The sequence below is a fragment of the Alnus glutinosa genome, chromosome 7 (assembly GCF_958979055.1).
Source record: "Alnus glutinosa chromosome 7, dhAlnGlut1.1, whole genome shotgun sequence".
Classification (NCBI taxonomy): domain Eukaryota; kingdom Viridiplantae; phylum Streptophyta; class Magnoliopsida; order Fagales; family Betulaceae; genus Alnus; species Alnus glutinosa.
The window spans coordinates 10,691,756-10,763,844 of NC_084892.1; the positions used below are offsets into that span (position 1 = coordinate 10,691,756).

Genomic DNA, 72,089 nt, shown 5'->3' on the forward strand with positions numbered 1-72,089 from the left:
AATTTATTACTATGAATATGATAAAGTTGTATCTCAAAAGCGAAAAAAATAAAATTATATATAAATGTAATATAAAAATTAAAAAAATTTATTAAATATAAAAATGCCTCATCTAAAATTGACGCCTTAGGCCCCACAATATATCGAGTCGGCCCTGATAGTGACTAGACATTTTGGGTGCCGACATACATGAAAGATACATTTTGGACGGGAATAAATACCACACAGCGAAATGAAAGTATGAATGCATTTTTTATGGTTATGTGCGTTCACAGACCACATTGAAAGAATTTGTTGATCAATTTGATAATGCTTTAAGGTAAATGGTCGAGAATAAGACACGTGCTGATTTCGATTCTTTTAACCGCATGATCCCATGTATAAGCCCATTGTCTTTGGAGAAGCAGTTTCAAGATGCTTACGCAAATGTAAAGATCAAAAAAGTTCATGAGCAGTTTAAGAAACTTATAACTTGTAATAACTTTCATCTCAAAAGTGAAGGTATTGAATTTGTTGTCTATGTTGGAAGCCATATGATAGAAAAAATATTTTTTATTTACTTGAATGAAGATGAATTTGAAGTGAAATGCACCCGCGTATTACTCGAATCAAGAGGCATCTTATGCTGGCATTCTATTTCTGTGTTAGTGTCAAAGAAAGTAAGAACGTTGCCACCAAGATATTTTCTTGACTGATGGGGGAAGGATATAATGCAAGAATACTATATGATTAAGAGTAATTTTGATGTTGTTGATGATAATCCTAATGCTCAAATACATGACAAGATTAGAAATAATTTGAAAGAATTACTATCGCTCACATCATGAAGCGTGAAACGTTGTATGGATATGATGAAAAATATTGATAAGTTAAAGGAGAAATTTTGTGAATTAAACCTTGCACCAAGTCACTTTTCTCATTGCATTTCAGCTACTATCGCATTTTCTAACTGTAATGAAGTCGTTAAAAGTAATAAAGTGTTTAGTCCTATTAAGGTTAAACGTAAAGGGAAACCACTAACAAAGAGAAAGTTGCCTGTTATTGAAAAAGTGCCCAAGAAATCTTTAAGGTAAATGGTCGAGAATAAGACACGTGCTGATTTCGATTCTTTTAACCGCATGATCCCATGTATAAGCCCATTGTCTTTGGAGAAGCAGTTTCAAGATGCTTACGCAAATGTAAAGATCAAAAAAGTTCATGAGCAGTTTAAGAAACTTATAACTTGTAATAACTTTCATCTCAAAAGTGAAGGTATTGAATTTGTTGTCTATGTTGGAAGCCATATGATAGAAAAAATATTTTTTATTTACTTGAATGAAGATGAATTTGAAGTGAAATGCACCCGCGTATTACTCTAATCAAGAGGCATCTTATGCTGGCATTCTATTTCTGTGTTAGTGTCAAAGAAAGTAAGAACGTTGCCACCAAGATATTTTCTTGACTGATGGGGGAAGGATATAATGCAAGAATACTATATGATTAAGAGTAATTTTGATGTTGTTGATGATAATCCTAATGCTCAAATACATGACAAGATTAGAAATAATTTGAAAGAATTACTATCGCTCACATCATGAAGCGTGAAACGTTGTATGGATATGATGAAAAATATTGATAAGTTAAAGGAGAAATTTTGTGAATTAAACCTTGCACCAAGTCACTTTTCTCATTGCATTTCAGCTACTATCGCATTTTCTAACTGTAATGAAGTCGTTAAAAGTAATAAAGTGTTTAGTCCTATTAAGGTTAAACGTAAAGGGAAACCACTAACAAAGAGAAAGTTGCCTGTTATTGAAAAAGTGCCCAAGAAATCCTAAGTATGAAGCAAGCCAATGATAAACAACAATGCCAAATGGAAGAGAACAAAAAAAATCAAGTTGCTACATTTTTTTCCCCTTTTATTTAAAATCATGTGCACTTTCACTCAAAAATTTCTTGCCTTCTAAGCACATTTAGACAATCATTTTTTGATTGTAGGTTTCCAAAGCAACGGAAGATCAAGACAACACAAGTTAAACTTCATTGTCTTCTACAACTTATAATCATATAATTCAGACTCAGGTGACAACGCATTTCACGTACTTATTTAGCGTTTGTTTATGCAGGATTTCATCGCTTCAGCATCGACTGTGACTCAAACTTTGGGTGTCACCATTATTTTTATTCTTTCTCAAGTATAGTTTACATGTATTTTTTTTATATCTTTGTGTTGGCATTCCATTTATGTGGTTTAAATGTTGAAATTTCATATAGGTTCTATAAATTCAATAGTTGATTTAAAAAAGTAATGTACAAAAGATGTATAAATGATGTCAAAAAATCATTTCTCAATTGATGTATAAGTGATATGCATGTAACATTATTTCTCAATGTACAAAAGATGTATAAGTAATGTGTATATAACATGTCTCTCCTAAATTAATGAAAAATTTGCTCAGCATGAATAGTGATCACCAAATTTGGTGAATACGATCCGCTCACCTAATTGACAACATAAAACATTAAAAATAAATGAACATTCTCTCGAGTATTGTCCCATTTTTTTTTTTTTTTTTTTTTCTATTTCTTTTATCTCTATTTTTCTTTCTCTCTCCAGCTTTTATCTGCTCTTGTCTCACTCCAGGCTCGTTAACCACCGAGCATTCCAGTTCAAGAGACAATAATTGTGTCATTTCATTAAATGACAATAATCGTCTCCTATACTCTTATTTCCTTCTCCTTCTTTTATTTATTTATTATTATTATTATTATTATTATTATTATTATTATTTTTTATCTAAGTAGGAATCTTCATTCAACCAAAAAGGATACAAACATTAAAGCATGGGCTAGGTTTCCCAACAATAACCCAAATTTGAAAAAAATAGTACCAACGTGAAGAGTAACATAGTAACCAAGAGAGAATTGTAAGTTTTCAGTTTCCAGAGGAACTGAAAATGTTCCGGTCCTATTTACCTTGAACAAAGTCAAGGCTTGGTCCGCACAAGGCGGATTAAAGACCAAATCAGTGGTGAACAGGAGCATGACCCATGCAGAAGACTTCAACCCGGTCCAAAACAAACCCTTTGAGAGGGTTGGGTGGCCAATAATCTGCACATGGAAGATGATTGACACCACAAATAACAGAACAAAACTTCCAGTGAACGGATCTCCAAAAGAGACCATAACCCAGCAAAGAAAAATACAGATAAGGAAAAAGATAAAGCAGAAATCTATCACAAAGCATCGAAGGTAAAGAAACTCTGTCGGAAATCGTTCTTGGCAGCAGATAGCAGTGTGAATCAGTGCGCTCAGTGTCCAGATCTGGCACGTGGGCAGCACGCTCCAACGTCGGAGGGCCGGGCGATGAAATGGCTGACAGTAGGTTGAAGGAGGAAGAGCCGTGGTTCCGATGGAGTGGGTCACTTGGGGGAGAGGCCTTCTAAAGTTAATAGATCTAAGATGGAAAAACCTTAGATCTAAGAACTTCAAAATACCGGGGGATCCACGACCATTAACGGGAGGAGGCACACCAGTCCGATCCGGTGGAGGAAAACCCACCAACAATGCTATAGCAACAATTCTGAGGAGGGGCTAGCGAGACATCTAGCAAGAAAAGTATCACAAAGGAAGATAAGGACCTCAAAGGAGGCGTGCGAAGGGGATGCGAAGGGGAAACATGATGGAGAGAAGAAGAGAGGCGAAGAAAAGAGGAAGGGAGAGAAGCTCCCACGGCAGGTTTGATGGAGGGAGTTGCCCTTCTCCTTTTAATGAAGCTTTTATATACGCTATACATAAAAAAAAAAAAAAAAAAGAAAAAAAAAGGGGATATAAGAAATGCTTAACCTGAATTTATTAAACAAATCGAGAGGAAAGGCCGGCCATAGCAAGCCATGAGAATGCTCAGAGAGGCTGGAAAAACCTAAATTAGCTTGAATTTATAGTGTCTAACACAATCACTATACATACAACTTTAATTACAATGATCGAAGATGAATGCTTTCAAATGTACAGATCAGGGCCTCCAACTTGAGGCAGTGATAATCTTCCCACTAAAATATCTTGCCACCCATTCGTCGGTCCCACATAAATAGAGCCAACTTCCAACTTAATAAACCATCTTATGTCTAAGCTGTACAGGCTGGGGAATAGCTTTCATGATTGGCCTCAGTGTACCGTCGAATCATTACCCTATGCAGATTGCATACTCACCTGCCCTGCTCCTGTTTTCTCATATTCTGCACAAGCCTCTGGGGTATCTTCTTCACTGGGCGGAACCAACTGCCAAAACAGTGGTAGGTACGTGTCCCACTCTTCCAGAATAGCAGAGCCTTTGCTGCTCCCAGTTTTTTCCTTCACAAGAAAAATCGTAATTTTTTATTTTTAAAAAAGTCGGTAATAAAATAGACAATGCATCTTCTGATAGCGACACTCAGGATCTTAAAAATGTGAAATGATTTGTTGCAAAAGCTGTATAAGATCTTATGAAGAGTGCCAACAAATCCAGAGCTAGGCTCAGGCATAATTGTAAAGGTGGGAAATTATTGGAACTTTTCCATTATAAGGTGTGCTTATGTTGTGTGTAATGCAGTTCATTAGGTGCACTTACAACATGGGCTTCAATAAGGTTCTTCAGCTGCATCTGCCCCACGGTGGCGGTCACTCTTTGGATCTTCACAATCTCTTTATTTACCTGTCAATATCATTCAAGATATGGTTGTGAAGCTGGGAAAATTATGGAATTGTATACCGGAGGAAAGCAATAGAGCATTATTAGTTGAGAAAATGATAATGCACTAGCTCCCACAAAGCGCCAGTGAATCGATGATAACGGTTTAATTTGGTAAAAGAGGGGTAAAGAGAAAAAGAGAGAGAAGTAAAAAAAAATAATAAGTACTAAGGAGCCTCTTTGTTAAGGAGACCAAGGGAAAGAATAGGGATTTAGCTAGTCACCGAGTGTCTCTATAACAGTGAATTTTAATTTTTAATTTTTTTTTTTTTTTTTGTCAAATAACAGTGAAAAATTAACATGAGGTATTGCCACCCATCCTCCCACAAGCTAGTAAATTATCATATTTTCTTGATACGTAATTAAAGACAAATATAAACACCAAGAAAAAAAAAAAAGGAGTAGAATTAAATTAATATATAGATCTCCATTCATATGCATCTCATCTCATTAGAAGTTTGAAAAACCAAGTACCATGATTACTTATAAATGCCATGCGTCTATTGCATTTTAGGTAAAAATTTATGCCATCCAATGCATCATGACTTCTCTAGGCAGCCTAAAGCTAATAAAATTTTTATATACCACATATTAATTATAATTCCAGATGCACTACATGGAAAAGCATAAAAAAAATAAAAAATAAAAAAAGTCTCAAGAATACAATATTGGTAGAGGGAAGGCAAGTTGAAGCTCCTGGAAAGGAAATAGATGACAAAAGTCAAATCTTGATTGAAGTATGACCCTTTATAGGTTAAAATTCCAATTTCCTCCAGGCCATTTTATTTTTCCTGGGGCCAAGTACCAAATAGTTAAGGCACAATTATTCCATAATTGACTCAGTGCACACATAATGATGTAAGATGACACCGAACCAATAGCAGCAGGGAAAAATAAAAAATAAAATCAACTCTACATGCTTCCAACCTCATAGTGTACCCCATGAAGAACTGCAAGAAAAAAGCACAAACCTTGGGGAGGAGAGTGTTGTCCTCATCAAGAATGTATGCTAAACCTCCAGTCATTCCAGCAGCTACGTTTCTACCCACTCTGTCACAAGGTAAAGATAGATGTGGTGAAATTCTGTTCTCCTGAATATTCTTTCATTTATATGTATGCCAGGTAAAGAGCAATTACTCACTTTCCAAGAACAACCACACAACCACCTGTCATGTACTCACAGCAATGGTCTCCAGTGCCCTCCACCACTGCTTCAGCAAGTGAGTTTCTCACAGCAAACCGCTCCCCTGCTTTCCCTCTAACAAAGATTTGACCACCAGTAGCCCCATACAAGCAAGTATTCCCTACAATAGCCGCATCCTCAGGGCAAAATCCAGTGTTGTCAACAGGAGTCACAACCAACTCACCTCCAGCAATACCCTTGTATCATTTATATTCCAGCATCAGAACTTATTAGTAGGAACAATATGATATACAAATCTTTAATATGGCCAATAGGGTCAGTACAGCAAATCAGCGGAACTTGATATTATATATTACCTTTAATATTATCATTATCAAACATTAAAAATTAAAAAAAAAAAAAAAGGTAAGCACAATTCTCTGTGTAAAATAAAATTTGTTGAAAATCTAAGGCACCAAGTAAATTCAAGAATAGCCAACTGCTAAGTCTACATAGCCAACTTATACCGAACTCATTTTTCTATTTTTCTTTTCTTTTCTTTTCCCTTAATTTTTTTTTTTCTTTCTGGGTACTTAAAACTTAACCCAAAACTCAATTGAATTATAATATTGCAAAATCCTTGAACTAATCATCTCAAAAAGTAATAGCTTTGTCACTTGATTAAGTTTTGAGTAAAATCTTCAACTTCTCGAACCGCATAATAGAGTCAAGGATTTGCTAAACAAACCTTTCCCACATAATCATTAGCCTCTCCTACCAGCCGAATATTCATTCCAGGAGTCAAAAAGCATGCAAATGACTGCCCAGCACTCCCCGTAAATCTGAAATATAAGAAAAATGATTAGCCAGAATTTAAACGAAAGAGGCCACCATGTGCATCCTCTCAGTTATTAATACTTGCTATGTCAAACCCACAACTTACATTATGTTCAATTGCCCAGCAAAACCGGTGTCACCATACTTCTTTGCAATTACCCCTGCTATGCGCCCACAAACAGCACGGTCGACATTGTATATCTTAAAGGTCTTATGGATCACTTTTTCATTCTCAATTGCATCTAATATCTGCACAAAGAAATATGATATTTATCTTTATTGTGGTTAGAGGTAGCAACACAGAATAAGTGCTTTTATTTAAAGTAGCATTAACCAACATGTCATTTTGTCTCATATGCTTAGAATTAATAGCCATCAAGCTCGCTCACCTCTTAAAATAATGTCAAACAGGCTCCAAAGGAGCACTAAAAAAATGATTTACGCGTAAGTTTGTGTTTGTTTCAGCTTAAAATGTTTTCCAGGAAATATTTTCTGCTTTTTTTGGTGTTCAGTGCAACCAGAAAGTGAGATTTTTTCGGAAAATATTTTCCAGAACAAAGGAAAACCAAGTCCCAAGCAGAAAAGCAGAAAATGGTTCCCACTTTAAAAAAGCAGAAGCCATTTTCCTCTCATTTAAACTCTTTCTTGGACTGCCTTTGCCACCACGAACTTGGACTGCTCGGCCTCCTGTTGCACAACCTATTTCTCCTCCACGGCATCCAAGAACTCCACCCACTATGACAAGTGAGTGATCACACGTCACTGAGCATAATGCTGAAGTTCCTCAACTGTTCTGTCAGGCCATTGCAGATCAAGGCTAAGACCTGCAGCCACTTGGTGAGGAGCTGGTCAGAATTGAATGTGCCACCACAGCCTTGAGAACCTAGTTTTCGACCAATGAAAGAGGACCTTCTTGTCATATTTGAGCCCTAGGGGCTGGACGATCTGGGAAACAACAGACACTAGGGCAAGAAAAGATACGAAGGGTCAATTTGACCATCTAGAGGTCCTTGGTGAATGAGACAAAGGAGAAGGTGTAAGGCACGAGATTTAGCAATTTCTGATCAGTTCCATGTTGTGGTTTTTGGATTTTAGGTTGTTTTGTGTGGTGGCGGGTAATGATTCTCAATACAAACCAAAAAGCTAAAAATATTTTCACCATCATTTTCAAGGTTTCAACCAAGTGGAAGATTAATAATTTTCTCAGAAAATGTATTTTACTGAAAATAGTATATACTAAGAATCATAGTTTAATATCTTTCTATAATAAGTTCACTACTTTTAACTTCTTATTTAAAGAAAGGTTGAATTACACTGCAACTACCACTCCATTTGCACTTACACCTTCAAACTACGATTCACTGCAACTCTTATAAACTACCAAAATGTTTTGAGTTACCCTTGTATGAGATTTCGTTGTTAGTTTTGGGTGAATCATTTTCTCTACCAAACAAGTTTCGAGTTACTCTTGTATCAGATTTCGCTGTTAGATTTGGATGGAAAATATCACACCCGCTAGTCACACGTGCGCATGAATCATTTTCTCTACCAAACAAGTTTCGAGTTACTCTTGTATCAGATTTCGCTGTTAGATTTGGATGGAAAATATCACACCCGCTAGTCACACGTGCGCATGAATCGTTTTCTCTACCAAAAATACTCTAGTTTGAGGGATACAATTATGAAACTGCACCCTAACGGAGGGTGAGATGCTAAGGCTTGCGTGGGGTGGTGGCTGCATGGCACCCCCTAAGAGAACAAATGGGGCGGCCGCCTTGAGTGAACAGAAGGGGGTGGCTACATGGTCACCCCCTTTATTTACTCAGGGGGTGGCCATGCTCTGAGAGAACAAATGGGGGTGGCAGCGCCACCACCCCTTAACAGAACAAAGACTTCAGTTTTTTTTTTTAAAAAAATACTATTACTTGTACAGTATATTACCACACAATTTTGGGGGCAAACTAGTCACAAAAAAGGGCTCAAGTGCACGTGCTAGTCATGTGTGATGTTTCCATCCAGACAAATGGCCAAATCCGATAGAGGGGTTAACTCGAAACATTTTTGTAGAAATCTGAGTTGCAGCAAGACGTATTTTGGGGGTGTAAGTGCAAACAGGAGGTAGTTTGAAAGGGCAAAGTGTAATTTATCCTATAAAATATATAAATTTCCAAAATGCATGTAGCTTAAGATGATGGTAAGTTTATTTTTAAAATGATTTATCTCCCTTTCTTGTAAAGTAAGATTGTATGATCTATAATCTCACTTTGTAAATAAAGGAGTGAAGATAACAAACAAGGTCAGCATTACGAGTCTCCTAGGCTTAAATTTTCAATCCCTCAATTTTTAGCAAAATTGCCTTCCTAAAAGCCTCTAGAATATTTAAGTATCTGTTTTTATAACTCTAATCTGAAATCAATACCAGCAGTCCTATTTATGACACTATGGTCCAGCCGTGGTCAGCCTGACAATAAGACATTTTACCCTTGACCCTCTCACCTGATTTGTTTACTTTTAAAACATTGCTTAGCAAAAAGCATGAAAAGTTTTCCTACGTTAGTTAAAGCATCCAGTCCAAAACCTTAAGCTAGTGAGTAGAGACACCCAACAAATACACATACTCATAACCAAGCACAAACCCAGCCAGTGTTGTATCCGTAAAACCCTCTCTCACCCCCAAGCCTAACCTAAACCAAAACTAAGACAAATGGGTTTGGAGTCCAAGAACAAATATATCGGACTTTAATACTGTGTTAAAACATATAGCCCAAAATTTTAAGCTAGTGAGCAGATAGGCCTAACAAGCGTGCATAAATACAATCAAGAACACACCCAACCTACATAGGATTTCTTAACACCTCCACTTCTCAGCACAAATGTGATGGCACTCATGGCTCCCCCTGAGGATCAGAGCCTATACTGAGATCCAATCCCATCTGAAAACCTCTAAAGCTAAGCCGTTATTTGTCAATAAAGTTCAACCTAAAACTAAGTAGCATTAATATCAATAAGTAAAAACTGCATGCGTTTAGTACCAACTAGCAATATCAATACTTGTTACCTCTGGATCTGCTAGTAAAATATCATCCAAAACAGGACCATTAGAATGAACATCCTGATTCCTGATTGCTGTACTACTCCATTTTGGTAACCCAACACTCTGGGAATAAAAGAAAAGGTATTCTTATATAAGCAAGGAAATAGGCATGTGAAGCATACAATTACACATGATAAGAAAATAAGTAAATACATACTGAGAGAATATAATTGAGATCGAGATGTTGAGTTTTCATTAGGGAGAGATCTCGAGGTCTTAGTAAATCTGTCCGACCAATTATATCATCCAACTTCTCATATCCCAACTGTGCCAACATGCCTCTTACCTGGCCAAAATAAGCAGGAAAGTATATTAACAAACACAGAAGAAAGTGGACCTTGGAGGACTTGACCAATAAAATTGTCATAAAAATAAAGAGAGAACTCTATATTAGTAAGGAACAGATCAAATTGTGGACCATTAAGATGGAAACAAATCTCATCAGATGAAAAAAAAAAGGGCAGATGGACTACCTCCTCCGCAACATATAAAAAGAAGTTGACAAGATCACCAGGAACACCAGGGAACCGAGCACGTAGTTCTTCTCTCTGAAGTAAAATGAATTTTAAAAATAGATGAAAGAAATTTAAACCCAACTCTGTTAGAAAAGAAAACAAGAAAAAATAAAATAAAATAACAAGTTCAGCCTCACTTGACTAGCAACACCAACAGGACAATTATTTGTGTGGCAAATGCGGGCCATCACACATCCAGTTGCAATCATTGCCACAGAGCCAAATCCATATTCATCAGCACCCATAGCTGCAGCCATTAGGACGTCAACTCCACTTTTGAAGCCACCATCAACTCTGAGAATAACCCTTTCCCTAAGTCCATTTTGTATGAGTGTCTGTGAAAGATCATCAATAATCAAAAGCACATACAGTCCCTCCAAAGACAATCAAAAGAATAAACTATGTATATTTATCTCAAGGGTGTCAAATAATAACCTGGTTTGTTTCTGTAAGTCCAAGTTCCCAAGGACCACCAGCATGCTTGATGGAACTTATGGGGCTGGCTCCAGTTCCACCATCATGCCCTGATATCTGCAAGGCAAATTAGAGATTATGAGTAAAAGAACAAAATGGAAATAAATAGTTAAAAACATTGACCACAACAGAAAAGGGCTGCCATTAATTTGGTCACGAATAATAAGCTTTGAGAAAATGTATACACAAACAAACAAGATGTTAACCAGAAAGTATCAATGAAATGGTGTCACTGAAATTCCAAGGAATGATTATATCATACTTAAGGATTTCCAATCACTTACGTAAAGCCTATGATGCTTCAGTTCAAACATAAGTTGCAAGGATGACTATTGAACCTCTTTAACCTTGTTAACAATCATTATCTAAAAGATTTTGTTCCATCTTTATGATAAGTGAGACAAGATTACATAAATAGGGGTCTAGAAAGCTTAAATTGAACAAAATGCAGCAGATATGTCAATCCTTATCCTCGCGTTGTTACAAGATATAGTATTTGTATTTATAGCATATTTTAGACGACAAATCCCAGTAGCAACACTGTAAAGCAAAGATGCTCCATATTTCTTCATAACTTCATTCACTTTTGTATCATCAAGAAAAAAAATACTCAAGGATCAGAAACCAAATATTGTAACAGATTCCAATTTAACCAAACTAAATGTGCTTGTAGTCAAACTTTTCACCATCACCTTCTCTCACAAAATGCTTTTAGCTTCTGGCTGGTTCCATCGTATGTTTTCAAAAGCCCCTAGTAATGCTAACCAGCATAGTCAGAGGAGAATAAAATTTGGGGAAAGATTCCAAAAATGATAAACTTCCCAACTTTAACAATACTCCCTATCTGATACCATCAGATTTGACCCACAGCATTGCTTTTACGAATTCCATCGTACCAGAATTCCTTGCTCCATTCATATTATGAAGAGGGGGGAATAACTACAGAAACCTTACTGTCCTCATCACCACCACCATCCTATGTTTTCAACTCGATGCTCGCAATTATTGAGATATTAACTTTGCAAAATAAGTTAAAAACAAGGAAAAGCTGACACCTTAATCTTCTACTATTGGGGCCATTCATTTTTCCTAGAAAACTTCTAGTTGCCATTAAGTAAGCAGCAGCAAGGAGCAAAAACTGATTACCAAGGAAAAAAAATGAATTCACTTGTCTAGCTCACACAAAGAATAATAGAGAGAAATCCCTGAATTAAAAATGGGGCATCATTTCATTTATTGCAGTTGATGAAATTCAAAGGAAAGAACAAAAAGCTGATACACCTAGGGAGACATCCTATAGACATCCTCTTCCAAAATTGCTAGAATGTGTCAAAGGAATGTATGATGCCATATAATTGGTCTTAAATAGAGTATCCTCAGCAGCTCAACTATCCACTGCTTCACTTGGAATTAGAGCACTATTTTCTTAGTTAGCAAAATAAGGCATATCAAGTTAGTTTCAAGTGATTTTTCACTTTGTAGTATCAAACATTTAATAGATAATTTATTGGTTAGCTATGCATATTTGAGAAATATTTATTCCAAATTAAATAAAATGAGACAAACATGCAGAAATTTCATAATACAGCAAGAAAATGCTGAATAATATTAATTAGGCATGGAAATTAAATGGAAGTTTACATTTTATAAGGACCTAGAAGAAACTTAATTATTGATTTTTAATTCAAAAATTAACATTTTTCAAATTAGATCTTTTATTTGCTTTCATCTTTCCCCCCTGAAGTAAGATCCAGGCCCCACCACTATCCTAAACTACAATCAATGAGAATCATTTTCCAATTTCACTTCCGTTTGAAAAGTCCAACTCCTTTGGCAGGAAGGTTATTGAGGAAACTGCAAGAGTCTATAGGATGCAAACTATAATATAGAGTGGTGCCAGTGTACCAACTACTAGTGCCCCTTGGCAATCTGTGAGTAATTATATCAGGCATTCTAAAAATGTAATGGAGCAACCACTTGTACTCTAAAATCCAGAATATATAACATTATGTTATAATAAATAAATAAAAATAAATAAATAAACTTCTGAATAAAGAATTCTCTTTAAAAGTTATATAATTATTAAGTTTATGTCTCCAAATGGGATATAGAATGAAGAAACTATGTAGCAAAAATTTAAGATAGCTACTGCTCACTGCACAAAGATGACAAGGATATATACCTGTATAATATCAGCATTACCCTTTGCAACCCCAGAAGCAACAGTGCCAATTCCAGCTTCAGCTACTAGCTTTACTGACACCTTAGCCTTAGGATTAACCTATTCATTCAGTAGATATCAGTTATCATTTCTATTGGAGTTCTAAGTATCTCTGCCTTACTACTAAGAAAATATGTAGTAGATAAAAACCTGATGAAGGTCAAAGATCAATTGCGCAAGATCCTCTATAGAATAAATGTCGTGGTGCGGAGGTGGAGAAATAAGGGGAACCCCTGGTTTAGAATTTCTCAACCTCGCAATATATGCACTAACTTTTTTCCCAGGCAATTGGCCACCTTCACCAGGCTTTGCACCTTGTGCAATTTTGATTTCTAATTGATTAGCATTGACCAAGAATGTTGGAGTGACACCAAAACGTCCTGAAGCAACCTGAAGATCATGCAGTATCTTCTGTAAAGATTGATTATTTAAATGCATGGAAGAAAGCTACACTTCTAACCAATTCAAAAAGAAAGAGCAGACTCATGACTATGAATAAAAGATCATCACTTTCAGCTATATACATCCCCATTAAGGATAGCGATGCAGATGCTGGACCATATTGCTAAAAATTGAATAATATAGATTGCGGAAACTGGGAAGTTATAAACTTGTTCAAAAGGAAAATTTCTATCAAGTGACCTGCTTGATAGCGCTCGTAGCTGTATCCCCGTTTTGAAGACCTTTGAGATGAGGCAGCGTTGGTGAGTACCCATCGACAACATCTGTAAGTGGTTTCCAGCGAATAGGATCCTAGGCACAAAAAGTACCCAAGTATATCACAATTCCAAAATTATATTTCAATCTGACAGAATGGATCTAAGAGAGGACGAAAAGCAATATATTTGGAGATGATTGCGCATTACAATCAACTTATAATAGAGAGCAAACTACCTCACCACCTTCTCCAGAATTAGATTTTCCAGCTAATCTATTCATTGCAATGGCGATTGCTTCGTGAGTTTCCCTTGAAATAGCTCCAAGTGACATCCCACCAGTACAAAACCGTTGAACAATTGATACAGCAGGTTCAACCTTTCCAACAGGAATGGGAGCAAGATCACTTTTGAACTCAATAAGATCACGAAGAACCTATGTCAAATAACAAGACTAATGTCAACTTCATATGATAAGACTTAAGAGTGCTGATTTTTAATAACTATAGTTAAATGTCAGAAAAAGATGATAAAAACCAAATGACTTCTGCACTCACGTTGACAGGTCGGTTAGCCAGATGTTGCTGATAAACTGAGAAGGCACTTTCACTCTTTTGGCGAACAGCTTTGTGGAGTAACTTTGACATCTCAGGATTGTTTCCATGATACTCCCCTTACAAAAGTAAAAAATAAAAGTAAAATATAGTAAGAATAAACAGATTTCAGAATTTTCTTAGGCAAGGTAAAAGCAGAATAAACCAATTAAGCCCACAGTTAACTTTGAAAGAAATTCTAAGACTTCGATATGACATTGCATCATTCCAGTTAAGAATGAAATAATTTGTATGGATTACAACTAGGGCCAACCCATTTATTCACTTCTAGCTATAACAAATTGCCTACAGTTTCATTTCTGTTGAATATATATAATTAACAATGTAGTTGTAGCCAGTCCTTGGATAGCATAAACATGTTCGATTACGAGTGATACCTCCTGGCCTGAATTGTATGAATCCAAAATTTTCTAGTCTTTTAGCTGTATCCTCAGAGAAAGCCTTCACCCAAAAAGATAAAGTCTCCCTCGCCAGCTGCAAAAGAGAAGGATTTCAAAAGACAAAATAAATTGACATCACTGTCAACAGTACAATGCACCATTATACATGAAGTCAAAGATTAAAATAAGCTCGGGAGAACAAAAATACATAGCATAAGTGACCCAAGGCTAATGGTTTATTTGACTGTTTGGTTCCTAAGTTCAGGTTAGAAGCTCATAATTTGTTTATCCTAGAGATGAGAGCCCTCATCAAAACTGAGCTTGGCTGCATTCTTGGATTTAGTCATTCCATGTCCCTTAATCTTCTATCAGAGTGTTAAAGTATTGATTAAGTGATTAAATTTACCTCTTCCTATTAGCTTAAGCTTTTGGGACAAATGGTAGTTTAACATGGTATCAGAGCCAAAGGTCCTGAGTTCGAACCTTGACTCCGTTATTTATCTCCCATTTCAATTAAATATTCCACGTGTTGGGCCTCACCTATTAAAAGGAAGTCTGAGCCCACACGTGAGGGGGAGTGTTAAAGTATTGATTAAGTGATTAAATTTACCTCTTCCTATCAGCTTAAGCTTTTGGGGCAAGTGGTGATTGAACACAGAGCAAATGACAAACCCTAAACTTCTATACATGCCATTCCTAAAGAGAACGCCTTTTGATCTTTAATAAGTTCTAGAAAAAGGATGTAAGAAAATTTCCTAAAAAATTTCACTTTATGCCCTTTCCTGTAATGGTGATTATGTCCCTTAATCTTCTATCAGAGTAAATAAGAAACTCTATCCTTCTATACATATCATTCCTGAAGAGAATGCCTTCTGATCTTCAATGAGTTCTAGAGAAAGGATGTAAGAAAATTTCATGGAAAATTTCACTTTATGTCCTTTTCTGTAATGGTGATTATGTTCAATTTCAAGACCAAGTGCTTCACTTAAGTTGTGTTCCTTACCTCATCAAAAGTTAATCCACCAATATTTGAAACACTCCCGCAAAATGCAAGATCAACAACCTCCTTCCCAAGTCCATATATCTCAAATATCTGTGCACCACAATAACTATATACCAGAAATTCGTAAGTGGATTTGTCAACTTGACCACAGCAAACATAAATAATAAATTTGAAAAGCACAGTAGTAAACTGACCTACTGAAAAAATAGAGGATGTGTAGAACATTGTAATCAAATAACGATCCATTCAGAAACTAACATAATTTTATTCTCCAAAAAATAGATAAAACGAAAAATTGAAAAACCGTTCATACCTTGAAAGCAATGAGATGCCCATTTTGGAAAGAATTTTGAGAAGACCAGATTTAACAGCCTGAAACAGTAAGCAACAATCAGTATAAAAGATTAACCAATGAAACAGACTAATAATTTAACTTTTCCCATTGTAAGTACAGATAAACAGGAAGTGAATAAGTCTCTCAAGGGAAGTCATTACATGAAGGTCTAAAAATAAAATGAATCATCATACATCCCAGTGCCTAGAAGCTTTATTTAAAATAAAAAGGAGGGATATTGATTAAATTTTACGTCAAATCCAAGAAAAAGATACCAAATATGCAGTCTTCATTACATTTTGCAATTCTGTCTCCTCTAATATACAATTGTGTGTTTGTGTGCGTTGTGAGCATGTGCTCCCATCTCTGTTCTCAGTCCACATATTTGAAGTTCGACAATTATAAAATATTTAACTTTAATACAACATTTGTAATCTTTATCTCAATATATCACATATGCTGGACAATAAACAAGTTTCCTACGTTTCAGATTGCTTCTGTAACACTTTTTTTTTTTTAATTAATCGAAATATCATTAAAAGCGTAAGGCTCTCTCTATGTATACATGGAGTATACAAGAGAAGCCACCTAGGTAGCAGGGGCAAAAAGAACAAGAAAATCATGATAACTAAATAACTAATCAATAAAGACGAAACATAACCAGCTGTCCAAAGATATAAAGTGTTGAAGAAAAAAAGATTTCAACTCCTCCAAAGTCCTCTCGGGGCCCTCAAAACACCTATAATTTCTCTCTCCAAAGACACCACAAAAGGCACAAAGGCACCTTGTTCCTAAAGATTGCTTTTGTAATACTATGCATTCACTAACTTGTATATTCTCTCCTGAAATATCCTTTATTTTAACTACAGCATGCCACATTCATTTCAATCTTTCTTAATTTTTTAATCGTTTATATATAAACTTGCAATATAGGAGAAACCTTAAAAAACCTTGCAGAGACAATTTTCCTCGCAAAAAACAAATTAAAAATGTGATAGAGCAAGGCCATATTCTTAAACCCAAGAAAGTTGAAATTGATCATTACAACATGAAGGCATACCATACTCCACAATCATAACTTGTTTCAGATGCATACTGCATTGCCTTTCAGCTATACTAAATAAATTTTCTTCAACATCAAAGTCTTCTAGTGCGTTCTCCTTAGCTAATCTAGGTAATTCTATTCAAAACTTTCTTTTAGTATCAAATACGCAATGAAAATTTCCATGATGACCAATAAAAACAGCAGAAAAAACACTGATGATAAATTTTACAAGAATTAACTGAATATTTCCACTAATTTTTTTCTACACTCTTAACATGAGTGTCTGAATTGAATTCAGCCAACAAACACAATGTCATTTCCTTCTAATACTGACGTACTGACCTTGCAAAAGTTCTTTTGAGCCTGCTCAATTGTTACAGTAGGCATCTTTCCATTCCTCATCAAATTTACGGTTTTATTGCTCAGACGCCACTGTCGACACGTCTCCAATGCCAAGTATGGACATATGGCACTGAAAAGATTATTTAGGGGTACAAGGTTAAGCACTTTCACAATTGTAAATTTCAATGCAAGCAACAAGCTCAAATAATGGAAGCAGTGGCAAGAACAGAAGCAACATGAGAATTCTGATCACGATGAACACAGAACCCTCTACCCTCTAAAATTCTTTTATAAAACAATTCCCGTCAAACTTTTAGGAAGTGAAAAGTGGAAATTCTTGACAAGCATTAACAAATCTTCTTGACAAGCACTAACACATCCCACTGAATATGCGAGAAAACAGCAACAGTAATTAATACAACAGTCTATTTTAAAGATTTTTAAATAAACAAAAGTATAATATTCAACACTGATAGGGGAATGAAATTAGTTACTAAGACACTGCTAAAATGTATTGTTGTACCTGTAACTTATAGATTTACTTTCAAGAAGCCGTTCGACATCTATAGAAAATACGCCATTTTTTAGGTATATAGTAGAAATTCTTGCAATAGTTGATGCATAATATAAATCAATTATTGTGTTTTGCTTCCTATGGTAGGATCATATATGAACCAATATTCCCTATGATAACAAAACTAACACACACAAGGTGAATCAATATATCAAAACTAACACACAAAAATTGGTTTTGATATTTTTTTAGCATAAACAATAACATGAAAATATGTATAAAAAGATAACCATTATTTACAAAAAATAATCATGAAGGAAAAATGACCTTGCACCATATCCAATCAAACAGGCAAACTGATGGGTGCTGAAGCACTGAGCGGTATCTGCTACAATAGAAGCTGACATACGCAAGCCATTCTGAATAAGATGCTGATGAACAGCACCAACAGCAAGAAGTATTGGAAGTGCAGGACGAGTTGGTTCCTGGAAGAAGAGGAAATGATCGCATCAATCAAAAAATAAGCAAATCTATCTTCATAACAGTTTTCTTGCACGCCTAAAGAAGGAGAAGGTGAAAAAACTGCATAAATAAGAATACATGTAGCACATGAACATGCCCATGCGCGCACGCACGCACACACACCAACAGTAACAGACATATAATAATGACAGAGAGAGAGAGAGAGAGAGGAATGATCACTACATATTGCAAAATGACAATTGCTTGTACAACTAACAAGATTGGCCATAAACCAATATAAAACTAATCAAGAAAAATGCCGGGAAAGAAGAACAAAAAAAAGGAACGATAATCAGGATGTACACATTGGTATGATCAATAATACACTGGTAGTGAACTCGGAAAGTTTCTGTACAATGATCATTTAACTAAATATAAGTTTCGCTTGTTCTCACATGTAGATATAAATTGTAGATTGAGTTCAAAATAGAACTGAGATTTGAAAAGTTTTGAACGAATATATAAAGGAAAGCTGAATGGTACTTACCAGCACATCAGAACGGTCAGAGAGAACAAGCAGTTGGGAACCATTTCGAACAGCTTCATCAGCAGCTTCACAAAGCTTATTTAGCGTCTTTTCCAAGGACCCATCAACCCCTTTACGAATATCAAAAAATGTTGGCAAAACTTGGGCTTTTAAAAAGGGATCCTTCAGCAATGACTCAAGCTCCCCTTCATTCAGTACAGGACTAGACAAAATAACCTGCTCCAAGGCAATAAACTAATTAAGCACAGTCCAAAATATGAAAACTGAAAGTATTACATAGCATCCATTAAGAAACTATTACGTAAAAATCATTCAAAATAAACATACAAAAACCATTAAATATGGCAGTGATGGAGAAAGTAATATGCTAACAAACCTGCGAAGCATTTTCAGGTCCAACCTCCAATAAATTTCCTCGCTTCCCAACATTGACTTCAAGAGACATAACTAGTCCTTCTCTGAGAGGGTCAATAGCTGGATTTGTAACCTGCAAATTTCTAAATGAATAACAACTGAAAAGACTGTTTGAATATGAAATCGACATCAATATTTGATCAAAAAGCTAATTTGAAGCTAAAATCCTTAAAATGATAGCAAAGAAACACCATAATTATTTTTTACTAAGAAGATTTTATTAAAAAGCGTAAGGTGCCCTAAGTACACCGGGAGTATACACAGGAACCAACAAAGCTAGCCCACAAAAGGAAAAAACCCAAACAAACCCACAAGGATCAACCCTAAAACCCGAAACCCACAAGGAGCACCCATGAAACCCAGAGCCCCAAAAACAGAATAACCCCCATCAAACACCCAAACCAGCCCTGAAAGCACCCCAACCCAACAAAACCCCCATAACCCGCAAGAAAACCCAAACAACCCTCCCAAAAAAACACCCACAACCCAAAATACATATGAAAATCAAACTCAAAATACAAAGAAAACCCGAAATACAAGAAAGCAAACCCAAAATACAAAGAAAAGCCAGAGCTACAGGAAAAAAAAAAAAAAGAGGCAGTGGCACATGGAGCCACGTGCACCGGCGCGTGGAGCATATTTTATTAATGTCCATAAGAACAATTCTTATATAAAGTCTGTGCAGATTGACGTGAAATACAACATATGGCCTAATGCAGTCTCACTAGTGAAGAAGTTAAAATAAAAAACTGATTCTTTTATCAGAAACAGTCCAGATTGACCATTAACTAGGCAACCATCTAGAGAAGGCATAAGTTGGAGTGCACTCGTCCATGTGATTTCAATGGGCACAGTTCTAGACAAGAGGTCCCCTCAAGAGATATTGTTGATCCAACTGCAGAGTAAGTGGCCAAGATGCAGAACTAAATCTATCTTGAACAATCTCACCACATTTAATGCAGTCACAACAGTATTTTACTGCAAGGCACAACATGCACACACAAGCCCCATACCAAATCATTCAAACACTGGGCTCTGACCATTCCAGTTCATAATGGCCTAAAAGAGGTCAAGCATTATATGTGCACATTCCTTTGCTCAAACTCTGCAGTGGAGGCAAGCAAACCCTGGTAGGCACGGAGTTAGGAGAAAATTGCACTTTGACTCTAAACCAGAAGACATAAGGCTGGCCAAATCTCTCTCAGTTTCACACAATTATAAAAATTAATGAAATATAACATCATTTTGGAAGTTAGTTAGTTTGCATCATCTGAATCAAATTGCATAAAGAGGAATTTAGAGCCATGACCTAATAATGGTAATATTTTGTGTTGGATAGCCTAAATTCAATACCCAGGTGAGAAGAATTTTTTTGAAATTTTTTTTAAGTGTACTAGCAGGGTAAATTGAAGGAGAAAGTAATCCAAATTTAATCCAACATTTTATACTGGGGAAAGAGGATATTGAAAAATAAAGAATCTATGGTAGCAGAGTAGCAAAAATGTCTAATCTCTTCCTGATATAATTAAAGTTGTGTACCCACACACACACATCCGCAGAAAAGTAAACTACAATAGCAAAACTGTGAAGAAATGATGACAATAACATAGTTAACAAAGGCAGCCACATACAAGTTCATCCAGACTGAAATAAATTATAGTGAGCCTGTGCAAATAGTTGCTTAAAATAATTGTGAATTTGTGAAGAAAGTGTTGTGAAATAAATATACCAAACCTGTGCAAATCGTTGCTTAAAATAATCATAAAGCGTGTGTGGCTTCTGAGACAATATTGCCAATGGAATATCATCTCCCATGCAAAATGTAGGCTCCTTCCCTTGCGCAGCCATAGTCTCAATAACCATTTGCACATCTTCGCTTGAGTAGCCAAACGCCCTGGTCCCATCAAATACAAAAGTGAATAAGAACCATTCAAGATGGTGACTACTGCAAGAAATATCTATTTTTTTTATAAGTGAAGCAATCTTGTCACAAATACATAGAGAGGCACAACTTTAATACATAGGAAGTATACAAGATAACTCCCTAATCAAGAGAAACAGATGAACAAAAATTCAAAAAATCAGAAAAACTAGACAAAAGCAAGTTATGATGTGTTGCTATTTGTTGTGGTTTGCATGAAAGGTTTGGAGAGAAGGTAGAGGCTCGTTACTGTTACGTAGCCTACCTCAAACATCTTATTACATAGGTTTTGAGAAATATAAAAATGACCAAAATACCCTTGTACTCTAACCCCTAACACTCTTCTAACACTCCCCCCCCCCCCCCCCCCCCCCTTTTTCTTAAAGCTGGGGCATATATATCATATAAGCCTAGCTTGGAATAAACAATTAAATGAAAAATGTACTCAAAAAACAATCTCTAATACTCCCCCTCAATCTGGAACAGTTTGAAGCACACCATACAAAGACAGACTTACTAAAAAAAATGAATAAAATGCACTAAGCCAAACATAAACAAGCCGAAATTCCATAAAAAACCAACATCGAACGAAAATTCGCCGAAAACTTCAACACCAGTAGAAAACTCGCCGGAAAACTACAACAGGCGGTTGGATCTCGCCATAAAACACCAAGGCCAGTTGAATGTTGCCGGAAAACACCAATAACCGGTCGAAACCGACCACAAAACACCAAGGCCGGTCAGATCTCGCTGCAAAACACAGAGTCAATTGGATCTCGCCGCAAAACACCAAGGCTGGTTGAATCTCAACAGAAAACACCAAGAACCGGTAAGAAGCCAACGCCAAACAACAAGGCTGGTACGATCTCGCCAACCAACTACGACGATCACAATTTATGATGAATACTACCAAAAACAACGTTAGATTGATCATCAATACAACTAACAACAACTTGTAAACACTACTCTAGTACTCCCGTAGAACAACAAACCCGATGGTTGCTCCATGTAGCCCAATTAAGTGATAAACCACCTGAACCGATTAAGAAACCACTTGACCGAGCAAAAAAACAGCTGAATTAGCTGAAAAACTATCTGAACCAGTCAAGAAAGAGCAAGACTGGCCAAAATTGCACTGAACTAATTCTTGTAGAATTCTTGTATAACAATGCGTAATATCATCTTCCTACCGGAAGGGGGTGTTTCATCAATGCATCGCATGAAAGACCCTTTCTTTGTATGACTTCTCTTTCGCCTTAGGTTGAATGAATACAAGCGTTATACTAAAGTATTTAGGAAAGTGCAAACACACATGCATATGCAGTATCGTTCTGTAACACCGCAGACATCAAGTTCCAGAAAAGAAGCTGGCAGCTCATGCATTTTCTCCTCTTTGTATCACCACCACTTCAAAGAATAGTGAGCAGCATCTTAACCAACTTCATCCTAATCCCAGATTAAGCAATACAGTGTGAAGGTTTCATAAGAAGGATAGTTAATCTTGGTAATTCATAAATTAAGAAATCCTCTCTCTCTTTATTTATCAATATAAGAATATACACTTTACTGCTATTTGCACAGGAGATAATTTGCAGGCCAAAATCATTGACTGGGTATTTGCATATGCAACACGATGCCAGAGAAGTTCCAAACCTTGACAAAAAGCTGGGCTGAACAAGGCTGAAGGAAATGAAATTCTATTGTAAGCTTAACATTTCTTGCACACGTCCAATTCCTTTAGTAAATTTGTTTTCCGATGCATTTATTTGGCTTCCATAATTTCAGTAACCAGAAGGATTAAGCATTTATAATCATTACACCATCATTATAATTTTTTTGATAAGTGCAAATTTATTAAAAAACAGCGTAAGGCGCCCCTTGTACACACGGAGTATACAAGAAGCAACAGCCTCACCACCGACCCTACAAAAACAGCCCACAAAACAACTCAACCCTAAGCTCCTAAAGCTCCAATTATCATTATAATTGGAGCAAAAATGCAGAGTCCTTAGACATACATTGATCGGTAATCATATAGCTATGACTAGAAGTCAGATATGTTACAGCAGAGTAATACAGAGCTAATGGCATTTAAGAAAGAAACAGGCATAACAGCAATTGCACCACAATTCTAGAATGTAAGGGACATCTCCAAAAAGTTAATGAAATGGAAGACTCACTGTTGGTGTCTCAATATTGCATCATTATCCATAACTGTTGCTGAAAGGAAGTTCACAGGCTTCAAGGATCGTAAGTTTTCCTTTACCCACTTTCCATATGGATTTGACAAGGCTACTCGCTTTTTGACCTCCGTATTCTCATAAACCTGCAATTAAAATGTTTAAGATGAATAATGTCTAAGCACATATCCTTGAAATTTGGTGCAGCCTTTAGGAAAAATCCTCAACAATTGGGAAAAAATCTAAACTAAAAAATGAAGAATATTATAAGCCAACATCCTCTCATGACCAGAAACTAGAAGATATAAAACAGGGATCAAAAGCAGCATGCAAGTGAAGGCAGGTACACCTCTTGTTTCTATGGACACAAATGTTATCAATAAAAGTATAAAAGAAAAGAAAGGAATATCGCCACAACTCAATCAACAGATCCTTATAACTGGCACCTAGGAATGCAATTACTATGGCCTATTCTAAAATCCTCAAAGATAGGCACCACACTTCCTACTATTTATGGCTTCAACCATATTCTCTTTGAGCAAACAGCAAATTCCGACATGAAGCATATGAACAGCCCAGTGAGCTTCATACAATAAAATACCACACTCTCACCAATCCAGCTTAGTGGAATATATGTGAATCATGTGATAGGGTTACTCGAGCTAAATGGTTTTCAAACTTTCCAAAAACTAGCTGGTTACTAGGTAATATTATTTTTTTATAAGCAATTCAATCTCATTGAAAAGCGCAAAGGGTTTCAATCCTCATACAAAGTATACAAGAGAAACCCCGTATTAGGGAGAAAAAGAAGAACAAAAGTCCAAAATATCATGAAAACTAGAAAAGGAAAATTTTTATGTGCTGCTATCCATGTGTAAAGGGATTTGAACATAATCTTTTTCAGCTCTACTAGTGAAGTCTCTCGATCTTCAAAGCTCATTGCATTCTGTTCTCTCCAAATACACTACGTTAAACACAAAGGAGCCAACTTTCAAACTTCCAAAATGTTACAGCATCCCACCTGAAGTCTCCAACTCACTAACAACTTTTTTTATTAGAAGTAATAATTTATTAAAAAACGCAGAGGGGCGCAACCTTAGTACACAGGAAGTATAAAAAAGAGCCCCTAATCAGAGGAAAGAAACGAACAAGAAAGTAAAAAAATCAGCAAACGACATACTACCCGGGCTATGCGCCGACACCCAAAGATATAACATATTAAGCACATTTCTACAAAGAGCCCCAACCGTAACCTCCACATCCTCAAAAAGCCTAGAATTCCTCTCACGCCACAAGCCCCACAAAACACATAAAGGAACCTGCTTCCAAATACGGTTAACAGAACCACGACCCAGCAAGGTGCCCCAACCACTCAATAAATCCAAGACACTACTAGGCATAACCCACTCCTCCCTGAACAAACTATAAAAATAACTCCAAACCCGTGCCACGTCACAATGAAGAAGAAGGTGATCAACGGATTCCCCATGCTTCTTACACATAACACGCCACTCCACCAATACTACGCTTACGTAAATTGTCATGTGTTAAAATCTTTCCTAAAGCCGCTGTCCAAACAAAGAACGCCACCCGCTTCGGAGCTTTAACACGCCAAATACCCTTCCAAGGAAAATAAGCCTCCTCGTGACAAACTAATGCTTTATAAAAAGTCTTCACTGCAAAATTCCTCTTCTTAGAAAGATTCCACACCACCCTATCATCCTCTCCATGCATAAATCCGAATAGAGTATAACTGTTCATAGAAGGACATCACCATCTCCACCTTCCAATCCTGAGCATAGCGCGTAAAAAGAACATTCCATTGAGTCACACCTCCTACCACAGACAAATTATCCACCACCCAAGCATTCGGAAAACAAGCAATAGAGTACAAAGCTGGATAGCATAGCTTGAGAGGCCTGTTCCTGCACCATAAATCATGCCAAAAGCGAATATGAGACCCCTCACCCACCTCAAAACGCAAGTACTTGGCTACATTATCCCACCCCCTTCGAATAAACTTCCAAACACTCACACCATAAGACCCCGTCACGGGTAAAGAACTCCGACCTCTTCTCACACTCCCATACTTCACCTCAATCACTGATCTCTACAAAGCATCACGTTCCTGCGAAAACCTCCACATCCACTTCCCCAATAAGGCTTGATTAAACTTAATAATATTACGAACTCCCAGTCCACCAACCTTGATTGGAGAACAAACCTGATGCCAATTGACTAAATGAAATTTAGTCTCATCCCCCATACCATTCCACAGAAACTCCATTTGAAGCCGCTCCAGTTTCTTGACTACACTCACAGGAATGGGAAACAGAGATAAATAATAAGTAGGAATACTGGACAGTGTACTATGAATCGACGTCACCCTACCACCCTTGGATAAATAAAGCTTTTTCTAACTAGCCAACCTTCGCTCTACCTTCTCAATAACCCCATTCCAAATAGAAAGATTTAAACGACGCCCCCAATGGCATACCCAAATATGTCATCGGCAGAGATCCAATTCTGCAACCCAGAATATGTGCCAAAGACTCCACATCATCCACCTTGCCAATAGGGACCAATTCAGATTTGCCTAAATTAATCCTCAACCCTGACACCGCTTCAAAACATAAGAAGGTACACCTCAAATTTTGAACATGCTCGGCCTGAGCTCCACAAAAAATTAATGTATCATCAGCAAACAACAAATGATTCACCACTAAAACTTCATTATCCCTGATGCCCACTGAGAAACCAGGCAACAAACCTTGGAGCATAGACTCATTCAACATATAGCTACAGAAAAACCACCTGCTCCCGACCGCTCACTTGGAAACCGCACCACATTGAAGTCTCCCCCAAAACACCACGGCCTATCCCACCAACTCATTAATCCAGCCAACTCATCCCACAACACCCTCCTCATTAGGCCCATACACACCCCCAAACGCCCACGAAAAATTGTCATCAGTGTTACGCAATGAAACAGCTAAGGTATACCGTCCCACATATTCATCCACCTTCTCCATCGCCCTCCTATCCAACATAATCAAAATTCCACCTGACACCCCACTAGCCCCCATATAACACCAATCTACATGTTGGCATCCTGACAAATTGCGAACCACCGCTCTAGAAATGGCTTCCATTTTTGTCCCCATCAAACACACCAAATCAACCTTCCAATCTCTAATGAGCCCTTTAATATGCAATCTTTTATCCAGCTCATTTATCCACCTTACATTCCAAGATAATATTTTAAGCTTCATTAACACACATCACGCCCCTACCCTTTCCTCTCCTTCTACTAGATTGCTCCCCTTTCTTATCATAGTTAATGGAGCAATCCAGCCGCTTAATCTCCCTTTGTCCTTTCACTCCTGGAGCTGCGGTAACCATAGCCAACGAATCAGCCAAGGAATGGACCCGCCTTGCTTCTATTAGTTCAAACAATGCCAACAGTTTATCTTCATATTGATCACATGACACTCCTACTAGTTTGTAGTAACCTTTCACTCTCTCCATCACCCATCTAGGCGACACACTCGAACTTGAGTCCTTGTCCATCTCCACTGCCAAAGGCATAACCGAAATTAGGCCAATACCTTCCAATTCATCGCCCACTCTACCCTCCACAATTTCAGAACTGAAACCAAATCGGATAACAATAGATGACAGCTCCTTTAAGCCCTCTAGCTCTCTAGGATTGCATGCATGACAAAATTCCTCCCCCCCAATACATCCAACTCCCTTCCTTCCTCCCAACGTAAGTTCAATCCTCTGACTTGGCTCAAGCTAGAACACCGGGTCTAAAACATTTGGATAAAAGCTTTCCTTCTCCCCCTTAGGTTCTTTGGTAACACCTCCACTGAACCCCAGTTCTCCTATAACTTTTTCCACAACCACACGGCTCAGTTCTTCCCCTGTGCCTTGGCTGAGTAGTCCCGATCCCCCGTTTTCTGCCTCAAGACCAGTAGACGGATCCCCCTCACAGCTAGGTTCCTCCACTTCAAGCTCTTCCACCACACAATCTTCCTCTTTCCTCTCCTCTGCCTGCTCAGACCCTGTAACAGTGCATGTTTCTTGCCGAACCGGGGAGCTCGACCCTGCCACTTGCACGCTAGAAAGCCCGACCTTCCCAAGTGCAGTAGCCTCCTGCTCTGTCAGCACCGCCCTGTCCGGCTAGAACGTTGGCACCAGAGGTTGCCGGGACACGTGCTCTGTTTCGATGCACATTTCCAGCAAACCCGTGGAACACGACCCTGCCAAGAGCACCCCTGTCAGGAAACCCATCCTTCCCGTCTCCATGTGAAAGAACAGCCTTCTCTGTCAGCTCCACCCTGTCCGGCTGAGGAGATGGCGCCAGCGGTTGCCGAGACACTTGCTGCCACTGTGTTTTGTCATCTTGCGTGGAGAACGCCTAGAATAGACAAACGTAAGCTCACCTTCATGCTTGTCTGTGGTCATAGGGTCCTTGGGTCTAAATCGTTCAACTTGGGCCTTATTCCCCTACCCCCCATCTTCTAGCCCACTTGAATCCGTTTTTTCATTCCCGCAGCCCAACTCCAAAAGGCCCAACTACCTCTTAGCTTCTTTCTTAAAATGCCAAAGGAAAGACTTCAATTCATCCAGATTCTTCGCCTCGTCCAAATTTTGCTTCAAGTCGTTTCCCATAATAGAACCAGCTGGCCGATTTGAAAACGTAACTCCCCTTTCTTTTGCGTGATCGTCGGCCTCAAGTAAAGAGACTGCCTTTTCTGGCTTCGTTCGAATGACCCTACTACCCCTGCCTTCAGCTGGAACCCTTACACCAGCCTCATCTATCCTCCTAGCACCACCGCATAGGACTGACCTTCCCAACGTAGACCCAGAACTTTCGGTGCTGCTTTCAGTGCTATAACAGTTTTCCTTCCAGCAGCTGTCTTGCCGGCCTGTTGCTTTGCATGATAGTCTGTCAACTTTTGAAATTGCACCCAAACATCCAGCCACCCCTTCCCATCGCTTCCTTCCGGAATCACCACGTAACTTCGCCGTCCTCCTCCACCATATTCTAACAGTTCGATGAATTGGTGATGCTTATTTTTTCTACGCAGCACCACATAGACAATGCTACCCATCCGGAACGTTCTCCACTTATCGTTATCTTCTTCTCCCTTCTTGGAAAGTCGTTCCACTGCTTGCATCAGCCAAACCAGGCTGGACCATCCTAAGATCACCGCCCGGAACAAGTGTCTACTCCTCTTGGCAAGCCTAACCCCGCCACTAACCTCAGACCAGAATTCAAAGGACTTCGAGTCCACGTAGCAATAGCCAAGATAGCCCAAACTGTCCCCGAAAAACTACCTATCAAAACTCACTCCTAGTTGAAGCAGAATTATGGTTCTACTCCTCCTCAAAGACCCTCACGCGCTACCCCTCATAGAGAGAGAGAGAGAGAGAGAGAGAGAGAGAGCAAATGCATATTACCTCACCAACAACTCTCTTACCCTTCTAGGCATAACTAAAACAACACCAAACACATTGAGAAGCAAATCCATAATTCTATTGCTACTCCACAATGACAAAGGTGATCAATGGACTAGACACTCTTCTTGCACGTACAACACCAATTTACTACTATTACGTTCCTCTTTCTCAAGTTATCCAAAATCAATATTTTTCCTAATGCCACCATCCACACAAAGAATGCCACCCTCAATGGAGCTTTAACCCTCCAAATACTTTTCCAAGGAAAAGAAGAACTAGTAGGAATGGATAGATAATACATGATAATATGACCACACTTCAAGCTTTGTCCTTTTGAAAGGGATCCAACATATTCTATCCTCACCTCCTTGCCTAACTTTGAGAGAATACAACTCTAAGAAAGAAGAGGACCAAATCCACCTCCCAATCATGTATTCGTTTGGAATGAAGTATTGAATAAAAATGGCGTAAACTCCTCCAATGTCCTCTCACGGTTCTCAAAACTTCTGTCATTCTTTTCCCTCCATAAATACCACAAAAGGCATGAAGGCACCACTTTTCACACAACAGCACTTCGAGTGCTACCAATAGACCACCAACAAGCATACAAGTCCACTACTTGTCTAGCCATAACCCAAGACAGCCCAAAGCGCCTGAAAAAGAAAGCACTTCATAAGGCACAAGCAACCTCACAATGGAAAAGAAGATGGTTTATGAACTCCCCACTCCTTTTACATATACAGCACCTACCGACCACAATGACGTGTCGCTTCCTAAGATTATCCAAGGTAAGGATCTTTCCTATGACTGCCAAACAAACAAAAAAGGCCGTCATCAAAGGAACCTTAGTCAGCCAAACACTCATCTAAGGGAAAAAAGAGCCATCGTTACAAACCATGACACTGTAGAAGAATCTAACATCAAACAATCCTCTTTTGGAAGGGGCCCACCAAAGCTTGTCTTCGCCTTCCCATCTCGCTCTAACTGAATACAACATCTTGAAAAGTGAAGCAAAGACATCCACCTCCCAATCATGTGCTTCTGAATAGATGTACCATAGGTCTCTTCATTTTGACATGGCACAGGAACCAAAAAATTTCTCACTAAACCCCTATAATTCTAAAACTGTTTAAATAGGAGGTTTTTGATAGGCAGCAGATTTGAGTTACCAACTTTCACTCAACTTTTTTCTAAATTTAACATGAATTCTAGAAGAAACTTTGCAGATCCATGCATAATTTGACAAAATGAATAAACAAATAGGATGCCATACAGGAAACAATAAGGTCAATGCTGACTTTTGCTACTGAAGAAGACGATACTTGAAAGAAAAGCTCCAAATGTTCTCAAAAAACACACAAGATAAATTAATTGTAATAATTTTAAATCAATGATGAAAAGAATCGCGAGTATTTTTATAAGTAATTTCAGAAGGCAAATTAAAAAAAAAAAAAAAATGTTCCACAAACGTGACTGTTCAGTAATTGACCTTCAATTTTGAAATTAAAAGATAGCCATCACCACTACATACAAAACCAACAATGTTGCAAAGGCACCAAGCAAAACCAAAATACAATTACGTGCATACCTGGCCACTAGGTAAATCAACAGTTATCATCATCCCTGGACCTAGACGGCCTTTCATTGTAACTTTCGACTCATCCATCGGCAGGACACCAACCTAATAAGAACAAAAGGGCAACATTAAATCTTAAGGTACATTGATGAACTCAATTAATAACCTCTTAAGAGATTCATTTTCTTTTTCAGAGAAGTTGAGACATATTCTTCCGCAAGAAAAGCAACAATGAACAATGTGGTTTTGTTGTTTGACTGAAAAACACAGTAAAGAATAAGACAACATGTTCTCATTAACTTTAAAAGCAACAATGAACAATGTAGTTTTCTGTTTGACTAAAAAACAAGGCAAATAATTAGACAATCCTTTGATGACCTGAGATGACTCAGCAAAAAGAGCCAAATCTTAGTACATTGGTGTCTAGGAAGCCAAGGAGTTCTAAAAGCCAAACTAGAGGCCAGTTCACCGTATCAGAATATGTGCTAGAATTATCCAAAATCATAGGGTACAGTTTCTGGTCCTTAATGCAGGCCAGGCATATCTCCTTTAATCAGTGTTTTTCACCACATCCTGTATAATAGGCCCGATTTTTCAGTTTGTCCAACACACAAGTCGAACCTAAACCTGATAATCTGAACATTAGGCGGATTTTCCATCTAACCTCTTACGAAAAATCATCTATATTAAAAGAATCAAATTAAACAAGCATATGGAACAAACCTCAGATGCAACATAAACAACATTGTCTGATGTCCGCCAAAACCTAGCAGGGCGAAGTCCATTCCGATCAAGACATGCCCCAACTGTTTTCCCATCACTGTGCCATATGAATTGGAATAGCAACAATCAGCAAGAAGAATGACAAGGTTTTTTTTTTAAAAAAAAAACAAAACAAAATTAAGAATGTCAAAGAAAACACAAACTAAATAATAGCACCGTCTAGATAGAAAATCTATCCTCCAAAAGAATTTTTTTTTTTTAAAAAAAAAAAAAATGCAGGACATAACATAATTATGTGTGGGTAATGCAATGCTGCTACTGTACAACAAAGGCATTCATGAAAAACTTCAATTCTTGATTTCACATTGGCTTTCTGCAACATAAATTGAACCAAAGAAGTGCAAAACAATAGTTTCCCAAACTAAAACTATCACTCCAAAATGATCAGGTATATTATGATACTGTGCACCAAATAACTCTTTCAACTACTCTTCCAGCTAGGTGGCTGCAGTTATATACCCTTATATCATCTGGCAGTACAGGTTCTGGCAGTAATGATGGTGCTATACTTAGCAATGGCCCGCTAAAAGAATTACATCCCCAATATTAACTAACTTCTTAATTCTACAATGACCTGCTATAGATCACTGCCATCCAGATTCGAACCAAAACTTTTTTTTTTTTGATAAGTAATGATAGTTTTATTGAAAGCGTAAGACGCCCCTACGTACACTAGAAGTATACAACAGGAAACACCTAACTAGAAAGCGAAAAAGAAGCAAGAAAATCAGCAAAGCTGATAGATAAAGGGTACAAATAAGCCATCGACCAGACATACAAGGTATGGAGAAACAACTCTAGCACCTCCTCTAGGGAGCTCTCTAGATTCTCAAAACACCTAAGGTTTCTTTCTCTCCAAATACACCAAAAAAGGCAAATAGGCACCATCTTCCAAGAAGTAGCGCTCCCAGATCTCCCAGACTTCCACCAACAAGCAACTAAGTCAAGCACACTCCTAGGCATGACCCACGAAAAACCAAAGCGGGAGAAAATGTTGTTCCATAGAGCTGAGGCCAGATCGCAATGCAGAAGAATATGGTCCACTGATTCCCCATCCCGCTTGCAAAGACAGCATCTATCCACAATAATTATGTTCCTCTTCCTAAGATTGTCCAAGGTAAGAATTCTGCCTAGAGCTGCCGACCAAGTGAAGAAAGCTGCCCTCGGGGGAGCCTGAGACCGCCACACACACTTCCATGGGAACCGAGTACCTCCAGCACACATCATAGAACCAAAATATGACTTCACCCTGAACACACCTTTCTTGGACGGGACCCATTTAAGACAATCTGCCCTCTCAAAATTCACCTTGGTAGAGCCCAGCACCTGGAAGAAAGAGGCAAAAACATCGACTTCCCAATCATGAGCCTCTCTAATAAAGCTCACGTTCCATTGAATGGACCCGCCCAAACTCTCCAAATTATCAGCCACTGACGCATCCTTCACCCGAGCAATGCCAAAGAGATCAGGAAACACTACTTTCAGAATTGAATCTCCACACCACAAGTCATGCCAAAATCTAATCATGCTCCCATCCCCCACCTCAAATCTAAGGAATTTGGAGAAATTCTCCCAACCTTTCCTTATAAACTTCCACAACCCTACCCCAAACGCCCCAGCAACCTCTCGGGAGCACCACCCACCCCACAAACTTCCATACTTGGAGTCCACCGCGACTCTCCACCAAGCATCTCTATCCATGCCAAATCGCCATAACCATTTACCTAGCAATGCGCGATTGAACTGAACCAACTTCCTAATGCCAAGCCCCCCTTTTCGAAATTGGAGTACAAACCTTCTCCCAACTCACCAAATGGTATTTAAAATCTTCACCCATTCCACCCCAAAGAAAATCGCGTTGCAACTTCTCAATGCGAGAAGCAACACTCACCGGTATAGGGAACAGAGACATGTAGTACGTAGGTAAGTTAGAGAGCGTACTCTTGATAAGGGTCACTCTCCCTCCCTTAGAGAGGTATAACCTTTTCCAACTAGCCAACCGTGTTTCAACCTTCTCAATAACTCCATCCCAAATACGAGTAGACTTGTAAGGAGCCCCCAATGGAAGACCCAGATACATCACAGGCAAATAAGCAACTTCACACTCTAAAAAGTCGGCTAACCTTCCCACATTAGCGACATTCCCCACTGGAATAATGCTGGATTTGGCCAAGTTAACCTTAAGACCCGATACAGCCTCAAATAAGAGCAAGAGACTTCGCAAAGACCGAATCTTGGAGGAGCTAGCATCACAGAAAATCAATGTGTCATCAGTGAACAAAAGGTGGGAAAAAGAAGCATCGCCCACTCTGAAACCATCCAACACATGCCTTAGGCCTCGAGAGCTGCTGAAAAAGCCGTATGGTGAGCCATTAACTAGCACCGAAAACTTTGCAGAAGAAATGCACCGAGCTATCCACGAACACCATTTTCCTCCAAAGCCGCATCTCCTCAACATATACAACAGAAAATCCCAATTAACGTGATCATAAGCTTTTTCTAAATCCATTTTGCAAACGACTCCCGGCTCCCTTGATTTAATACGACTATCAAGGCATTCATTCGAACCAAAACTTCCCACTTGTCCTTGCCTTTCAAATGGATCGAGGCCTCTTGCATTGCATTACCATAACAAACAAATAAATAAATGAATATAGATTTATTGCTCTGGTGATTTTGAATGAACCTTTCTCCATGTTTGACTAGGACTTTTAACAAAAGGATTATGATTCATGTTGCTTCTTGAATTAGGAATAGGTTCTTTTGATTATTAATAGATTCTTTATTTCCATGAACTCTTGTCCCTCTTCTCATTTTCTTGAGTTTAACTGACAATCCACTTTGTCTAAGTTGTTCTATTTCCCATTCTGATTTTGCCATCTGCATAGGCCTTTTTTTCTTATAAATAATTTAATCTCATTAGAAAAGCACAAAGAAGCGCAACCCTAGTATACAAGGGAACCCCTTATTTAGGAGAAAAAGAAGAACAAATGTTCAAAAAATCATTAGAACTAGAAAAAGGCAAACAATTACGTGCTGCTATCCATGTGTAAAGGGAGTTGAATATAATCTTTTTCAGCTCTACCACCAAACTCTCTCTACCTTCAAAGCTTTGTGCATTCCGCTCTCTCCCAATACACCATGTTAAACATAAAGGAGCCAACCTCCAACATAAATGCACCACTTTAACCAAGTTCTAACACTCATGAACTCTTCTTTTATTCCATATAACCATATACAACCAAACATGCATCTCAAAAACACTAACTTTTACGTCAAAAATCCTTCCCTCTTAATAAAAACCCTAGTTCTCTACACTTTTCTCATTCACTCCAAATCACATCTCAAATAACACAACCTCCAAAACTCAACAACAACAACAATAATATTTATATATCCATGAACTCAACGAAATGACAATGGAGAGAAAGAGGGTGTAAGTATCTTTCCAGCTTTTCCCTTAAGCTTCCCTCTTTAGCACTCCTTTTTTTTTATAAGATTTTATTAAAAAGCGTAAGGCACCCTTAAGTACACCGGGAGTATACACAAGAACCACCAAAGCTTTCTTTCTCTAAAAATCCTTTCTCTCTCCCTAACATGAACCCTCTCTTGGCCTCTGCTTTGGACGAACGAATGGAGAGAAATAATAAGTTTTCTCTCCAACTTCGAGCCTTTATATAGGCAAACTGTTGCGTACTGTGCACTCCAGCTAGAACGGGATATTCCATCATTTGAATGCAATTACGTCACACGCATTAAATTCATGTCTCATCGCGCCGCACCACACTGACCCGCACAATTGTTGACACGTAGAGATATCCTGATTGAATGACACTTTACACCATTTGAAGGCGATCAGGTCAGACACATTTATTACGTGTTGTATGGCACCGCGTTTCACCTAACTCGCACGATGATCAACATGTGGAGATGGTGTTCCATTCAAACAGCATGTTACACCGTTTGAACGCGATATATCAAGATCCGATCTTGGCCGTCCATTTTCCTGTGCAAACACCTAATTGACACGTGGCAGATTTCCCGCACTCAAACGTGGCCAACCCTCGCTTTTTATCAAATGCCTACGAGCCCGTGCTCAACCAAATTCCTAATTAACCCAACATTTATTTATAAATTTCAAGTTTTCTATTTTCCTTTGGTACTTAATTATCCCGAGCGTTGCACTTTCTCTGTTCTCCATGACCACAACTTTGAAAGGAAAGCCAAGTTCTTGATTGAGAGAAAACCAATCTCTGTAATCCTTCATCCCTCCCTACCATGGATGTACACCACACATCCCTAGGTCTGCGAATAGTACAAATCTCCTTGCCCATCTTCACCTTCCACAATGTACGTCCAATCGTCCTCACATTTTCATTTTCAACAATTTTGAAAATTCATTTACCGAATTTCGCGTTCTTTTTTTTTTTTGTGTGCGCGCACGCTAATGTATATAAATTTTCGACAAGTGGAAGAGATTCATCAGAAGAGAGCAATCATGTTTTCTTATCAACAAATGTTTTCTTTAAGTGCTTGTTCACTTACAAAAAATATTAATTTGGGGTGACAATTGTAATGGGAATCTTTTTTTTGTTCAGACTTGAATATTTAACATGACTAAGCCTAGACAAAGTTGTTATCTTGGATAGCAATTGGTCAAGATTCTAAGATGTGAAATGTAAGTTTCTTTTCCTTTCTTGCCTTTTCTTGTCAACCAAACAAGGGTTTATGGTGAAATTGTTAAATCACCATTTTTCCTAAAAGCTTAAGCTGATATGAAGAAGAAAATTTTATTATTTAACACTCCTCCTCACATGTGGACTTAAACTCTCTTTTAATAGGTGAGGCACAACACGTAAAATATTTTAATTAAAATAGGAGGTGAATGATGAAAACAGGATTTGAACTCAAGATCTCTACTCTGATACTATGTTAAATCACAACTTTTCTTAAAAGCTTAAGTTGATAGGAAGAGGTAAATTTAATCATTTAACAGAAATATAGAAATTTTTTCGTCCCACGTTAATGAGAAGTTACAACATTCAAATCTTTTCAAGCCTACTATATTTTAAGAAATATAATGGTTTGCTTTATTTATGTTTGGATAAATATAAAAGTATTTTTATTTCAAGTTCAATTTACCAAGTCCAACAACTTTGGCTTTTTTTTTTTTTTGATAAGTAATTGCAATTATTATATAAAAGCGCAAAGGGGCGCAACCCTTATACACGGGAAGTATACAAGAGAACCCCTAAAAGGGACGAACAAAGAATAAATTTAAAAAGTCTACATAAGTAAAAGCACTCAAACTATGATGGGGCGCTATCCAAAAATATAAAGTATTGAGCAACCGCTTCCGTAGCTCCACCATGGATGTCTCTACATCTTCAAACAGTCGAGCATTCCGCTCCCTCCAAATACACCACATCAAGCACAAAGGAGCTAACCGCCAAGCCTCTATAGCATGACCACCTCCAATCGCCGCCCCCCAACTATTCAGCAACTCCAACACCGTACGTGGCATAACAACTTTTGCTTTTTGATTAGAGAACAGTGAGAAAATCATCAATAACCTCCTTTGTTAGCTTTGTGTTAATTATGGAGGGAAAATTCTAGGATATTTTTGTTTGGCGAGGTTAGATCTATTGTATTTGTTATCCAAAATTAGAAATTGGGTTTTGGAATTTTTTTTTTTTTTTTTTGAAGGTATTAAAATTCAAATTTTGTTTAACTGTCACTTTCATATTTGATTATTCCTACTCTATTACTTAATGCTTTTGGATTGGTTGTATGGATTACTAAGTTCTTACAATAAGGGGAGGCATTGTCTTGCAAGAAGGTGTAGTCTACCTCACTAAATAAAAGATCTTGGCTCTGCCCCTACTCCATGCCCATTCCCTCACGCACCAATCTCTGAAATCATTTCCCTCCTTACTTCAAACCCTTGCTCTGCAATGGCTCTTACCAAGCAACTACTCGTAAATCCACAGTTTCTGATTTGAAAGCTCCTATTCTAGCAACTGGTCCACACCATTGTCCGAGACATCAAGACCATCCTCTCTCAAGCTCCGCCATGTCTCTCTATGACATATGGTCAACAGATCTCCAATCTTCCAGTACGATCTGAAAACAGGTCACTGAAGCAAGTAAAATGAAACCCTCAAACCCCAACCCAGTCGACCAGCAAAGCCAAAACCGTTCAATTACTGCCAAACTTGAGATCAGTGGCTGAATTCCATCTAATGATCCTGTTAGTTCAGCTTTCCAAAGTCAACCAATCCCGACCCAAGAGGTCAATGCTCACCCATATAGGTAGGGTTCTAACAGTTTTAAATTTGTGGAGGACCCAAAAGACAATTAGATCAAAGGTCCAAGATTTTAGATCAGTCTTCTTCACAATTTTCTGAAATAAAGACTCAAATTTCTGAGGCACAAGACCATACTCAGTTACTAGACTTTATCACTTAAAAACTGCCCAAAACCATGACTCGGAAATCACTAAAAAGAGAACTGCGGGTCCTTTTAAAGTTCCTTTGGAAGTGTACCTGAATAAGAGTAGAGCAGGTCCATCCCATGCCTCCATCTGACCCTTGTAGTAGTCATAAAAATCAACCACCTAAGGAAAAAGAAAATTTTAGTAACATCCACAAGTGATATCAATTAAAATTACATAAAGTTCACTAAGATCAAGACATGGATAATTACATATACTGAATTGGTCCATAAACCTTGAAGACTAGATTCAAGTGAATTGGAAAAATTGCAAGGAAAATGACAAGGGAGACGATAAAGAGTGTGTGGATTGAGTAGTAAGAAAAGATATAGTGGTCAAGGATCTTACAAAAAAGAGAAATGCTGAGTTCCCAAATTTTTCTTCTAAAATTTGGTCCCCAAGTGATGTGTCACAATCCCATGAGATGGTGACACATTTTCAAAATAATTGATCACATGGGATTGTGTCACATCATTTGGGAACCGAATTTTGGAGAAAAAAATTGGGAAGTGTAGCATTTCTCTACAGAAAATAAGGCCCAAAATATAGCTAGACAGTGAAAAAGGCCCAGCATAGCTGATGGCTGACCCCAGAAGACAGTTTTGATATTTTGCTCAGTTAATTTAGTTTGAGAAAAAACCATTGAAATGATTGGCAGCAATCTGAACGATGTGTCATGGGAAAAGTGAAAGGAAAACAGATAATGCTATAGAAGAGTTTTTTTTTTTTTAAAAAAAAAAAAAAAAAAATTTGTGTTCACAACTTAAAGGAACTTTAGATTGTCAACACAAAATACCTCAGGATATTTGATCATAAGAGTTGGATGATTCTTGTATGCCTCCGGGACAAGAATCATTAGAGCTTCCTCAGGAGTACGGCCACTCCTAAGTAAAAACTGAGCAAAGCATAAAGAAGGAATTAGTATCGGGCCAAGAAAAAGAAACTAATCAAACTTCATAGAGATACATAAGAATTCAAAAGAAAGAATCAATACTGAAATAAGGTGAGTTTAAACAATAACAAATGTTAATAGATAAATGGGTTGCCATTAAGCCATAAAAGTTAATGTTTCTCAAAATAAAATGACAGAAAGGAAGAAAATCTTCCAGCAGCTTTTGAATGTACCAGACTATCATTAAAAACATGTTCAGACCAAAGATTCACTTCAAACGCAAAAGTTAAAAGAATGGCTCCACATGGATCATCATTAAAAACATGCTCTTGCAAGCACCAGCACCAAACAGTAGCTGGGAAATTAACATGAAATCATATGGATTTTAATTTGCAAACAACTTTGGATTTTGCAAGGATTTTTTTGAACAAACACATACATATATATAATTTCGAAACTAATAAAACATTGTTAATATACATGCTTACTCATTAAGACGGCAATCTGTCACTATAAGTTATAAACTTGAAGGTTTCAAAAATAAAGTCCACCAAGAGAAAATACTTCTGAAAGCATGTTCAATTCCTCCCTTTTTTCTTTTCAATGATTTAATTCAAATGAGTCACTATCAGCAAGGGCTCCTATGACACATAATATTAAAATAATGGTATATGTGATAGCTCATACTTCTGCTGTACTATCAAGATTTGCGGAATCTGATGCCTTTGGGTTGCCATATGGAGAAATTTCATTTTCACGCCCACGCCATACAGATGACTTCAATGAGGTTTCACGAGATTGCATCCAGTTCAAGTTACCCTGAACAATAATTCCAGTGCCAAAAGAAAGAAAACTAAGTATAACTCATATATGCTGTTTACAGCACAGTATTACAGAGAACTCCCAAAGCTAAAGAAATTGTAACCTGTATTGTATTGATTTCTCCGTTATGTCCAAGTAATCTCATTGGTTGTGCAAGAGGCCATCTAGGACTAGTATTTGTGCTGTACCTTCGATGATAAATGGCAAAAGGGGATTTATAAAGATCACTTTGAAGATCAGAATAAAATTGCCCAAGAACTTCTGAGCGAAGCATTCCCTTGTAAACTATTGTCTGATTGGACAAAGAACAGAAATAAAGTTCATTTCCCCAACTTTCTGAGCTCGCTGCTCTTTCAATCAATTTCCGGCAGATGTACAGTTCTCGTTCAATGTCATCAACGTTCTCTTCTTTGACAACTTTAATAAATATCTGCTGTATGTTGGGCAAGGTTTCTTTTGCATAGTAACCAACTACAGACGTATTCACAGGAACAGGCCTCCATCCAAGCACCTCGAGACCCTCTTGTCTAAAAGTATTTACAATAACTACAGAAGCAATTAGAATTAACCATCAATGAACAGATTAAATTTACAAATTGAACATTTACAAGACAAAGTAACCAACAAAAATTTACTTAAGTCTTTTCATATAACGTTGCCTTAAAAAACCATACATAAATTTGCATTTGTGAGCTGGCACACGTGCATAGATAAATAGATAGACAAATAGACAGACAATGTTACATAAGAAGAAATATTTTAAAATAAGTGGAAACAACTGGTAAATATCTCATGAAAATCGAGAAATTATACAAAGAGACACATTCAATCATCCTAAATTCTTAAATCATCAGTCATTGAATAATATTAGCATCCTCCGGAAAATCAACAAAATGGTTAACATAAATCTAAAAGCACTGTAATCGTTTGCTTTCTTAATAATTATTTGTTATCCCTCTTTTTACATAACCAGCCATTTCTGGGTACAATTCATGAAAGCAAAATAAACAATCAAATTCTAACACCAGATGAGGCAACCAAACTTCTTGAATACCAAGCTACGCTCATTATCTCAGCCAAAAACTCCACAATAATCGTGAATTTCCCCAGCTATGCTAGAATTTTCCAAATTCATCTTTGAACAGGGTCTCATGGACATCCTTCTTTTCTTTTCTTTTTTTGATAAGTAAATGCAAGTTTTATAAATAACAGCGTAAGGCGCCCCTAGTACACACGAAGTATACAAGAAACAAAAACCTCAACACCTACCCGCCCCAAACAACATCCCACAAAACAAAACAAACCCCTAAGCCCCTAAAGTTCTCAACCCACACGCTTATCCTCCTGAATATGCTCCTCATCAAAGGCAGATAAGAAAGCCACAGTCTTATCCTCTTGCCCCTTGGACCCAAACCCCACTGTGGAACATAAGAGAGACCACTCCAAAGGATAGAAAGGCTGGACACCAACGGCAGACTTAATCAATCTTTCCCTGAAACAACCATCCAGCACCGAAGGAACATCAATCAACGAAGTAGAGAAGTGGGACAACTCAGATTCACCGTGATCTGCCAAAATAGGAGAGGACGAGCTCAACTTGAGAAACCCCCGTCTGAGAAAGCCCACATCGTCGTGCTCATCTAAGAAAGCCCACATCATGGACATCCTTCTTGTAGGTGGGAACTTTATGTGGTAAAAAAATAGTGAATCTCCATCATGGTCCGGAATTGATAGATTCCTTCTCTCTCCTGATTGGAAAGCTCAGTTTCCTAATGTCTATCTGAGGAGACTCCCTAGAATCTTATCGGATCACTTCTCTCCGTTGCTTGATTGTCGTGTTGTTGTTAGGAGTAGTCGTTATTTTAAGTATGAGAATATATGGTTAAAATCAGAGGGCTTTGTGGAACAGGTGAAACAGTGGTGGATGTCCTTCAGCTTTCAAAGCTCCCCTAGTTTTATTTTGATTTGTAAATTGGAAGTCTTGAAAACCGATATGAAAAAATGAAATGAGGTTATTGGCAACGTTGAGAAGCAGAAAAAAGGTCTTTTGGATGAACTCTTAGATCTTGATATTATTGTAGAAGGAAAATCCTTATGTGATGATGAAAGGTCGAGAAAAGGAAAGATTACTAGGGACTTGGAAATGATTATTTTTTTGATAAGTAATTGCAATTTTATTAAAAAAACAGCGTAAGGCGCCCCTAGTACACACGGAGTATACAAGAAGCAACAGCCTCACAACCGACCCGACAAGGAACAGCCCACAAAACAACCCAACCCTAAGCCCCTAAAGCTCACAATCTTCAATCATATCCCACTGCCTATGGTCCTCATCAAGGGCAGAGAGGAAAGCCATAGTTCTATCCCCCTTTTCCCCGAAATACGAAGAGCATGCCATAGACAACTCCAAAGGAGAGATAGTCTGGAGACCACCCACAGACTTGAGAGGGCGAGCGCTTGAAAATCTACGATTAGCCTGAGAGAGAGAGGAGGAGCTCGACTCAAGAAACCCCCGCCTGAGAAAACCCACATTTTCTTGTTTTCCTTGACCCACCACCGGCTTTGGCTTCCTCCCTTTACGTTTGTGGAAATGATTATTCTTCTTCTCGAATAAGTGAGTTTGAGGAAAAAGTCAAGGGATCTTTGGTTGAGAGAGGGAGACAAGAAACACTAAATTTTTTCCACCAAGTGGCTAATTTGAACAAAAGAAACAATACTTTTTTTTATTTATAAATAATTCATTTCATTGAAGAGTGCAGAGGGGCGAAACCCTAGTACATAGAATGTATACAAAAAATGTCCCCCTTAAATGCTAGAAGAAGAACAAAATTCCACAAATTCATAAACATTAGAAAATTGAGAGATATTATACGCCACAGCCCAACTAAAAAGTGATTTGACCAGGATATTCTTGATCTCCTACCTTGTCTTCTCGAGATCTTCAAAACTTCTAGCATTTCGCTCTATCCAGATACTCCACATTAAGCACAACGGGGCTATCCTCCACACATCTAGAAGTGAGCGTCTACCCACCTGACCTTGCCAACAATCTAACACCTGTACCACCCTTGCAGGAATAACCTAATGGACTCCGAATAGGGTAAAAAGCACACTCCATAATTTTCTTGCCACTTCGCAATGGAGTAAAAGATGATCAATATATTCTCCGCTCCTCCTACACATGCACCACCATTCCACCACTATGAGTTTTCTATTTATCAGATTATCCAATGTCAAAATCTTCCTATGACCTGCTGTTCACCAAAAAAAAACACCTCTCTCAAAGGGGCTTTAACTTTCCAAAACTCTTCTAAGGAAAAGAAGAACCCCCCAAAGTAGATAACTCATGAAAAAATTACCTCACCTCCAAGGAAACAACACTATTGATTCCTTAGTTGTTAATGGGTCCTTGTCTTTGGATTCTAAAGAAATAAGGGAGCATATTGCGCAATTTTACAATCAGCTTTATTCAGTACAGTTTAGTTGGCGCTAAAGTTGGATGGTCTTTCTTTCAATTCTATTGGTTCTAAGGAGGTTTCGTGGTTGGAAAGAGAATTTGAAGAGTGAGGTTTTTGAGGCCCTGAGAGCTTTGAATGGTGATAAGACCCCAAGCCCTGATGTTTTTCCATGGTTTTTTCCAGAGTTGTTGGAAGCTCCTTAAAGAGGATATCATGAATGTTTTCAAGGAGTTTCATCTTCGAGGGAAGTTTGAAAAGAACCTCAATGCAACTTTTATTTCCCTTATCCCCAAGAAAGTTGAGGCTGTGACATTAAGGACTTCCGTCCTATTAGTCTTGTGGGGTGTTTATAAAATCATCTCTAAAGTCCTAGCAAATAGGCCGAAAACGTTGTTAGAGAAGATTATTTCCAAGTCTCAAAATGCATTCATCACGGAGAGAGAGATTTCAGATTCAGTTCTTGTAGCTAATGAATTTTCTTGATAGCCAAATTAGATCAAGGGAACTTGGTGTGCTCTGTAAATTGGACCTAGAGAAGACCTATGATCATGTTAACTAAGGTTTCCTACTATAGCTGTTGAGAAGATGCAGTTTGGGGAGTAATGGAGAGCTTGGATAGTTCACTGTATTTCCATAGTGTGTTTCTCAATTCTGATTAATGGATCTCCTTCTAGATTCTTTAATAGCTCTAGTGGTCTGAGAAAGGGGATCCTTTATCTCCTCTTATGTTTGTTGTTGTCATGGAGACTTTGATTAGAATGTTGTCTGTCACAATAGATAGGGGGCTCTTATCAGGTTTGTCAATGTGGTCAAAGAATAATGACATGCTTTTGGTGTCTCATCTTTTGTTTACGGATGATACCTTGATTTTTGTGAGGCAAATCTTGATCATTTACGTCATTTGTGTTATCTTTTCTTATATTTTGAAGCTGTCTCGGGGTGGAAGATTAACTTACCTAAGTTGTCTCTATGCTTGTGCAAGAGAGATGGAAAATCAGTGGGCCACCTTCTTTTTCACTGCAATGTGGCTTCCGCTTTGTGGAATACCCTTTTTACTCGATTTGGTATGTTTTGGGTTATACCTAGAAGAGTCATCGACTTGTTTGCTTATTGGTGGAAGTCTGAAAGGCCAAAGAGTGCTGCGATTTGGAAGATGGTGTCAATTTGATTTTTTTAAGGATTTGTTTGGAAGGAAAGAAATATTAGGTGTTTTGAGGATTTGGAGAATTTCATAGAGGATATTTTAACTTCTTTTTTTCGTTCTCTGCATCTTTGGACGATGGCTTTTTTGTTCCTACTGTCGATTAGTTTTGCCGATTTCCTTGTCTATTTTTCTATTCCTAGTTAAGTGTTTCCTTTTGAATACTTTCAATGCACTTAGGAACGCCTTATGCTTTCAATAAGACTAAATTTACTTATCAAAAAAAAAAAAAAAAAGTTAGTCCAGGTTGGCATTGTGGATGATGTTGGAGGTTTGGCTTGTATCCTTTATTGTAGGGTGTCCTATTTGCCAATGAATTACTTGGGTCTTTCTTTGGGAGCTTCATACAAGGCAAAATTAATATGAGATAGTATTGTTGAAAAAATGGGGATCGTTTGGCTGGTTGGAAAAGACTTTCTTTGACTAAGGGAAGTAGGCTGACACTAATTAAAAGTAATTTGTCCAATATGCCAACTTATTATTTTTCCCTTTTCCCCATTCACATAGGTGTTGCTCATCGGATTGAGAAACTTCATAGGGATTTTTTGTGGGGTGGAGTTGGTCTAAGATTTGTTCTCCGATTTGCTCTGGTGGTTTATGGTTTATAAATCTAATTCAGTTTAACCGAGCTCTATTAGGGAAATGGTTATGGCGTTAGGCTACGGATAGTGAGGCTTTGTGGAGATCGATGGCGGAAACCAAATATCATATAGCGTGAGGGGAGGATGGTGTTACAATGAAGTTGTTGGGTCCTTCAGAGTGGAGGTGTGGAAAAACATTAGGAGGGGGTGGGAGGTCTTGTCTAGATTTATCAAATATGAGGTGGGAGAAGGGTCTAAGACCAACTTTTGGCATAATTTGTGGTATGGGTATCCTCCTTTGAAGGCATCTTTTCCAGAATATTTTTAGTATTGCTCGTTGTAAGGAGGCTTGGGTGGCAAATCATGGGCTGTTTTCTAACAACCTTCAGTGGAATATTTCCTTGACCAAACTCGTAAATGATTAGGGGGTGGACTTGGTCACTTTGTTCTTTGATCTTTGTACTCTCTTAGGTTGAGTCAAGGCAACAAGGATAAAATATATTGGATCTCCTCCAAAAGGTAGACATTTGAAGTCAGGTCCTTTTATCATGCACTTTGCACTCCCACTTGCTCTCCATTTCCTTCCAGAGTAGCGTTCTTTGTGTAAACGGCGGAGCTAAGGAAGATTTTAACTTTGGATAACCTGATAAAAGGCACGTCATAGTGGTAGATTGGTGTTGCATGTGCAAGAGGGGTGGAGAGACCATAGATCATCTTGTTATCTACTGTGAAGTGGTGAGAGAATTGTGGGTCTTGATCTTCCGTCTTTTTAGTATAGAGTGGGTCATGCCTAGAAGGGTGGTAGTCTGGTAGAGTTGTTGGCTAGCTGGAGAGGTCAGTTGGGAAGCCACAGTATTTTAGAAGCTTAGAGGATAGCTTGTTTGTGCTTAATGTGGTGCATTTGGAGAAAGCGGAACGCAAGTGATGCCGGACAACCAACAGAGAACAAGAAGCAAGTAAAAGAGAGAAGAGAGAACGGGAAGAAGAAGAAGCAGGAAAGAGAGAAGAAAATGTTAGGAAGAGGAAGAAGACAAGTGCAAAAAATCGATCATTTATTTATTCATCAAAAGTTGATAATTACGATACCAATTTAGGTTTAAATAGGCTAGGAAATAAACCCTAACCCTAGTGACAGTTGGGCTTATAGCCTACTGAAAATAACATAAAGCCCAAAATCATAACATAACCAAAGTCTGAAAAATAAATAATAAAACAATAAAATATGTAATAACAAAACAATAAAATACGAAATAACAAAAGCGCCAATAATAAAATCTCCAAATCTCAATCACCCAGCCAAAAGTCAGGGTCCAAACACACACGTAATCAGTGGCTTGTATCTGTTGTCTGCACCAGCGAGGAACTTAAAAGATTACGAGAGTTCGGTGTTAAGTTAAAAGTTGTTATGTTCAAATCTCTTTATGTTTGGATGGCGATGTACAATAGTCCTCACTTTTCTAGTTTTACTGAATTTTCTGGACTTGTTTGCACCCTGTAGTGCATTACAGCTCTCATTCTTTCAGATCGTATTAACATTCCAACATTTTGGCGTTATTATTTCCATTGCTTACAACCTTTAAAAATGTGGCCCACTTGAAAATTCTTTCCAAGGAAGTGTCCTATATGTTCACCACATTAAAACATCTCAAATTATGTATAAACTAACATCAGAAGAAAATAAATCCTATTCAATTCGAAAGATTCTATCTCTCTTCCCCCATAAAAGCTCTGCAGGCCTAATCCCTATGAAGTTTTTTATAAATCCTTTACGCTTTTTATAAACTTCTTTGCTTACCTATCAAAAAATAAAATATAAAAGCTCTGCATAAGGACCTCCAAAAGTCATGCTTCTTCATTCCTCAGTTATAAAAAAAATAATAATAATAATAATAATAACTACAATAAATCTGAAAATTTTGTTAGTAGTTCCATTTAGTAGCCAGTATCGGCTTGTGCATATATGTAAAGAAATAACACGCTAACATTTAACCAATAAATATGTGAATGATCAAATCAACACATAAGGATTTCAAAGGAGTTCTAGAACTGATTTTAAAATCTATTGTTTTAGCCACTGTCAATAAAGTTCTTCAATTTCTATTAGAAAAACAGGTTAGGGAACCTACAGACCTTGCTTTGATCTTTTGCTCTTTAATATTCAAAAGGGCTATACAGATCACAAGGAATGAGCCAACCCTAATACTTGAATTATAACCTACATAAGACATAATTTGAACCCTAAATAATCCTGAAAAGTTCTGAGACCTTGCTTTTAGATATCCTTGCATATTTCCTTCAACATTGCCAGCTTAAAAATTTCTAACTTTGAAGACAACTGGAACACAATGAAATAAGAACAAATCTATTTGAGTCAAATAAAGCATCTGTAAACTTCAAAACCTGAAGAAGAGGTTATTGCAGGCCTCTTACTATGTGATGCACTGAAAATGGCCACTCATAAGTTGCAGCATATGATCTCCAGAATTCTCACTCTCTTTGTTTCCAGTAAAAGTGGCACCAGTCCACATTCCAATACTTGCATGGCATGCCAAAGGAACCAAGAACTATTGACTAATAAATACATGATCCTCATCAATCAACTAATTGCCAATTTGACTATCTTATAATTTATACAAAATAAGTGAAAAATTCATGTTTAACAGATATAAAAGCAAAAAATACTATCAAACAATCATTTATCAAGACACACACATGCTTGCATCAGAAAGTAACCAGAGTACAGTTGATCCAAACTATTTAAACAATGACCTTTTTTGGCTTCTTTCAGTAGGTCTTCATCTTTGGGAAGGAAAACCATTCCAACACCAGTATGCAACTTATCAAAGGAAGCAATCCCTTGCTTGCTCGCCCAGTTGTTAAATAGATCCCATGGAATCGAAGTCATCAATCCTGACCCATCACCAGAGTCATTATCTGCTCCACATCCTCCACGATGTTCCATACAGCCAAGAGCTGTAAGAGCATCCTTAATTATCTGATAGGATTCTTTGTTTTCCAAATGGGCAATGAATCCAACTCCACAAGCTCCTCTTTCTGATATTATATCATCCAAGTTTGCAACCTGCTGAGCAAGAAAACTGGATCAATTTTTTTTATTTTTTTTATTTTTTGGTAAGTAAGAAAACTGGATCATGTAGACGGATAGATCCACATGCAGCAGCTCATTTCACAAGAACAACAAAGTAATATCATAGCACAGCACAATGAAATGCCACCTCCAAGGGTGACTGAAACAATTGAAAGATAAAACAAAATTCTATATAGATCCTCTAGCATATCAAGACCATTGCATTTTTATTGATTATGAGGTCTTCAAACTCTAAAAGATATGATAATGCAAATCTAGTCTATGTCTCGTTGTATCATTTGATGCATCCATGGAATAAGACCAAGTTGCTATGTTTGAAGTAATTTTCAGATTTGGCAACTTGAAGCTTTCCATGTGAGGGATTCATGTGTAACATCAGATTGAGATGATTTTTACAAGGTTTTGAAGGTAAGTCATTAGGAGTGGAATTAAAATCAGTTTTAAATTTGGGATGTTACTATATAAGCTATGGTTAGTTTGAAATGCGAAGCAGATCTGCAATTTTCAACAACTCCTATAAAGTAAGGCTGTTTGGGTATTGAGTTGAGTCTAGAAGTTTCTAAGCATCTTCGATTTTTTTCTGAGTCCAAGTCCATCTCTTATTGGATTTTGTTAGGTCGTATCTTTACGAGTCAAAACAGGAGTCCTAACCCTAGTAGGTTAAATAAGAACAAAAGTCTACGAATATGCTTCATTGTATTCAACTAATTCAGATGTTGATTAATGGAATAGTGACTATTTAAGTATTGGAGCACATTGGCCTTAGTGTGTTCACAACCCTGAACAACTACAAACTTTTCTCTTTTCTTTCTTCTTTTACAACCTCACATCAGATCCCTTCAACCTTTCATATCACAAGTTGTCCCTCTAAACATCCTTAAAAGTACAACCTTTAATTGCTGCCAGAAAATTCTAGCAAGTCATTTCCCTAGTTTCCATATCCTTTTTTCCATCAAAATTCAAACTTTTCAAGCCATAATTCAATCTATAAAGACTAATCCTCTCTTCCGAAATCCCAGACCCTATATCATTATATTCTCCTAACCTTAAGCCCACCACAAGCACACAGGTTTCCTAACTTCGTTCTACATCAGTGTACTACAGCATTATAGAAGGAAAACTAAAAAGAGAAGATGAAGACAAAAACTTACAAGGAAAAGAAGACGCAAGATAGACTTAGTGGCATAAGACTCCTTTATGCAGTTTCATCATCTAAAGAAGGATGCATATAAAACTTTTATCCTCTATCAAATGTTAAACAGTATGGTTGAACTGGTTATCACCAACTAAAAACTCCAGGCTTTTGGGGTGAACCATTTGAGCGGTGCTTTGATTACTTAGCCCAAGGGGAAATAGCAAATGTTGGTAATACACCGCTTGGAAATTTGAACTAGGCCCATCAACAGGTCTCATTTGGCACAGACTTTCCATGCTCTCATTCTGAATATAATTTTATTACTCCCAATTCCAAGTATGAATTTGAAACCGAAGGTCTCGCATTGTACCATTCAAGTTTGTATCTATTAATAATCAAGATTCTTTAGAATTCTTAAAGGAGTCTACCACGTAGATTTCATCAAATCTCATCCATTATTTTCATTTAAGTAGTTGAGATTTTTCCTTGGCTCCCTCGAGGGTGGCGTTTTTTGTGTGGACGATAACTTTATGGAAAATCTTAACTTTGGATAATTCAAAAGATGAATGTTATTGTGGTGGATTGGTGTTGTATGTGTAATAAAAGTTGGGAGTCTATTGATCACCTCTTTCTTCAATGTGAAGAGAATTATGGAGTTCACTTTTCCATTTGTTTCGGGTTGCATGATGTAACACCCCTGTCACAAATTGGAAAAATGAAGAATGGCACACATAGAGTGAGTGATTTATAAAAATATTCATGAGTACTGAGTTCACATTGCCTAGTTACTAGGTGAAGTTGGGTTTTATAAAGAACTGTAGGGAAGCTCCAAATTAACTATTCTTTTTGAGGTGATAGCGTAGATGTGGCTAGAACTTTTTCCTGGATCGTTACAATTGGTATCATAGTCACCTAATAACGCCAAGTCATGTGGTACAGAAGCACCGCATGACATGACCCTGATGAAGACATTAGGGGTTTAAAGAGAGAGTTTGTAACACCCATGTCCCACATTGGAAAGATGAGGAGTAGCCCACATAGAGTGAGCGGTTTATAAAGATAGTCATGAGTACTAAGTCTCACATTACCTAGTTACTAGGTGAAACTAAACTTTATAAAAGATTCTAGGAAAGTTCCAACTTAATTAGTCTTTTTGGGGTGATAACGCAGATGTGGCTAGCTATTTTTCCTGGGTCGTTACACATGAGTTATGCCTCGAAAGGTGAGAGTTATTGGTGAGTTGGAGTAGCCAATTAGGACACCGTAATGCTTTGGAAATGTGGAGGTGGGCTCCTTTGCGTTTAATGTAGTGTGTTTGGATATAAAGGAATGCAATGAGCTTTAAAGATTGTTAGACTACAATGTTAGAGTTGAAGAAGATGTTGTTCCAAGCCCTTTATACATAAATAGTAGCGTTTAATAGCTTGCATGCTTCTAATTTCTCTGAATTTGAGTTTTGTTGTTCTTTTTCTATACTTTAGACGTTCTCTTGTATACTTCATGTGTACTAGAGTTTTGCCCCTTTACACTTTTAATGAATTTGAATTACTTACAAGAAAAAATGCGAAAAAAAATAAAAAATTATGGTAAATACTAAGGTAATAAAGTTGAATTGATAAAAGTAATAAATGCTGATATGGCAAAATCTTAATCTTTTAATTCAAAACAATGGTTGGGATTTGAAGAAATCTACTTGGAAGAATAACCAAGGAATTCTAGAGGATCCTAAACAGTTTTGAACAATAGATCTACTTTTTATATACAAGCCGCCATCCTTTTCTTAGAATAATTTCTCAACATATGCCATGGGCAAATGGAAAATCCACTTGAAATGACAAATAAGTTTTGAGAGGGGAAAAATCACCCAGTGTTGTTCTATAACCTACACTATTTTTCAAGAGGTTTTTCTCAAGAATCAAACCCACACTCTTACACTTGAGAAGAATCTAACTAGAGGCATGTTCACTAGCACCAAAGATTCATAGTCTAGGGTTCACAAGAAACATGCTATGGTTATGGACATGCACATATATATATATATATATATATCATACATCACACGGTCAATGGTGAAAAGATAAAAAAAATAAAAAAATAAATAAACTTTTTTATTGGTAAGTTACACATGCACCCATTGGGTCTTGAACAAACAATTAGATCCTCCATCCCGTTTCTTATGAGTGGAGTAGATAACATTTACACTAAAACTCATTGGCAAGAGTGCAAAGATACAAACACCAGCGGTATCACACTATTACTCATCATCAACAACATCTAGAATAAAAGTAGTATTGGCCGTTCAGTTTGAGTGTAGATCCTAGCATGATCATCAATGAGTTAGGCATGACACAGTAACTATAATTAGGCTGTATGTTATATAAGATATTTGATTCTTACTAATAATTTACAACTAATAATTTACTAGTCACTTATAAATCATTAATTATATCTCTTCATTGGCATGCATCATTAACAATATATGAACGTTATTTCAAATGTCAGATATTATAAGCACTCAATTTGAATGTGAGATAAAGAGGAAAATGATGGAAACACTGCACTTATAAATAAAAAAAATAAAAAATTGGTGGAAAGTGGAAATGTTGGGAATACATAGTTCCTGAAAAGGATAACTTCCAGCAGCATCATAAATGAGGATACATAAACAGTATGATCAGCAACAAAAATGCATAATGCACTTATTTGTCAATAAATTGATTAGTGTATAAAATTCAAAACCAGTGCCGTACTAAAGAGTACGAATAATAAACTATAAGTTTCTAATTGTAACAACCCAAAAAAAGCCCTATAGGTTGAAAGAACTCTATCACTCCAAATGGACTAATCAGCTTAGAGCTTCCGAATTACTTATAAAGCTCAGTCTCACCTAGTAAGGAAACAATGTTGCGCTTAGCACCATAAGTGTCTTTATAATCTACTCATTCTATATGGACTATCCATTTCCCAACGTGGGGCTGGAGTGTTAGACTAATTACAAATATTCCCATCTTCAGTGGTCAGCACCCACCATTTGGCCAACAAACTCACTTAACACCCATATGCCTTTTGCAAGACATTTTGCTTATAATCAGTGCTCACATTGAAGTTACTATCATTTTATTTTATTAATTCAACTTGCATCAAACTTTCCCAGGGCATTTGACTGAGCTTCCACAACACTTGTTGGCCTAATCATGATTCACCAAGAACTTACAGAGTCGGAATTTTTACCACATATTGCTTTGAACATTAAGCCATGTTAAATTTCAGTCCTACACCATTCACTCTTCGACAGCATCAAGTTTTGGTTCTCAAAAACATTACCAGTACTGAAGTCCCAAGACACTGTTCAATTGGTATCTAAGAAACAAATTTCTCTTGAGAGCTAAGATTGCTGTAAAATCCTAAGACCGAGAGACTATAACTAATATTTCCTTCTTGCTTTTGAAAGCAAAATTTGAAAGTACTCCTAAAATCCAGAGGCAATAATCCTGATTAGTTGACGAGGATCCGTAAAGTCGATCCCAATTTAATTAGCTGAGCTGAGTTAAGTCGAATATGTCGCAAAAAACGCCAACCAAACGATACCTCAGTCCATCTCAAGGAACAACCTATATCCGATATTCAGCGCCTTAGTCCATCTCAGGAAACAATCTACAGTACAACAGGAAAAAGAGTGGGGGACAAAAACAAAACACCAAAAAAAACTAAAAATTCTTCGGGCGCGTTTGGCTCCGTATCCGAGACAAGTTTTTTTCTTTCCACGAACCACTGAAACGAAAACCACGTTAGACTGCTTTCACTCCAAAGCGACATTTTTTAGCGGACACAGTAACAAACAAGAAAGTTCTTCCAGTAATGGATTTCCATTTCACCAAAATATCAAAACGAGAATCCAGTATTTTTATTTTTATTTTATTTTATTGTAGAATTCAAGATACGCATTTCTGGAAACAAAACCCGCACCTTCGGTCTCACATCAGAACGGGCATTCGGTTCACCATCCAAGGCGCTACTACGAAGATCGAGAACGGCTTTGGCCGCCGACGACGTCTTCGCCACAAAACGGGGCAAACTCCTGGCTCTGGAAGACGCTCCGTATTTCCGTCTCGTGCGCTTCGATTTGCAATACAATCCGACGAAATCAACGAACATGCGCCCGTCATTGGATGCGAGAATTGAAGGCGGCGGCTTGGCGGCGGCGCGAGTATTGGAGTGGAGGAGCTGAGAAATGGGAGAGACCGACTGCAGAGCCATAGAGAGAGGCGAGGAGAAAGAGAGAGAGGGGGTTGGGAACTTGGGGTGCGATCGTGTGGCGAAGGAAATGTGGGGATGAGGAAGAAGATAAAACGGAGAGAGTGGCCCGGAGCAACCAGCCTCACACACACTCCTCTGGCGTCTACTACTTCTGTCTCGTATCTCTTCGTTTTTCTGTTTTTGATGTTTACATTCCTAAGTGGACTTCGGAGCTTCTCTCAGATGTGTCACGGTGCATGTTTATACGCTGCACCGGCTGGACTCATCGCTGCCTCATTCAAATGCCGAAAGCGTCAACAATTTTTACACATTTTTGTAAAGGTTTGATTATTTGGACCTTAAACGTTTTTGATAAAATATTTTCAGTATTTTTTAATATTTAGTTAAGTTTTAAAAACTCCGTGAAAAACGTAGGGGCAAATGTTAGGCATCTATCTTGTAACGTCTCATATCATTTGAATATGAGAATGAAAATATATTTACTTTTTTTTATACAATACATTTTAAAGCTGTGATAACTATAAACTTATCAAAATTTTGCAGTTAAACATTCTTTTACGAATGTAATACAGGAATGAGTGATTTGTTGAGAAGTCTGGTTCGGAGGAATAAAAAACGGACAATATTGTGTCATTGAAGCAGGTCGTTACACATCTTCTAACCATCTCTATACGACCAAATTTTAAATTTATTATTAAATTTATGGGATCCAATATAAAAAAATTAATTTGTATCATTTTTCAACTAAATATAAAGAATACATCTATTTTTTCAATAATAATACCAAAAGATAGAAGCCAGAGAATATATTCTTTTTCAAGCAGAAGTGCAGGCTGCTACAAATTTTTAAAATATTTGGAGCTACCGACTATTATGAGGAAATCAAAAAGTCGTACATTCAAGAGAATAGAGTAGCACATATAGTCATGTTTCTGTTACTTTTAAATGACAAAAAATATATATATATCAATTAGGAATTAATTTAATCTTTAGAAAATTCGACAAATAGAAATTTCAAATTGACTATAAAATCATAGTAACCTAATTTTGTAATGTGCCCTCGTTTTAGAAGACAAAGAACATCACGCTAGCAAAAGATATTTATAAAATGGGTTAACTTCACAGAAGGGTATCGAACTATCCGCGATTCCACAGAAGGGTACTAAACTATCATTTCTCTCGAACCCGAGATTTTAAATATCAAAATGAGTCCCATAAGGGCATTCCGTCTATTCTCGACGTTAAAACGTGACGGAAGTCGATTCACGTGACTTCCACATGACTTTTTAAAGCCAGAATACCCATCCTGTCCAAACAAACAACTCACCATACTTCCACATGATACTGGCACAGACGTTGGACATGAGCCACTTCGAGTACTTCTAGAGGTCGAATGTGAAGGAGTTCATCGTCTTCGTCTCTTGCACCATCGCCAGGCGCACCCCTCCCTCCCAACGTCAATCCGTCCAGCACCAAGAGTAATGGCCTTTGTGCATTGGGCTTTATGGATAATCACTACCCAGTTCGAAGTACCTTTTCTCTGCTCAATCAGTTGCTAGATGAGTATCAGAAAAATTTTGGTGATTCATGGAAGACTGCACAAGAAGATAAGACCCAACTATGGCCCTATTTGAGTGAAGCTTTGACAAAATTCCAGGATCTTGCGGAGGCTGACAAGTTGTTGAATATTCAGAGGAAGTTGGATGAAACTAAAATTATCCTTCATAAAACTACTGACAGTGTACTTGCATGAGGTGAGAAACTGGACAGTTTAGTTGAGAAGAGTTCAGATCTCAGTGCAGCATCACAGATGTTCTACAAGCAAGCAAAGAAAACAAATCAGTGTTGTACCCGAAGTTCTTGAACCACTCCTTCAACACTGGCTTCAATACCGTAGCTTCCCATGGCCACACGCCTGACTACATGTGCTGTGACTACATGTGGTGCAGTGAAGTCAAGTGGTGGTGCGGTGTGGACTAGTACGTGGAACAAGTATGGGATTATCATTTGTAAGTTAGATATCCATCTTTGTGCTTTGAGGAATGGTTCTGAGAGCCTTTTAAATAGCAAATATCCATTTATGAAATTTCCTCTGTTTTAGCTTCCTAAAACAGAGTGTAATATAGCCATGTGGGTTGTTGAGGTTTTGTCTTTGGATGCATCATCTCCACAGGAAAAAAAGATTGATGCAGCATGATAAAGCATCGCCAACGCACCCTAGAAGAAGAAAATTGCACTGCTTAACAATGAGCTTCGACACCTCTGATCTCTCGCCCGATGTAAATAAATATGAAAACTAACATTATATGTAAATGGCAATTAAGAGTCAGCAGAGATTAATTCATATATATATATATGACAACAAAGTGGTAGTACTAGTACTACTGATAAACTCCATTTGGATTGCCCAAATATCAGACTGGTTGGGAAGTCAGGCCGATAAACTCCATTTGGATTGCCCAAAGAAATGGGCTTGGAGGAGGGTAGTGGTCGGGACTGCAAAAGAGATGTTATTCATAGAAGCTGCAAAATTTGTTCCGTTAGGCCCCTGGCAGGTTTGGTTTTGGTGCCGGGAATTGAGCACTTGCTAAGCTACGGAGTTAGGCTGTGAAATTTGTGACGAAGGAAATGTCGTTGAGAGGGGGGAGAACCGGCTGGAAGAGTGGAAGCTTTTTAATGGATATTGAAGACTGATATTCTAAGATGCAGGCAAAAGTGGAATTGTCGAAAGTGCCTAGGCCAGTCACGTATGCTTGTCATGCTGGACACAAACGTGCGCATGATCTCTGCCGAGGCAACCATCCTCTTTGTCAAGGCCTGCGAGCTCTTGATCCTTGAGCTCACCATTCGTTCCTTTCATCTGGGTTATTTGTGGTTTATGTGTGTGTAACTGTGAGAGAGAGAAAGAGAGAGTAAACGGGGAAGGTGGAAAGAGACGTAATTTATTTGTTTAGGTGGGGGCAAAACGGGTAGAACGCATTAAAAAAGTCACGTGGAAGTCACGTGAATCGACTTCCGTCACGTTTTAACATCGAGAATAGACGGAATGCCCTTATGGGACTCATTTTGATATTTAAAATCCCGGGTTCGAGAGAAATGATAGTTTAGTACCCTTCTGTGGAATCGCGGATAGTTCGATACCCTTCTGTGAAGTTAACCCTTATAAAATAAAATGGGAATCTTTTTGGGCAAGTCAAAAAAAATTTCGTCCAAGTGAAAAGTGTATGTAGGCCCTTTAGGGATATAGATTACATATGGACTCCGCTCAATCAAGCAGCTTCTACATTGAAAATAATATATGCCCACATAACCACTAACAATATATGGGGTAAATCACAACCATCAAGGCTACTATATTGAACAAATAGCCTCTCAAAAAAAAGGGTACACTCGAGATATTAATTATGCTCATTTTCTCTTGTCATACGTTTTTATTTTGTAGGTGACTTATCGTCGGTCTGCCAGTTCAAAAGTCAACTTTAACAGTGTATAATTAGTTATGTGAAATAAACCGTAGTTATATGTCCAGTCCCATACGATTAAGCTAAGAGTTTGTGCTGGAGATTATTTAGTCTAACCAAACTTGAGTTGTATTCCAACATTGAATAAGTTAGAATTAGCACAACTTTGTTGATTCTTAAATTAAACACTAGTCCACTCCTTGCAAGGTTTGACCTAACTTCAATTTGGAATTAGTACCGAAATTATGGTAAAATAAATCTTAATTTTTTCTATGGCAACATGATATTATTATATTGAATTCTCCGCTGGGATTTAAATTAAGGTAGACATAAGCCAAACTGTAGAAGATTCTTGCTCAGAAACAGAGCCCCACATATGCTCCCAATCACATGTACCGCGGCCCACCGTTAAACGCAGCACCAATTAGCCACTCACCGTAGTTTTCAAAATTGGCGTCATGATCCCATTGCTGTGACTCAATCTTGTAACGATTCTACTTTTAAATATCCTCCGACTTTTTGTCCCAATCGAGAAATATAGCGCGCGTTCTGGCCCGCAAAACCGGCAATTGCCGGTTTAAATTTGGTCCGTTTTAGTATTTTATGCGTGGGAATGACCGGTGTTTTCCAGTTTTACGTCAAGTCACCGCGAGCAGAGCTTTGTATGATAAGTGAAGAGTTGACTGACGTGGATACGTGAGGAAGAAAAACACTTATAGAATTTTGCGGGATTAGGAGAAAGAGACGTAACCTGTTTTGTGTTCTGACCCTTCGTTGTTAGTATTTTATTTCAAATGAGTTGCCACGAATTATTGACAATTTAAAAACTGAAATGTTTGTTTAATTCTTTCGACAAAATATATTACTTTGTAGTATTATTGAAGCCTTAATCCTGCCGTATCCTTTTTCTATTCTAGGAAAATGAATGGTTCTGTTTGTTTTGAGAGGAGAAAATAAAAATTTAAAATTTAAAAATATAATCAGGTCAAAGTTCTCATGTCTTACTTAACAGAATTGGTATTGCAACTTTCAAATAAATTAAGGTATCTTACTTTCTTAATTTTTTATTTTGTCTACAAAGTTAGCGTATGCATGTTTATGATTATGAATGGTTCAAACCAACAGAATACATATTAAATTTGAATTAATTCATAAATTATTGGGAAATAAAACCCAACTTGACAATTACCTCTATGCTTATTCAACAAATCAATACTACATACATTTCACATCAGAAAAACAAATCTGATGTTCACATAGTAGAGTGAAAGTTGCAACAACGAAATTCGTTTCTATTATTTGATATAATGTAAGGACAAATTAAGGTTCTCTTACGTGCCTACAATCCTATGGAATGAGGAATTGATTAATGTCAAAGATTTCTCTTTTTGTTTCAGATGCTACCAAATCATTCAAAAAATTGATCGAATCTGATGATTAAATTGATTCTTCAATCGCTTGAACTAATTTCATCAATTCAACATCTCTCTTTACCATTTTAACTCGATCCTTGGAACGCATTAAAAACTCTAATTTCTTCTTCTCATCCAAAAGTAGTGTATGAGATTTCAATTTGATCTTCGTCCAAATAACACGACATTATATAGTTGAAAAGCTCATTACAAGTCACAATTCCTTCATCTCATATTTCATTCTATACATTCTTCCACAAATGTAACACCCCGCTTTTACAAAAAACGTAAGTGAAAATTTTTCGAATTTCCACAAGACATTACTAACTTATCAGATGTAATTATTTGCAACGAAATAAATGTAATATAAATTGGGAATAGGTTGATACCTCAGAGCTACTACTGAAATACCTCAAAATATATAATAAGCCAGTCAGCATAATTATACAAACAGCAATACCAATCATGCCTCACCGGGCTAGATAATTATACAAGTCAAATATCTACATATAACTGGAGAATTATAAGTACTGTATTAAGTTAGGCTAATGAACTACAACAGGGTAGTCCCAAAAGGTAGGCTATCCAGCCTTACAAAAATTGAACTAGGAACCATCTATGTGTCGGGATAGTCCTGATAATCCTCTTCTTCTTCATAGCCTGAACCATTACAAATACCATACAAAGAGAAGAAAACAACATAAACACTAAAGTGAGTCCCCTGTTTCCAATAATAATATGAGTGCTGATTTATTTAATTAATGCAACACAATGCAATGGTCATATAATCACATGTATATACAAAATATAATCTATGATCGCGAATCATAGACATAAAGTGAACATAAACGTAATCATAAGGCAATGACAGTTTTAAGTGTAGAGTTTTAGGTATTTCCCTTTTTCCACTACTCTGTTGGCCTTGGCACGGTTAGTGTGTTATTTGAAACCTTGGTTTCCTCACTTAACTTTTAATTATAATCTTTGGGAGCCTTGGCTCCTGGAAACCTTGGTTTCCCTGGTGACCTTGGTACACCAGTTTTTGTATTTATTATTCTTTTCGGATACCTCCTCATTCACTGAGAATCTTGGAACTCATGTGAAGCCTCACATACCCACCGTGGATCTTGATCCAACAGCTTGTTATTAGACAGGTTATTAAAAATAATAACATATGCAAAACCACATGCGCAAACAAGTAAATAAAGCAGTAAACATAATATTATAGGAAAAGTCAACCAGCTTCGTTCTCAGTAAGTATAGAGATACTTACTAGTTTCTGCTCCAAAAGTCTTTCTCTATAACTGTATAATTCCAATCATATAGTAATACTAAATTAGTGAAAAGATGCTACAATATGTTTACTATATTTATCCTTAAAGTATCATTTTAACCGTTGTCCTAATACTTCCGTTTTTTATTTTCTTAATCAAGATATTGAATGCCATCTTAGGTTATTGAATAATGAAACTAAGACATCCTCTTTTACTAGCCACTAACTCCAACTAGTACGTTGATATATACATATAACTCCCATTCATACCCATATGTAGCCAAAATAATACTTTCTACACACACACACATTAGCCATATACCCATATACACTTACTTACTAAGTTCATACTTTAATATTCTCATTCATGCAGGGAATTCCAGCATACAACACACACACACCTTCACTTCACACATTCCTTTTCATTAATCAAAACTCCTATATTTCAGCAACTCATTCCCACACAAAAGTATTAAAGCAAAGCTACTATCTTGTTTGTTTAAAGTTTCATGAGTGTAATTCTTTTAAGAGGAGAAACTACCCATGATCCTAGGGAACACATACTGAATTTTAGAGAGTAGAAAGGAAGATTTACTTACCAAAATTCGCACCCAACAGGTTGGATAGAAGGAAGGGGTCTAACTCCAAAACAAAGTGCTTGAAATGAGTTGGTAGTTGCTGGTTTTTGAGCTAGAATCAGAGGGAGATTTCAGATGCTGATTTCTGGTGTTTTGTTGAGAAACAAGAGGAGATTTAAGGCTTCATTTCTGGCTATAAGTGCTGGCTTTCACAGAAGAATGAGAGATATTTTCCATGAGAGATTCAGCACCAAAACAGTGAAGGAAAGAGGAGCTTACGTGAGTGGTATGGGGAGAGCTTAGGCTGGTTTTTTGATGTCCCATGCTTGCTATATATAATAACTTCGAATGAATAAGATCAATCCAGCACAAATTCTTCCAATGGTCGGATCTTTGACAGCAAGAGAGAGAAATATCCATGCAAGATCATCTAATATCCAAGATTAGATTTTCTTCTATATCTAGTGTCATGATTAAGTTGTACCACCATATCTAGTTCAATTTCAACCAAACTAAGCTAACTTAGGCTAACTAAATAAGTTTCAATCATTTGGAGCCGTCCATAAGCAATGGGTTCAAAATCAAAGCTAGAAAATCACTTCTCTGCTATTTACCCGTAAGCTGCGTCGCATTGGATAAAATCGCTCGATCGAAACTTAGTCGATCGATTGACATCGACCTATAATCGCTCGATCGATTTCAACTTTACTGATCTATTTCTTTACATGCATAAATACATAATTTTTATTAGACTATATAACAATTCTTAAGCCTTGTACTCATGCACATATCTTAATAACTTAAGTAGGGTGTCTTTCTCGGGTATTATAACAAACCGCCATTTTCTTATTACAAATCAATACATACAACTCAATAATAGAAAATTATCTGAAACAAAAAGAGAAATCTTTGGCACTAACCAAAGTTGGGAGAAAAAATACCACTCTGCAGTGTAATATATGAATTGTTTGCTGAAATTTTATCTAATTTATTGATCGGGGTTTATGAAGTGATTTTGAAACACTATAACACTGAAATGTATTTTGTGGGATATTGGTCGCTGTTTAAAAATCGATCCCTAAACCCTGAACGAGTTTTGAAGTGTTTGATGGATATAAATTATAACGACACACCCCCAATGATACAATATTGTCCACTTTTGGCTCCCCCGAACCAGACTTTCCAGGAGGTCACCTATCCCAATACTATTCTCGCTGAAGCACGCTTAACTGCAGAGTTCTAATAGGTTCATGGTTATCACGGCTTTAAAACACGTTGTGTCAAGAAATGTGTATTTATACATAGAAGCACATCCTCATTCACAGGCGATATGAGATGTCACAATCACCCCCCTTGGGACCAAGCGTTCCCGCTAGTGACCCCCATGGGATCATCCCATTCTTAACGTCCCAACGAGTGCCCACTAGCGACCATCATGGGCTTGTGCACGCTCCCCCCATCTCAGGCTAGGCAATGGCTCTGATACCATTTGTAATGACTCACCCCGAATGACACAATATAGTCCGCTTTTGGCTTCTCCAAACCAGACATACCAAGAAGTCACCCATCCTAGTACTATTCTCGCAGAAGCAAGCTTAAATGTGGAGTTCTGATAGATTCAAGGCTGTTAGTTTTATTGGATACATTCTGTAAACAAAATTACTGCCATGTTAGTGTACTGCTAAAATATGGACATTGTAATTATTCAGAGTCTTCAAAATATTCAAAGCATATTTTCTCAACTATGGAAATGCCTTAATATGACAAGTATCAGTGTCATAAGCTTCAAGAAGGCAATTTCCAGATTTCAAGAAGATTCTGCGTAGTTTTCAACTCAACAAAAATCGGTTCCCTAGTTGTCATCCGGACGACCCAAAGAAACGTCCGGACACCCTTCAATGTTCGAGAAGATTCTGAACAGCTCAGCAGACACAGTTGGTGAAAGCAGCATGCAACCGTCTGGATGATAGGGCAACACCTTCGAGACGCGGAGACTGAAGTATAAAAAGAAACGCATGAAGCGCATTATAGAAGTCGGTTGCTGCTTGCCGTCCAGACGCCCTCTGTCTAAGTCCGAACGCTGCCCAAAGAACTTCGAATCAATGTTGTACTAGGTCTTTTAAAACCTATAAATAGATGTCTCTAGGCTTGTATTATTTAGAGAATTCGGTATTGAATTCCTGTGTACTAAAAGAGGGTGCTTAGGCAGAAACATAGATATTTGCTAGCTCTCTTGTGATTTGATCAACCCGTGAAGTTTAGCTTAGGGATGAGCTCTAAGCTAAAGGATTTCATTGAAGACCCCTTCAGGCAGGAGACCTGGTTGGGAGGCGTTCACGTATAGGTACATGTTAGAGTTAAATGTATGACTATTGCATCAGAGGTATGTGAGTACGAGTGCTTTGTAACTAGCTTTGTCTTCTGAATAGTGGATTTCCTGGGTTTAGCTACCCCGGAGTGGTTTTTCTCTTGATAAGAGTTTTCACTTCGTTAACAAAATATTTGTCTCTTTTAAATTCCGCATTTAATATTTTGTTGTATAATTGATCACACACACTCACGTTAAATTAGGAGTCTATATTTTTTCAATTGGTATCAAAGCGGGTACACTCGTGTTTGGATTAATTTCTTGAGTGTGATCCATATTTTGTTAACTTCTTTTATCATGAATTCTTCTCAGCTATCTGAAGAGAATTTCGATAATGAGCTCTTTGAGGATTTTCTTAAATTGAGTAAAAATTCTAATAAATAGCTCAAAAAGGTTAAGCAAGAAAAGAGTCTTTAATCATTCAATTGTCTGAATCACATGCTTTGATTGACTTTTTAAAATCTAAGAATACGATCCAGTTTAAAACTGTTGATGCATTTGAGAATAAATTAACAGAATCTGAGGATCTCTTGAACAAATTCTCTAGTGATAATTTAAAAAGCATGCTTTGTATTCATACAGATAATTCTAACAAGCTTGGCATAATTGTTGATGATTTGGGTGCTTTTACTTCACATGCTTCTGATTCTGAAATAAATTCTCTTGTTATTAAACCTGTGATAGTAGATACAACTTGTTTAAATAATTTTGAAAATTCTTACTTAATTAATTGTGTGAAGCCTTAGTCTAAAGATTTAGGAACATAAGCTCATGGTAAGTTTGTTCCTACTTGTCATAATTGTGGGAAGGTTGGTCACATTAGACCAAATTGTTTTCTGTTAGAAACTCACAGATCTTAGATTAAGTAGGATGCTCCGAGGAAAGGTAAAGTTGAAAAACCTTCCTCATCTAAATATGTCCCTCTGCATAGGAGACATATAAAAGGTAAGGACAATGTTATTTGTAAGAATGCTAACCTTAATTCTGCAGAGACTGTCAAAAAGCATTCAAACAAAAGAAACATGCCCATCTGTCATCACTGCGGCATCACTGGTCACATCCGACTCAAATGTCCACAGCTCCAAACTTAAAAGTCGAAGGTTCAGAGGAAGCTGCTAACAAAAGCTACACCAGGCACTCTACCTCCGACGGCACATCAGGCACCACGACATCAGCGGCGACAGCAGAAGTTTGTTCCTGCCAATCAAAGTGGCAAGCCAAAGAAGAGCAAATTAAGGCACTTCAAGAGAAAGCCGCAGAAGCCCAATAACAACCATGGCTATGAGGGGTTGCTGAGTCTGATGCAAGGTATGCTAAGAAGAATGGACAACATGGACAAGACCCACAAACCACCTCCATGGGTCAAGCAAGTATGGGTCAGGAATGATGAGACCATTCACCCCTTGAGGGGTAGTGGACTCACCTAGTAAAGGTGAAGTCACACCATGCCTAGGATTTTGGTTCCTAAATCCTAGTGTATGTTAGGTATGTTTGCATTGCATTATTTATCATGTCATATCTTATTCATGCCTTGCATTCTGTTTGAGGAATCATATTTTCTATCCTCAGATTTTCTCTTGTTGTCTTGAGAAAATTTCTGCAAGTATTTTATGGGGATGACAGACAAAGTACGTCACTACTTTTCTGTCTTAATAATTCTAAACCTCTCTCCCTGAGGACAAGTTTGATCTTACCTCACATGCTATGACTAGATATTGTTTCTTTTTCTCATAGTATGTCTTTTTTTTTTTCTTTTTTCTTTTTTTTTTCTTTTTTTTTCTTTTGATAGCTTTTCAGATATCGTATGTATTTTTGTCTGATATCTCAGTTCATTGTGCATTGATTAAATATGTTTATATATGATTGAGAGTATATGCCTGATATCTGCTAAGTTTTCCTTTTGCTTCTTAATGCTAGATAGTTGATTTTCTCATGTGATAAAAAATTGTGCACTATCCAAAGCTTTCCTAAGGTACATTTTTTTTTACTCTATGAGTTTTAGCTTCTGAAAATTCTGATGAGAGAGATTTGTTTTGCTAAGATGGTCAAATTAACCAACTCGCTAGTTAAACCTAGAACCTATAAATTCTGGCATTCTCTCTAAGTTGCAGCACAAGCAATAAAAAAACCATTAAAAAATCATAAATACTGGATTCAAAAGATCCACTGCTGAATGGGTTTAAAAATATTCTTGAACTTGTCCTTATAGAAACAGTCAGTGACTAATTTATTGTGGAAACAGACGGTCATTAATGGACTAAGTGAAAGAAGAAGAAAAAAATGCTGCTTCTTAGGGGGAGTGTATCAGTTGAGGGTGACTAGGCCCAAGTAAAATAAGGTTTGACTTTTGACTGATCTAACATTGAATATTTCTCTCTTATTTGAAAATTTAGTTGTTCTAAATCATATCAGCAAACATCATACATTATTGAGAAAGCTTTCACACACACGCATAGCATTAGTTAAGTCATCTATTTAAAATTTCTATTTGCAAGAAAATTTGTGCTTATTGAATACTTAACTCTCAATTATATCTTTGAATATTTTTTAAATTCTATTTGACTATCTTATTAGTTATTTATACATGTGTGTTCTGAAACTAACTTTAGGAAAAATTATTTTTCTACAAATTTTTCTCTGTTTTCGGCTTCCAGTGTGAAACGTCTAGACGAACCTGTTCTTTGGTTCGAACATGCGCGGCTCTGTCGATCGATGATCTGGCAATGTGACATTCGGACAAGTGAGTAACATGTCCGGACGCTAGCCCATTACTTTCTCGGCCAGCCGCACACCACTGCAATTTTCTTGATTTATCATATCTTGTTGTGTGCATTTTCTCGCATATTTTTTCCGAGATTTTGGCAATCTTTGCACATCTCTTCTTATTCCATTGTATTCTCTTTGTTTCCCTTTGTTCTTTTAAGTTGTTATACTTTTTAGAATAATGGAATATTTTCTTGAGATATTGTGCATGAAAATCCTATTATGTCTATGTGTTGGGTTGATATTGATATATCTCTGCCATTTGGATTGCTATATTTGCTTTTCTATTTTTTTTTTGCATCTAATTGACAGCCGTCATAATACCGCATTTTTTTTAGAACTAACAGGATCTAATATTTCTTTGTGGTGGTATTTTTGGAAATGTCTCTGTTTAAATTATTTTTTTTCATGAATATGTCATCCAGCGGCTCCCAGCACAGTATCCGACAGATGGATCATTTGGAAAACAAACTGTTGTTGAAGTCATATGCTCAATTCCAATGGTCTCAGGATTTAGATGAGCTTATTTCCTCAGCTCATGCAAAGCCTTCCGTAGCATCTTTCATCAGATCTGCACCAGTTAGAGGTTTAATGATGAATCTTCTCAATCATCTTGCAGACCAGTTAACTAGAGGATTTCAATCTGCGGATGATCAGTTTCAGGCTTTACAGACTCAAGTGACTGAAGGTTTTCAGTCTATGAATTCCCAGCTTCCGTAGATAGAAGCCGATGTGGCACAAATCCAAATTAATGAACGGATCTCTCTTCGTCACTTGGTTTCAGTGGATCAACAGGATTTGGTGCTTTGAGGATTTTTGTTCCTCTCTCTATCATTTGTTTTACAAACTTCTGATTATTTGGGCTTTTGGGACACTTCTCTATTATCCTCGTTGTTTTGAATTTTAGAACTTTATTCCTGTGGTTTTCAGATACTTTGTTTACCCTTTGTCCTTTTGAGACAAAAATGAGGAGTATGTTTAATTTTTTGGACCAGGATTGTATTTTTAACTGGTCAAATGAATTTTGTCTCATAATGGCCAAAGGGGGAGTTTGTTAGTTTTATTAGCTACATTCTGTTGATAAAATCACTGTCATGTTAGTGTACTGCTGAAACAGGGACACCGTAATTATTTAGCGTATTCAAAATATTCAAAGCATATTTTTTTCAACTATAGAAAGGCCTTAATATGACAAGTATCAGTGTCATAAGCTTCAAGAAGGCAATTTTCGGATTCCATGAAGATTCTGCACAGTTTTCAACTTGGCAAAAATCGATTTCCTAGTTGCCGTCCGGACGGCTCAAAGAAACGTCTGGACGCCCTTTAGTGTTCGAGAAGATTCTGAACAGCTCAGCAGACACGGTTGGTGAAGACAACATGTAACCGTCCGGACGCTAGGGCAACACTGTCAGGACGCAGAGACTAAAGTTTAATAAAGAAACACGTGAAACGCTTTATGGAAGTTGGTTGCTGCTTGTCGTCTGGATGCCCTCTTTCTAAGTCTGGACGCTGCTCAGAGAACTCCGAATCAATGTTCTAATAGGTCTTCTAAAGCCAATAAATAGAGGTCTCCAAGCTTATATTATTTAGAGAATTTGGTATTGAATTCCTGTGTACTAAGAGATGGTGTTTAGGCAAAAACAAAGATATTTGCTAGCTCTCTTAGGGTGTTTATTGTGTGATTTGATCAACCCGTAAAGTCTCGCTTAGAGAGGAGTTCTAAGCTAAAGGATTCCATTAAAGACCCCTTCAGGCAGGAGACATGGTTGGGAGGCATTCACATATAGGTACGTGTCAAAGTTAAAGGTATGACTATTGCATCAAATGTATGTGAGTACTAGCTTTGTCTTTTGAATAGTAGATTTCTTAGATTTGGCTGCCCTGGAGTAGTTTTTCTCTTGATAAGAGTTTTCACTTTATCAACAAAATATTTGTCTCTTTCAAATCTGCATTTAATATTTTGTGGCACAATTGATCACACACACGTTAAATTAGGAGTCTATATTTTTTCAATGGTCATCAAAGCTTTAAAACGCGTTGTATCAAGAAAAGTATGTTTATACATATAAGCACATTCCCATTCCCAAACAATGTGGGAAGTAACATAAATACTTCACAAAATACATTTCAGTTCCACAATGTTTCTCTACAAAATACATTTCAGTGCCACAATGTTTCAAAACCACTTTATAAACCCCGATCAATAAACTAGATAAAACTTTAGCATAAAATTCATATATTGCACTGCAGATTGGTCTTTTTTCCCCCCATCATTGGTTAGTGCCAAAGATTTCTATTTTTGTTTCAGGTAGTTCAAAATCATTCAAAAAATGGATCGACTCTGATGATTAAATTGATTCTCTAGCTACGTGAACTAATTTCATCAATTCAACATCTTTCTTCGCCATTTTAACTCGATCGTGGGAACACATTAGAAACTCTTTCAATTTCTTCTTCTCATCTCAAAGTAATGGATGAGATCTAAATTTAACCTTCGTCCTGATAACACGACATTATATAGTTGAAAAGCTCATTACAAGTCACAATTTCTTCATCTCATATTTCATTGTATAAATTCTTCCACAAACCATCCTATTTCAAATTACAAATCAATATATACAATTCAATAGTAGAAAGTCTTCTCAAACAAAAAGAGAAATCTTTGGCACTAACCAAAGTTGGGGGAAAAAAGACCACTCTACAATGCAGTATATGAATTATTTGCTAAAGTTTTATCTAATTTATTGGAAGAAGTTTATAAAGTTATTTTGAAACATTGTGGACTGAAATGTATTAAATACACCACAAACTACATTTCAATGCCACAATGTTTCAAAATCACTTTGTAAACCCCTATCAACAAATTAGATAAAACTTCAGCAAAAAATTCATATATTGCACTGCATAATGGTCTTTTTTCTCCCAACTTTGGTTAGTGACAAAGATTTCTCTTTTTGTTTCAGATAATTTTCTACTATTGAAATCTATGTATTCTACAAAAATAGAAATCTTTGGCACTAACTAAAGTTTGGGAAAAAAAGACAACTCAACAGTGCAGTATATGACTTATTTGGTAAATTTTTATCTAATTTATTAATAGAAGTTTATTAAGTGATTTTGAAACATTGTGGGACTGAAATGTATTGTTAGTTTGTGATTGACTGCATTTTATTGGACAAAATCACTTTTATGTAATGTTACTTTTTAATCAGGGATGCTGTTTATATTCAGAGTCTACACTTCGGTTATGTATTTCAAGAAGACTCTGTGTAGAATTCAAGACAGTGAAGTTTAGATCCCTTGCATCCATCCAGACAACGTGGTATTCCGTCCAGTCGCTCATCAGTCAAGCAACATCCGTCCAGACGACAAGATCTTCTTGTTTGGACTCCCATCTGTGTCCAAAAGCTTCGAACTGTTCCAGGTTGCATCCGTTCGGACGTCTCAGCAACACGTCCGAATGCTATTCAGTGTTCAACAAGTAAAATGATTTCCTTTTCAAACATAGATATGGGAAGACAGCTGCAACCGTCCGGACGACGTGGTTATTCCGTCCAGACGCTATCCTTGATAAGGCAAACGTGCAGAAGATTTGCAATTGTCCGGACATCAGTCTACACTGTCTGGATGCTCAGTCCTTATTATGGATATTGCGTGCAGCAAAAGTGCAACCGTCTGGACGTTAGGGCAACACCGTTCGGACGCGGCCCTATTTAGGAAAGAATACCAGCGTATTTGGAAAGCCGGTTGCACAGTTGGCCGTCCGGATGCTCTCAACTACCGTCCGGACGCCGCTTAGAGAAAATCGATTCAAACTCGATTGAGGTCTTCTATAGCCATAAATAGAGGCCTCTAGGCATGTAATTTGTAAGAATTCGATATTGAATTCCGTAGTGCTTAGAGAGTATATTTTATGAGTTATTGTGCTGATCCGCTTGCTTTCAAGCCGTTACCGAAGTGTTGTTGCTGTGTTCGTGTGAAGTCTATCTTAGGGAGGAGTCCTAAGGTAAAAGATACCATTGAAGACCCTTTCAAGTAGGTGACTTGGTTGGGAGGCGTTCACATTGGGTTTTGCGTCGGAGTTCAAGGTACGACCACTACATAAGGGTATGTGAGTGATACTGCTTTGTAATTAGTTTTGTCTTCTAAATATTGGAAATCTTAGGTTTGGCTGCCTCGGAGTGGTTTTTCTCTTAATTGAGTTAACACTTCGTTAACAAAATATATGTCTCTTTTATATTCCGCATTTGATATTTTGTTACACGTTGCACACACATGTTAAATTAGAAGTCGCTTTAATTTTCATGTATTTTATGGAATATTGGTGCAGTTTAAAAACTGTGCCCTAAACCCTAAACAAGTTTTGAAGTGTTGGATGACTATAAATACTCCCCAAAATACATTTCAGTGCCACAATGTTTCAAAATAACTTTATAAACCCCTATCAATAAATTAGATAAAACTTCAGCAAAAAATTCACATATTGCACTGTAGAGTGGTTTTTTTTTCCCCCCCAACTTTGGTTAGTGAAAAAATTGCTCCTTTTGTTTCAGATGCTTCCAAATCATTCATAAAATGGATCGAATCTAATGATTGATTAGATTCTTCATTTGCTTGAACTAATTTCATCAATTCAACATCTTTTTTTGCCATTTTAAATCAATCTCAAGAACGCACTAGAAACTCCAATTTTTTCTTCTCATCCCAAAGTAGTGGATGAGATGTCAATTTGACATTCGTCTTGATAACACGACATTATATAGTTGAAAAGCTCAATTACAAGTCACAATTCGTTTATCTCAAATTTCATTCTATACATTCTTCCACAAACCATTCTATTTCATATTACAAATCTATACATATAATTCAATAGTAGAAAATCATCTTAAACAAAAAGAGAAATCTTTGGCACTAACCAAAGTTGGGGAAAAAAGACTACTCTACAGTGCAATATATGAATTATTTGCTAAAGTTTTATTAATTTATTGATAGACGTTTATAAAGTGATTTTTAAACATTAGGAAAAACTTGGATGAAGCACTCTATAGGGGCCAGGGAGCCTAGCTATTATATACCAAAACTAACTCTTTCCAACCTTGCAAATTGCAAATGCATTATTGATTCCCTTTAACTAATTTCAAGTCCAAATTTCAAATGAACGCACCCCCCAACTTGTACGTACAATGTTACTAAATGTAATACAAACAAGCTTTTTACATACATTAGTTAGTCAATAAAGTAATTAGCTTCGTAACTTTTTTATTTCCCAATATTAGCTAGTCAACAAAGTAATTACCTTCATAGCTTTTTAATTTTCCCATATTATTAAACCATGTGTACGACTACATATATGCATTCGTTTTTCTAATAAAAATTCATATTAACTTAGGCTGAAGCACTCTCCCTCCCCAATTCTTGGGTGTTTTTAGGAAAACTCGTAGCTCCTTCCTAATTCTCCCTTTATAAATTGAATATGCCAATGGACTTAAGCATCGATCCTCATTTAATCAGCAATTTCCTCATCTAATCTCCAAGTGATAATATCTTTCACACATGTTCTTACTTGTTTACAGAGGTTTCACCACCAACAGCCTCAGCTACACCCGGACTTAGAAGCACCCGCCCAATCACAACCACTTGATTTAGCCATCGAACGCATTAACATTCGTTAAGGGATTAGGGCTCGGTTGTTAATCCGCGACCAATATTCCACAAAATACGTTTCAATGCCACAATGTTTCAAAATCACTTCATAAACCCCTATAAATAAATTAGATAAAACTTCAAGAAAAAAAATTCATATATTGCACTGTAGAGTGATCTTTTTTCTCCCAACTTTGGCTAGTGCCAAAGATTTCTCTTTTTGTTTCAGATGGTTCCAAATCATTAAAAAAATGGATCGAATCTGATGATTGAATTGATTCTCCAGCTACTTGAACTAATTTCATCAATTCAACATCTTTCTTCGCCATTTTAACTCGATCCCATGAACACATTAGAAACTCAAATTTCTTCTTCTCAACCAAAAGTACTGGTTGAAATCTCAATTTGACATTCATCCTGATAACACGACATTATATAGTTGAAAAGCTCATTATAAGTCACAATTCCTTCATCTCATATTTCATTTTATACATTCATCCACAAATCATCATATTCCATATTACAAATAAATACATACAATTGAATAGTAGAAAATCATCTGAAACAAAAAGAGAAATATTTGGCACTAACCAAAGTTGGGGGAAAAAATATCACTCTACAGTGCAGTATATGAATTATTTGCTAATGTTTTATCTAATTTATTGATAGAAGTTTACTAAGTGATTTTGAAACATTGTGGCACTGAAATGTATTTTGTGAAATATTGGTCGCGGTTTAACAACCGTGCCATAAACCCTAAACGAGTTTTGAAGTGTTGGATGGCTATAAATACTCCCCAAATTACATTTTCAGTGTCATATTATTTGAAAATCACTTTATAAACCCTATCAATAAATTAGATGAAACTTTAGCAAAACTTCATATACTACAGTGTAGAGTGGTCTTTTTTCTCGCAAATTTGGTTAATGCCAATGATTTCGATTTTTGTTTCCTATACTTCCTAATCATTCAAAAATTGGATTGAATCTAATTATTGAATTGATTATTCAGTTGCACTAATTTCATCAATTCAACATCTTTCTTTGCCATTTTAACTCGATCCCGAGAATGCATTACAAGTCACAATTCCTTCATCTCATATTTCATTCTGTACATTCTTCCACAAACGATCCAATTTCAAATTTGAAATCAATAAATACAATTCAATAGTAGAAAATCATCTGAAACAAAAAGAGAAATCTTTGGTACTAACCAAAGTTGGGGAGAAAAAGACCACTCTACAGTGCAGTATATGAATTACTTGCTAAAGTTTTATCAATTTGTTGATATAAGTTTATAAAGTGATTTTTGAACATTAGGAAAAACTTGGGCGAAGCACTCTGTAGGAGCCCGGGAGCCGAGCTATTATATACCAAAACTAACTCTTTCCAACTGTGCAAATTGCAAATGCATTATTGATTCCCTTTTACT

At 37.1% G+C, this 72,089-nt stretch overlaps 1 protein-coding gene and 1 pseudogene across 2 annotated transcripts; one reads left to right on the top strand and one right to left on the bottom strand.

Annotated features, from left to right (window-relative positions):
• Window positions 1-3,892: 3,892 nt before the first annotated feature.
• On the bottom strand, window positions 3,893-53,323 carry LOC133874360 (ferredoxin-dependent glutamate synthase, chloroplastic). 2 transcript variants are annotated; one of them, XM_062312258.1, is made up of 33 exons: window positions 52,870-53,323; window positions 47,429-47,744; window positions 39,523-39,965; window positions 39,285-39,416; window positions 38,502-38,600; window positions 37,758-37,828; window positions 31,153-31,249; window positions 30,442-30,534; window positions 23,385-23,530; window positions 21,018-21,177; window positions 19,246-19,356; window positions 18,870-19,085; window positions 18,188-18,345; window positions 17,347-17,476; window positions 15,939-15,997; window positions 15,626-15,731; window positions 14,620-14,716; window positions 14,186-14,301; window positions 13,867-14,064; window positions 13,615-13,725; window positions 13,123-13,362; window positions 12,934-13,032; window positions 10,713-10,808; window positions 10,415-10,612; window positions 10,236-10,310; window positions 9,920-10,048; window positions 9,727-9,825; window positions 6,775-6,917; window positions 6,580-6,673; window positions 5,850-6,088; window positions 5,680-5,758; window positions 4,589-4,672; window positions 3,893-4,332 (listed from the first exon to the last, which is right to left on the bottom strand). In XM_062312258.1, the coding sequence occupies exons 1-33, from the start codon at window positions 53,158-53,160 to the stop codon at window positions 4,171-4,173; spliced, it is 4,887 nt and encodes a 1,628-aa protein (XP_062168242.1). In that variant the 5' UTR covers window positions 53,161-53,323; the 3' UTR covers window positions 3,893-4,170. The 2 variants fall into 2 exon arrangements, with proteins under 2 accessions (XP_062168242.1, XP_062168243.1); XM_062312259.1 differs by having other exon boundaries at window positions 47,429-47,741; window positions 52,870-53,322.
• Window positions 53,324-54,498: 1,175 nt separating this feature from the next.
• Window positions 54,499-55,998, top strand: LOC133873235 (VAMP-like protein YKT61; annotated as a pseudogene).
• Window positions 55,999-72,089: the final 16,091 nt, after the last annotated feature.

Bases quoted from the DNA above. Each gene is read 5' to 3' on its own strand.
- LOC133874360 (XM_062312258.1), bottom strand. From the start codon at position 53,160: ATGGCTCTGCAGTCGGTCTCTCCCATTTCTCAGCTCCTCCACTCCAAT. The intron at 39,417-39,522 runs GTTACAATTTCT...ATTATTGTTCAG, and splicing joins GAGAAATCAATACAATACAG to GGTAACTTGAACTGGATGCA. The intron at 14,065-14,185 runs GTGAGTGCAGAA...TATTTGACATAG, and splicing joins TGGCTAACCGACCTGTCAAC to GTTCTTCGTGATCTTATTGA.